Raw genomic sequence first — 72,089 nt, 5'->3', positions numbered from 1 at the left:
TAGGACTATTTAATTTTTTATAGTATAATTAGATAGGGATATTCAAATTTTATTGGATTCAAATTAAACTGTTCATTCAATTCAATTTAAACTGATAATCGATTAAAATTATATTAATTTAAATTTGATCGAATTTTATTTTTGTCAAACCGCATGAAATTAGATTTCAAATCTACTTTTTAAAATCTGATCTAATTTAATCTAAACTACACAATATAATATAATATTATTATTTTATTATTATATTAAAAATTTTATTTATAATATATTTAATTTGTTATATATTTTTATCTTATTTATGTATTTATTTTAATTAATTTATAATTTTATTTTTTATTATTATATTATTATTAATTTTTCAAAATATTAAAACATGTTATGTTATTATTGGTTATTTAAAATTTAATGTTGAGATTTATAATATATTTTTTTAACTTATAAAATTACAAATTCAATTCATTTCAAACTGTTTAATATTAAATTGAATTTTCTAGATAAAAGTTACAAAATTCAAATTACACTAAAAATAAAATTAATATGTAATCAAATAAATTTTTAATATAAAATCGATTCAAATCACACGCAAACAACTCTACCTACTATCTTAGAAGGAATGACAGAATTTCCTACTATATTAGGCTGGAGGCTGCATATTTTATATATATATATATATATATATATGGAAACCACTCAAATAAAAATATTAAAAATATTTTTTAAATATTTTATAAAAAATAATTATAATATTTTTATTATAAAAAATAACTAAAACGTCTATATATATATATATATATATATATATATATATATATATTAAAAATTTTAAATCTTAATCCTTGACGGTAAAAAAGAAAATAGCTAAAAAATTTTCATCAAAATTAATATATATATATATATATATATATATATATATATATAATAGGAATATTTTAGTTATTTTCTATAATAAAAGTATTATAGTCATTTTTTATAAAAAAAAGTATTAATTTAGATTAGTTTAAAATTTAATTCATTATTTTTTTAATCAAATTAATTTGTCTGGCCTAATTTTAACAAAAATAAAACGATTTAACTGATTATATGTGTTAAATTTTAATTATTAAAAAAATATTTTAAATAAAGAGCCGGGTAAATCAAAATGACACGAAATCTTGAATGAGACACCCATGAATTAGAAGAAGGTTCTTGACAATTATCAATTGGTCAACATAGATGGAATGTGCATTAATTGCTAGCTCTTCTTAACAACGATCATTTTTATTTCATTTTTTTAATGTTTAACTTTCCATATATTATGTTGATATCCATCATTTTTTTTATTTTTGTGTGAACATTACTCTTAACATATAAACCCAATTTTTTACTACTTTTGAATTGATGATTTCAATGTCAATAAATATTAAATATCAAGTGTAAAAAAAAAAAAAAAAGAAGCTACATATACCACACATCGGATGGTCAAAACACAAATGGGAATTGGTTCATTTTAATTTGAATAGGCAAATATTATTAGAAATGTTCTTTAGTTTTAACCCCATAATTCTTGTACATACTGATAGAGCTTAGCAGCAAAAAATAAAATAAATATCTAATATGAAAACAATATAAAAATATCTACAATATAATATAATATAACAATAACTATGAATAAGGAAACATATCAAGTTCAATAATAACAAAAACATACAAATTAAGATTTTAATATAGAACATTTTTTCCGTAAAAAATAAAACTACGAATCGTTCATACTAATAAAATAATTCCATTTATAATTAAATATAAGATATAAAAAAGTCTTAAATAAAGTACAAATCATATATATAATTTATTAAAGCATCAAAATTTATAAATAAAAAATACTCAAATTATAATTATTGTGCGAAGCTAATTTCATTACAAATTTCAAACCAACATTTTTATTATTTATAATGAAGAATAAAATGAGACCAGCTTTTCGTCTAAATCTCAGATTAATCCAATTAATGAATGAACGAGAGAAATTATTGCTCAAAGATTGTTATTATGCATAAAATTAAAAACTCTGTTTTTTTTTTCTTTCACTGTGGTTGTACTCTCACTTTTTCTACAATTCTAATTAAGTTAGCGGCCAAAAAATATAAATAGATACTCAAAATATTAAATTTGAACCTCATAAAAGAGAAAAACAGACCCACACACACCATGATATCCTTATTCTGTTATATGAATATACAGAATCATTAAAATGATTATCTATTTGGTATTTTTATATTTATTTTTGGCTCTGGATATACCACTAATCTTTTCTTCTTTTTTTTTTTTTTTCCTTTTTGACGTACGTATGTAGTAGCCTATTGGCATGCGCATTGCATTGCACTGCAAAAGCACAAAGAAAGGATGGGATTGGAATAACGAAGTCGTAGCGGGGTCCACTCCAGCTCATGATCAACAAATTATGGCGTTTATCTTCTGAATTGATTTGTTAGCACTAATTAATGATGTATGTATATGATTTTCTGTACTCGTATTAATACTATGATGATGGAAGATTATTTGGATTATGCCTTTTATGAATGTGGATAGTAGCTCAAATACAAATGAAATGTTATTATTAATTATGAAGTAAGAAATGAGACTTACCTCAATGAGTAATAGCTCAAATGATATAATCTTTTTATATTCAATTAAGAAGTTGCGAGTTTGAATCTCTTATTTTTGATAAAAAAAACCTATGTTTCCTTAAATAATAATAATAATAATAATTTAAAAAGGGTTCTTGTATAAGAGTTAACAAGAAGTGATGAGTTTGGAAAACTCCAAATTAATACTTGTGATGAACAAACATTATTAAAATATTCAATTGCAAAATTATTAGTTCAATCTTCATTAATTATATGCTAACTAATAATTTTGTGATGCAGGTTTTTTATTTGGACCAGAATGAATTTTATTGAAACAAGCCCAAATTGCTTTCTTGTGTGTTTAGTGTGTGATTCAAACTTACCAGGAAAGCAAATGCTTTTATTGGGCCAAAGTTCATTAAGCCAAATGTGTTTTATGCATGCTGTGGTCCGAAAATATATTTGGGCCAATTTAAATCTTAATATTATCAAGCCCAAACATTTCTTTGATGAAAGCTTCCAAGTCTAGCCCGAAACCAAGTTCAAATGAAAGCATAAAGGCTTCTTGCTCTCCAACGGATTCCATGCTTGCTAAGAATGGATTTCAAAATTAATATGTAGTCTTGGAACTATGAGAGAGAAATTGACTTTGATGTGATGGGAATCATTATGATTAATGTACACGTTAATCAACCAGGGAAGTAAAAGCAAGCTATCTTCATTTAATTTGTTTTTTTGAATGCTTTTCTTCAATTTCTCTGTTCTCTCTCATCTCTTACTTCTTCTCTTCGGTTAATACACAGGAAACAATGGCCTCCATGAAAGCAAGAGTAAGCTACCGAAAGGAAGGAAGGACAAGCTACAAGTCCATCACTATGATGGCAAGAAAACAAAAAGTATGTAGTGGCTGAGATAATCACCAAATATGGTTAGATTTGGTGATCATCTCTTACTTCTTCTCTCTTTAATACACAGGAAACAATGGCCTCCATGAAAGCAAGAGTAAGCTACCGAAAGGAAGGAAGGACAAGCTACAAGTCCATCACTATGATGGCAAGAAAACAAAAAGTATGTAGTGGCTGAGATAATCACCAAATATGGTTAGATTTGGTGAGTTAATCTCGGATCCTCCATACCCAAAAAGAAAAGAAGAAGATTCGGCCAGCAGAAGGATCTTGGAGGCGTGACTTGTCTTCGTTTCTGATCAACTACCACAGGGAGTAGCTAGAGTGGCGAAGTGATGGTTGAAGGCAGAAGTTGAAGCAGATGAAGTCATCATCATCATGAAGCATCAAGGGCCAAAATCCATCTTGGAGAGGAAGCCAAGGATGGAGCGCTCGGATTGATGAAGAGTGGTGACCAAGGAAGGACTAGAGGTATTTGCATGTTGGTTTTTGCATGAGTTACCTCTTCTCTCTGTATGGCCGAACCGGTTTTTGTTGAAGGGAAGAAACTGAGCTCGGGTTTGGGTCTCAACTATGAAGGCGTCACTTCTCTATAAAAGAGGTGAACAGTCATGGTTTGATTCAAGGAAAAGAGTAAGATTTGAGAGTGCAAGGCACAGAGTTCTCAGAGCTTCCTAAGCTAGTAGTTCTCTTCTCCTTCAATGTTTTCTGTTTAGTATTTTTCTGTTTAATTTTGTCATGTCTTGAGTCTCATGGTAAAAGGCAAACAGTGAGGTTTGTAATGAAAAAGCCATAGAGCGGAAAAAGGCAGAGAGTGCAAAATCAAAAGAAAAAGCCATAGATGTCCTAGAGGTCCTTTGTACATCTGTGTTGTGTTTCATGATTCTGTGGGAATCCCCTTGTAAGTTGGGTTAGCACTTTACAAGTTGTAATCTGGATGATTATAGTGAAATTCCATCATTGTTGTGATGGAGACTGGATGTAGGCTGCACTGCACTTAGCAGCTGAACCAGGATATATCTGGGTGTTACTTTCTCTCTCTCTCTCCTACTTCAATTCTGTTTTTATTGTACAAGATGCAACATCAAAAATGTCTCATGCCAAGTGACGAGACAAAATGAAAATGTCTCGTGACTAGGGACGAGATAAAACAGAAAAGCCTCATCTAAAGTCCAGCAAGTGACAGCAAGCAAAAAGGGGCTAAGATTCAACCCCCCCTTCTCTTAGCCACTGAAACCATCAATTGGTATCAGAGCTTGGTCTCAAAGAGATCAAGCTTTGCAGCTTGGAGTAAAGATCCTAATGGCGGAAAGCAGTGGCACAAATGTGGTGTCTTATAATCTGACAGAAGGACAATCAAGCAACAGACCTCCTCTTTTCAATGGGAAAAATTATACCTATTGGAAGGAAAGGATGAAGATATTTGTACAAGCTGTAGATTACAGACTTTGGACCAATCTGCTCAATTGTGCTATCAGCTTTGAGGAGTACGACTCACGAGCACAACGGCAAAGGAAATCTGGGACAAGTTGCAAATACTCATGAAGGAACTCCATTGTAAAAAAGACTCGGACAGACATGTTAAACAGGGAATATGAAATGTTTACAATGAAGGAAGGAGAGTCCATCGATGAACTGTTCGAACGGTTCAATGCCATCACTATTGGCTTAGATGCTCTTGGAATCACACATTCAGAATCTGTGCTAGTGAGAAGAGTGTTGAGGTGTCTCACAAAAGAGTGGGAAACAAAAGCCCTAATTATTTCTGATAGTAGCAACTTAGATTCCATGACACTTGATGATTTGAGAGGAAACTTACTTGCTTTTGAAAACTCCTATTTGAAAAAAGATTCAAAAAAGAAAGGAATTGCATTTTCTTCTGTGACTAACCCTCTGGATGATGAATCCAGTGATAACTCTTCTGAAAATGAGTTTGTGCTGTTTGCAAAAAAATTCAGGAAAATGGCAAAGCTCAAAGGCAAAGGCGGCAGCTCCAGGAGGACGAAGAAAGATCTTAGCAAAGTAACATGTTTCAACTGCAAGGAATTAGGGCACTTCAAATCTGACTGTCCCAAGTTGAAGAAGGATGAAAAGCCAAGAAAAGGAAAGAAGAAAGGACTAATGGCTTCATGGGAAGAATTGGAAAATGACTCAGATGATGATGATGAGAAATCAGAAACCAAGTCCCAACAGTGCCTTATGGCAGATCATGTAGATCAGGTAGTCTTTCATAACCCTAACACTGAAGATCTTCATCTTATGATAGACCACCTTTCTGAAAAAATAAGATGCTTTCTGTTGGAAAATCAAGAACTTGAACAACAAGTCACCATTCTTCAAGCTGAAAACAGTTTTCTAAAAGAAAAAGTAAGAGAGGCCAAAACTGTTTGTGATCTCGTTGAAGAGAATAAGCAGTTAAGAGCCCAAATTAAAAGTTGTGAAAGTGATCATTCAGTTCTTGCATATGTGAATTGTTTTAAGCAAAATGAAGAGTTGCTTAAAGAGGTTAACAGACTTAAAGAAGACTTAGCCAAGTTCACCCAAAGTTCTGAAAATTTAAATCAAATCTTGGCTAGTCAGAAACCTCTTTATGATAAAGCTGGTTTGGGTTTTTATAAATCTGAAAAATCACATTTTGAAAACATTGCTTCATCTTCAAATGATGCAAAGTATCAAGACCCAACTTGTTTTAACAAAACAGCAACTCCAAGATTTTGTAGACTATGCAATAGAAATGGACACTTTCCCATTCAATGTTTCTTTGGTGAAAGAATGATTGGTGACAAGGTTTATAAAGTTGTTTTTGATTACAATGGCTTAGGACATAGAAGATGGTTTAACGTTAAAGGATCCAAAAAGATTTGGATACCTAAGGGTTCTTAAGCATTGTTTTGCAGGTGTGCCTAGCATCCAAAAGAAAAGAGAACACATGGTACATGGATAGCGGATGTTCTAGGCATATGACCGGAAAGACAGCCTTCTTCATAAAGCTTGATGAATATGATGGAGGATTTGTCACATTCGGTGATGATGCTAAAGGAAAAATAGTTGCTGTTGGGAAAGTGGGTAAAAATCTCTCATCTTGTATAAATGATGTCCTTCTTGTACATGGATTAAAACATAACTTGCTTAGTGTTAGTCAACTGTGTGATTTGGGTTTTGAAGTTATTTTCAAGAAATTTGTTTGCTTAGTGGTTTGTGAGAAAACTGGAGATGTTCTTTTTGAAGCTAAAAGATGTAATAATGTGTATGGATTAACTCTTGAGGATTTAAAGGAACAAAATGTAACATGCTTTACCTCTCTTGAATCTGAAAAATGGCTTTGGCATAGAAAGTTGGGTCATGCTAGCATGTACCAAATTTCTAAGCTAGTTAAAAAGAATTTGGTTAGAGGAATTCCAAACATCAAGTTTGATAAGGATCTTACTTGTGATGCTTGCCAATTGGGCAAACAAGTAAAATCCTCTTTTAAATCAAAAGATGGAATATCAACCAAAAGGCCATTGGAAATGTTACATATTGATCTTTTTGGTCCTACTAGAACTCAAAGTTTAGGAGGTAAACACTATGGTCTTGTGGTGGTTGATGATTACTCTAGATTTGGTTGGGTACTTTTCCTTGCTCATAAGAATGATGCATTTTATGCCTTTTCCACCCTTTGTAAGAAAATTCAAAATGAAAAGGATTTGAAAATTGCCCATTTGAGAAGTGATCACGGAAGAGAATTTGAAAATCAAGATTTTGAAAAATTCTGTGATGACTTAGGGATTTCTCACAATTTTTCATGCCCTAGAACCCCCAACAAAATGGGTGGTTGAAAGAAGGAATCGAAGCCTTCAAGAAATGACTAGGGCCATGCTATGTGATAATGAAATTCCCAAATTTTTATGGGCTGAAGCTGTAAACACAGCATGTTATATTTTGAATAGAACAATCATTAGAAAAGGGTTAAAGAAAACTCCTTATGAGCTATGGAAAGGAACCCCTCCAAATCTTAAGTACTTTCATGTTTTTGGATGTAAATGCTTTGTACTTAACAATAAAGAAAACCTTGGAAAATTTGATCCAAAATCATATGAAGGAATGTTTGTTGGATATTCCACCACAAGCAAGGCTTATAGAGTTTATCTCAAAGAGCATAGGACCATAGAGGAATCCATACACGTTACCTTTTGTGATTCTAACTTAATTCCCAGTATTGTAAAGGAAAACGATTCAGATTGTGAAGAGGAAGGAACAAGTAGAGGAAATTCCAAAACTGTGGAAAATGAAGAATCTGTCAGCCCTGTTTTATCTCGTCAGATTGAAGGAGAAACTTCCATTTTGTCTCCTGATCAGACACGAGAAACTGGAACAGTGAGACTATCAGAAGTTCATCAAAGTTCAACACCTGTCCGAAAGCCCAGAGAATGGAAATCCATGAGGGGCTATCCTCATGATTTCATCATTGGTGATCCCTCTCAAGGTGTAACCACAAGATCCTCCACCAAAAGGCAAACCGAATCTAGCAACTTTGCTCTCTTGTCACAATTAGAGCCCAACAATGTCAAACAAGCTCTTGAAGATCCATCATGGGTCAAGGCCATGCAAGAGGAGCTAGCTCAATTTGACAAGAATAAGGTTTGGAATTTAGTACCTCATCCGGATGGTAAGAAGGTAACGGGTACTAAGTGGGTTTTCAAAAATAAACTTGGGGAAGATGGACAAGTTGTTCGTAACAAGGCTAGATTAGTGGCCCAAGGTTACGATCAAGAAGAGGGTATAGATTTTGATGAATCTTTTGCTCCGGTAGCTAGAATGGAAGCAATTAGGTTGCTTCTTGCCTATGCTGCCCATAAAGGTTTTAAAATGTTTCAAATGGATGTTAAATGTGCTTTCCTTAATGGCTTTATTGATAGAGAAGTGTATGTGGCTCAACCCCCCGGTTTTGAACATAAAGATTTTTCTAATCATGTTTTTAAACTTTCAAAGGCTCTTTATGGCCTTAGACAAGCCCCTAGAGCTTGGTATGAAAGGCTTAGTGCCTTCCTATTAGAAAATCATTTTCAAAGGGGAACCACCGACACTACTTTGTTCATTAAAGTTTCTAATGATGACATTCTTCTTGTTCAAGTTTATGTGGATGATATTGTGTTTGGATCAGCCAATGAGACCTTGTGTGAAGAGTTTGGAAAACTCATGACTAGTGAGTTTGAAATGAGTTTAATGGGAGAGCTAACCTTCTTTCTTGGCCTCCAAATTAAACAAACTCCTAGTGGTACATTTATTCACCAAGGCAAGTATGCAAAAGAATTGATAAAGAAATTTGGTTTAGAAAATTCCAAACCAATGGGAACACCAATGCATCCTAACACTAAACTTGATAAAGATGATGATGGCCTAGATGTGGATGAGACACGGTATAGAGGAATGATTGGTTCACTAATGTATCTTACATCCTCTAGACCGGATATTGTTCAAAGTGTGGGTGTATGTTCAAGATTTCAATCTCACCCAAAAGAATCCCATTTAACGGCTGTTAAGCGCATCATTAGGTATATTAAGGGAACATGTGATTATGGTTTATGGTATCCAAAATCTGATGACTTTTGTGCAGTAGGGTTTTGTGATGCAGATTATGCGGGAGATCGAGTGGATAGAAGAAGTACTTCGGGCATGTGTTGCTTCCTTGGAAGCTCACTCAACATGTGGTCAAGCAAGAAACAAGCCACAGTGGCTCTATCCACGGCTGAAGCTGAATATATATCCGCATCTGCTTGTTGTTCTCAATTAATTTGGTTAAAAACTCAATTGGAAGATTACAAATTAAAGATCAATAGCATACCCTTATTTTGTGATAACATGAGTGCAATAAATATTTCAAAAAATCCTGTTTTGCACTCAAGAACAAAGCACATTGAAATTAAATATCATTTTATTAGAGAACATGTGCAAAAGGGAACTATTGATATTCAATTTGTAAAATCTGAAGACCAAATTGCTGATATTTTTACAAAACCCTTATGTGAAGACAGATTCTGCACCTTAAGAAACAGTTTGGGAATGATAGAATTAAGTTCTGTTGAAAATTTGTGAACTTTTTGATTCTGTTTGGTTTTGTCTCGTAGGAAAGCAGGAGACAAATTTCAGGATGTGTTGAATGGGCCATGATTCAGGGGGAGGCTGCGCAGACTTTAATGGGCCCACATAATCAAGTTTGACCTCTCATTGAATTTTTAATGACTCCTCACTTTATGATGATCAAATCTTTTGAGTGTCATTTCAAATCTCATTGGAAGTAGTTAATGTCAAATCAAACCTTTCTCTCTCCAAGTAATCCCTTGATTCTAGGAATCCTCTTTTCAAATTCTTGGAAAACCGCCCTGGTTAATAACCGCCCATTATGATCATTAACCACTCCCATCATTCTATCTCCAATCAACATTTAATGCCCCCTTAACCGCCCTCCACTTCTCACCTTCGGCCAACCCTTCTTCTTCCTTTCCCATCGTCTCTCTCCATAATGAAAAAGAAAACCGCTTCAAGAAAAAGTGGAAGAATCAATCTCTCTCAAAAACCGTTCACTCCACCACACACACTCATATTCACATTCACTCTACCTCCTCTTCCTCTCCCTCTCAATCGGCCAAACCAACATCCACCATGAGAAAGAAGATTGCTCACAAGAGTTCTGGCCGTGGCAAAAATAAGGAGCCCAGCATTGATGAAGAATCGTCTCAGACATCTCCCGTTCCATCTCCACCACCGCGGTCACCCAAGAAGGCAACACCAACACCATCAAGAAAAAGCTCTCAGAAGCCCAAAGGTTTCGTGTTCCATGACACCAGGGAACCAGCCAATCTCGAGTCACTGGAGTTCAAGAACAAGTTCAACAAGCCTCATTCTCACTTTGATCCATCCAGATTTCTGAATTGTGCATGTTATGAATTCCATCAAGAAATTCTGGAGAAGAGGCATATCTGTCTTTCCTATCTGGTAAATCTTGATTATCTGTCAACAAAAGGAATTATCTTGCAACCTCTGTTTGATAACATCAAGTGGACTCCTCTGCTACACATTCACAAAATGGTGTACCCTAAACTGGTTCGGCAATTTTATGCAAATCTCAGAATGATTGACGGTGCTCTTCACTCTTATGTGAAACGTGTGCATATGGTTCTGAACTCAGAAACTCTCAGTGCTGCCCTTGGATACACGGACGAGGGACCAAGAGTGTACATGAATGACAAATGGGATGATCATATTGGGATGACTTACAAGCAGATTCTCTTCCATATTTGCGCAAACATGTCTGGATTAGATGGCACGGTTCCTACTCATAAAGCCCTTGGACCAACCAATTCTTTGTTGCATCGCATCATTACCCTCATTCTAACTCCACAGAGTGGTTCACACAATAGGGTAACTGTATCTGATTCCTTGATAATCTTTGCTCTTGTTACTTCTACTCCTATTTCATTTGCATACATTATGATCAGACATATGTGGGACTCTGTAAGAAGTACAAAAAAGGCTAATTTACCTTATGGAATGTTTCTCACGTATATTTTTGAGTACTATAAGGTAGATTTAACCAATGAGGATGTGGAGAACAAAACTTCCATGATCAAAGGTGGTGGTGCGGTTAAAGGCCCAAAGAGCAAGACACCGATGCCAATGGACAGTGAGCTAGAAAGCCAGTTTGAATCTCCTAAGGCAACTGAGTCATCTCGGGAAATTCTCACCGAGTTCTCTAACATGTCCACTATCATGATTCAATTTCATAAAGCTGCTCGAAAGCTAGCCGCTGAAAATGAACGTGCCTGGATCAGATGCAAAGAGTGTGTGGGTATGATGCTAGAAAATTTGGAAAAGGATTTGGGTGCTGGCAGTGAAGAACAAGCTGCAGATTCTGATCTCAATCTGTCTGATGATTAGTGTCTTTGTTATTTTACTTGATATTGGCTTAAGTAGGCTCAATCTTTTTTTGTTTTTTGTTGTATGAGCGTAACTTCAAACTCCCTGCTCTGTGATACTGTCAAACACTCATGTTATCTTGCTATTATGTTTATCCTGTGGTATTCTTCATATTTTTGTGCAGGTGTTTCCCCCATGATGACAAAAGGGGGAGGAAAATAAGTTTCTCCAAAATTGAAATTGGAAACAAAGAAAAACAGGAGATGAAAAGGAGATAGGAACAGGGATGAAATTTTCAAAAATTGAAAATTCATGATCTCCCTTGTTCGAAAAATGCCTATTATTTGCTGATAATATTTGCATTATTCCAACTGCATCTAGTTTATCATATTTTGGTTTATTCTGATTTGGCATCTGATTATAATTATGCTTGATTGTAATGCCTGATTGATTATTGATAGACTGATTGCTTGAAAAACATTTTTGGCAGCTCATATAAATTGTTTTAAATATCCAAAACTGCCTTATTTTGCTCTACAAAATTTTCCTTCATGCTATTTTTGCTTTGATATATTGAACAGGAAAATGTTTGGGTATTTTGGTTGAAGTTTGTAATGTTTAAACTTTGAGCAGAAAATCAATTATGATAACAAATAAGTTTTTGATTATCACTAGGCTCTGCTCATAAATCAAGCATTCAACATTCTCAAATAAATATGTTGAATAACATTGTTATTTCGAAGCTTGATTAAATTGTTACAGGTTTATGCTTCCCTTGGTAAAAGTGGCACATATTAAGGGGGAGCCATGTAACATTTTAAAAGGGAAGAAATTCAATCCTTAAAGGGAGTACTTGTACTCTAATCTTTTAATTTCTTTCTATTTCAATTTTAATAATGTTTGTCATCAAGGGGGAGATTGATGAGTTTGGAAAACTCCAAATTAATACTTGTGATGAACAAACATTATTAAAATATTCAATTGCAAAATTATTAGTTCAATCTTCATTAATTATATGCTAACTAATAATTTTGTGATGCAGGTTTTTTATTTGGACCAGAATGAATTTTATTGAAACAAGCCCAAATTGCTTTCTTGTGTGTTTAGTGTGTGATTCAAACTTACCAGGAAAGCAAATGCTTTTATTGGGCCAAAGTTCATTAAGCCAAATGTGTTTTATGCATGCTGTGGTCCGAAAATATATTTGGGCCAATTTAAATCTTAATATTATCAAGCCCAAACATTTCTTTGATGAAAGCTTCCAAGTCTAGCCCGAAACCAAGTTCAAATGAAAGCATAAAGGCTTCTTGCTCTCCAACGGATTCCATTGCTTGCTAAGAATGGATTTCAAAATTAATATGCTAGTCTTGGAACTATGAGAGAGAAATTGACTTTGATGTGATGGGAATCATTATGATTAATGCTACACGTTAATCAACCAGGGAAGTAAAAGCAAGCTATCTTCATTTAATTTGTTTTTTTTGAATTGCTTTTCTTCAATTTCTCTGTTCTCTCTCATCTCTTACTTCTTCTCTCTTCGGTTAATACACAGGAAACAATGGCCTCCATGAAAGCAAGAGTAAGCTACCGAAAGGAAGGAAGGACAAGCTACAAGTCCATCACTATGATGGCAAGAAAACAAAAAGTATGTAGTGGCTGAGATAATCACCAAATATGGTTAGATTTGGTGAGTTAATCTCGGATCCTCCATACCCAAAAAGAAAAGAAGAAGATTCGGCCAGCAGAAGGATCTTGGAGGCGTGACTTGTCTTCGTTTCTGATCAACCACCACAGGGAGTAGCTAGAGTGGCGAAGTGATGGTTGAAGGCAGAAGTTGAAGCAGATGAAGTCATCATCATCATGAAGCATCAAGGGCCAGAAATCCATCTTGGAGAGGAAGCCAAGGATGGAGCGCTCGGATTGATGAAGAGTGGTGACCAAGGAAGGACTAGAGGTATTTGCATGTTGGTTTTTGCATGAGTTACCTCTTCTCTCTGTATGGCCGAACCGGTTTTTGTTGAAGGGAAGAAACTGAGCTCGGGTTTGGGTCTCAACTATGAAGGCGTCACTTCTCTATAAAAGAGGTGAACAGTCATGGTTTGATTCAAGGAAAAGAGTAAGATTTGAGAGTGCAAGGCACAGAGTTCTCAGAGCTTCCTAAGCTAGTAGTTCTCTTCTCCTTCAATGTTTTCTGTTTAGTATTTTTCTGTTTAATTTTGTCATGTCTTGAGTCTCATGGTAAAAGGCAAACAGTGAGGTTTGTAATGAAAAAGCCATAGAGCGGAAAAAGGCAGAGAGTGCAAAATCAAAAGAAAAAGCCATAGATGTCCTAGAGGTCCTTTGTACATCTGTGTTGTGTTTCATGATTCTGTGGGAATCCCCTTGTAAGTTGGGTTAGCACTTTACAAGTTGTAATCTGGATGATTATAGTGAAATTTCATCATTGTTGTGATGGAGACTGGATGTAGGCTGCACTGCACTTAGCAGCTGAACCAGGATATATCTGAGTGTTACTTTCTCTCTCTCTCTCCTACTTCAATTCTGTTTTTATTGTACAAGATGCAACATCAAAAATGTCTCATGCCAAGTGACGAGACAAAATGAAAATGTCTCGTGACTAGGGACGAGATAAAACAGAAAAGCCTCATCTAAAGTCCAGCAAGTGACAGCAAGCAAAAAGGGGCTAAGATTCAACCCCCCCTTTTCTTAGCCACTGAAACCATCAAGAAGGATAAATTTTGATATTATAATTAAAGGTGCTTAATTATTCCGGTACGTTTAAAATAATAAGTACCTATCAATATAATGAACATATGGCTTAATGCGAAACTGACATTGGGTTATATAATCATATTAACAAATATTTTTATTTTATTTTATTTTATTTTATTTTATTTTAAACATATATTGTGTATTATTTATTTAATATTAAAATAAAAGTTTAAATTAATTATAAAAAGACTAAAATATATTTTATTATTTTTATTAATTTTTTGAAATGATTAAATAATTTTTAATATTTAAAAAAATATTTTATGATTAATATTAAAACGATTAAAATAACCCTTTATATTTAAAGTTGTTTAATTATATTGCAATTTAAAATTTGAATTTGATTTTAGAAAGAATAAAATACACATAGAGTTTATTTACAAACTAAAATAATTTTATTAGAAGACTAAAATATCTTTTAAACAACAATTTAAAAATCATTGATATACCTTTATAGGATTAATTAAGATTGTTTCATTATTATCAATTAGCAATTTTAATTTAATATTAAAAACTAAAACACCCTAGAATTAATTTTTGAAAAATAAATTTTTAGGACTGATTTTGAAAAGACTAAAATACTCTTTTAAAATAAAGATTATTTAGTTATTATGTTAAAAATTGTAAATTTAAACTTTTAACACAACTAAAATACCCTTAGAGTTAATTTTTAAAAGAACAAAATAACGTTCAAGGTTAATTTTCAAAAGACCAAAATATTATTATAGAATTAATTGATATAGTCAATTTTAAACTCACTTATTAGTTCTTTTTCTTTAAAAAAAAAGTTGCAGCCATTTAGGTTGCCCTCAAACTTTGGCCACCACATATATGATGCATGTTTTTGAATTGCTTCGCCTGCAAGACAACCAAACACACATGTGAAAACAATAAAATAATTATATTTTACTATAAAGTATCAGATCATCAATAAGTATCAACTATCAACTAACTACTCTCTATACGTGTGTATTATGTGTCTTGAAAGTATAAAAGTCAAATATAGGGGGATGACGTGGCTGATAATGGAAAGATCTAAAGAGGCAAAAAATCAAGCTACGATGCTTACACGTGCCAAGCTTGGTTACACCACATGCCTAGCTGTAGCATGTTACATGAAGTGAGATTAAGTGAACCAATGTGTGATTTCTCTTCTTCTTGGAATGGGATTGTAAATTGGAATGTAAATGAGAGTGAAATGCAAATAAAATTAAATTCATTAGGCAGGGAAAATTTTAAACCACTCTAGAACGTTCTAATTTGCCTATAAATCTTGGCCACTTCGCACTCTTTCTTCTAACTCTCTCATTTCTCTCTTTCCCCAAGCTTGAAACCTTTTGTTCTTCACTTCATTATCCCTAATCTCTTGTTTCCTATAATTTGGTTATAAAATGGGAGACCCAAAGAGGAATCAAATAAGAGATTCTTTGTCTCCAGCGAATCGATCTTCTACTAATAATCAAAGCTCAAACAATAATAGCACATCACAAAATTCAAAAACCTTGCCTACCATAAAAGGTTCTTTGTGGCCAAACCCATTATCAAACCCATCAGCAAGCACTTCTTCATCAAATGGTGTTTCATCAAGCCCTAGGTCATCTTCAATCAATATGGCGAATATTTTTGGTCGTCGCAAACAAGGTTGATGAATCCATGACGACCCACCAACTCGGATCATAGGATATCTCATCACCAATATGGGTCTTATAGTATGTTGTTCCTTTTTTTTTTTTGTCATTGTTCATTATATATATATATATAGTTGGAATATTTGCAATAATATGTTATTTTGTTATGATGTGATCGAAATAGTGGATCTCATAGGATGTGTTGATAGTTAATTATATCACTATGTATAACATAAAGCTGATGAACATCATTATACCAAAGTGTGTCACGCTTTTCTAATTATTATATCTTTTTCTATACTTTTTGTCCTTTGAATCTTACTTCTTTGCTTCTATCTCCTAATCTTTGTTTCCTCTTATGTATGAATCTCTCTCTCTCTCTCTCTCTCTCTCTCTCTCTCTCTCTCTCTCTCTCTCTCTCTCTCTCTCTCTGATCATAAAGTTAATCTCGGAGGTGGAAGGTTTGGTTTTCCATTTTTTTCAAACCGACATTTCATTCCATCATATAATAATGTTTTATATAATGCACGGAAAATATAAATTAAACTCCTGATATAGTACTTCTTATAATAATTTATGAATGGGAAGGTTGTACATGCATATATTTTTAGGGTTCGGTTGAAATTTAGAAAGTTCAAACTTCAAAGTTACTAGCTAGATTAATAGTGTTAAATAAAATAAAATAATGGGTCCAACCAAACGCCGCAACCATTCACATTTGGGTCTGAACACATGAAAAGAGAAAATTTAACATTTTTATTTGATGGAAAGTGATGGGAATTGAACCAAATCTAAGTGGTCCCTCGTGCCTGTATCATTCTCATCCTCACTCCGAAATCATCTCTTTAAACAAAGCTTCTGGATACGAAGACGATCAATTTAGATGTTTATTTAAAGATTTAAAAATTGAATGGAAATTATTTGAATAAAATAAAATATATAATTTTTTTATTTTATTATTTTAAATCGATTAAGTATTAAAAATTAAATCATTTCGATTAATAATTAATTTTTTGATCGATTTATTTATTTTTTGACCAATTTATTATTGGTCAATTTTTATTTTGAACAAAAAATATTCAGTGATCGGTTCTCACTTCTCAGTTAACCGGATCCATTTTCAATTCTCAGTTCGATTCTCAAAACAATGCATTAAACCATTATATTGGCTTTTAAAATTATTTTTAAAATAATAAATGATATTATGGATTTTTAAAAATCAATTATTCGGCTAATAAATTTTATTTTTTTATAAGTAACAAATTATATATGAATTCTGTCCAGTTTATTATCACTAAATAATCTCTTTTAGCAACTTAAAACGGTTAGATAGGAGTACAAGTTATTTATAATCAAATTTTAATATAAATCATTGAAAAACAAAGATGTAACAAGACAAGTAAAAAATACAAAAAGAAATCATTATCATTTCCAAAAACATTTATAAACTATTTTAAATAATTAAAATAAATGTTAAATATTTTTTCTAAAATAAAATATAATGAGACAAATAGCTAGACAGCAATAATATTTCTTTGTGAGAAAGAATTGGAGGCCCTATTGAGAGAAAACTCTGGCGTGAAAATATTTTCAAACAGATTTATTCGGATCATTCTTATGAAAAATTACTTTTTAATTAGATAATATTAATTAATTTTTTAAGAATTTTCAGATCAAAATTTATAGTTTATAATTTAATATTTAAAATTTAAGATAAAAAATGATTAATTAATATTATTAAAGTTAAATAGTTAATACAATTTTCTTTTCGTGATGTGGCGCAAATAGGGCACGAATGGGGACCTATGTCGTTGTGGTTGGATAAAGGGGAACTATGTCGTTGTCATTGACTTTAATTAGGGCATATTCTTTTCTTTCTTTGAATCACCAACATTTACATACATAAACCAATGAATGAGTTGATCAATCAACAAATTTAAATTAATTATATTTTTTAGGAAATATTTTTATAAAAATGCATAAAATATCTTTTTATAAAGACATTTTTATAAAGACATTTATATATCGTATTATTATTAAATGTATTAATAAATTAATTATTTTTTAATTTTTTAATAAATTAAAATAAAATTAATTTTTTTGTTACAATAACAATAAATCTATTTTTTTTTATACCCTACTCAATAGTCAAATTCTTAGAATTAGTGTTGAATAGGCAAACTGGCTTTGACAACATTACTTAAGAGGGAAGGGATTAATTAGGGGAATTATAGGGAAGGGCTCAGTGGTCCCTTAACTTGAATTTGTTTTGAATTAATTATATTTTTCTTGAAATGCAAAAAATAATGAACACTTTTTTACCAATAATGTTCGAATATGATATTTTAATTAATAAATAATAATGGACTACTTACTCTCTCTCTCTCTCTCTCTCTCTCTCTCTATATATATATATATATATATATATATATATATATATATATATATATATATATATATATATGATTATATTTTAATAAAATATATATTTCCGAGCATATATCCTTTTTATTTTATTTATAGTCAGACACTATATTGACTTTTTTTGAGAGGATGTGATCAAACTACCCATTGATTTGTTCAAAAGAGAAAATTAATAAGATCAACTTTATCTGTGTATATATACCTACTATCCTTAATACCGAAAGTGATATCATAAATAAATGATTACTTACATAGTATAATTTGCGAGAGATATGCATGAATTTGTGGTTCAATATGTTTACTCATTCAATAAGAACTTTTTTTTTATCTTTTCCCTCTTTTCATCTATTACATCTTGTTAGTAATGTATTTGGACATAATCTGTATTTAGATACATAAATTATTTATGTTGCTATACAAGCATTGGCTTCACCTTAATACATAAATTCTTCCATGTAATCATGTCTTGTTAGCCACCAAATATTGGCTTTTAAAAATTTTGTAGTTTACCATCAAATGATTTTTTTTAAAAGATAATTGATATTGTGGTTTTTAAAAAATAATTTTATCTAATAAAATACATTTTTATAAATGACAAATGATTTTTTAAATTTATCATTTAATCATTATTAAATTGATCTATTATTAAGTTATCATTTCCATTTTGAGATTTACAAAACAAAGATAATGCTGTTGTGCGGTTGTGTTGGGATAATGGGGAGAAAATCTGAAATTGTCAAATTGGAGCAACCCTCACTAATATTGACTTCAGCCTTTGTTTGAATGAAGATTAAATATTGAATGATTCTATTTCCATTTCCATTTTGTTGGTGTTTTATTTCCTAAATGTACCATTTGTTATTATTGAGCCAATGAAAAAAAAGGCAATTAGTAAAATTGGTTAGAATTTTAAGTTTGGTTTGGTAAAATTTTTTGAAGAGATATTTGTGTTTTTTAAAAGTTTAAATATTTTTTTTACATTTAATAAATAAAAAAGTTTATGTGTTTGTATTTATAGTTTTTAAAGACTATAATTGCTTTTAAAAATACCTGAAAGAGAATTTTTTAAAGTTAGTTTATGTTTATCAAAATTAAAAAGTCTAATATAATTATTTTTTGTATTTTAAAATAATTATCATTTTAATTTTTTAGTATATTAAAAAATAATATAATTATATATAAAATAAACATGATGAATACATTAAAATTTTAATATATTAAAAAATAAAAACGATAATTATATTAAAACCGATAGAATATATAATATTTCACTGTGTTTCATTAAAAAAAACTCAAGTTTAATTTTTATGTTACTTTATTTAATCAGGTGCTGAATAAAAAATGCAGCAAGAAGCTATGCAGCAAGAGTTGGTTTTTTGACCGAGAAAATTTAGAGTAGAAATAGAGAACAATGAAAATATATTTTTTATTATTTTTTCCACTAGAATCAAATCACGCATCACATATATATACATACTAAGTTTACAATAGAGTATTTATCCTGACTCCAACTCACTCTTCTCACTCTTATCCCTTATACTCCCCTCAAACTGAGGTATGAACATGAGAATACCCGCAGTTTGTGCTTGAATCTATCAAATAAGTGCTGGGATAATGGCTTAGTCAAACAATCAGCAACTTGATCAGGGGATAGAATATGTGCCATAAAAAAAATTTTTTGATTGACTAGAACTCTAAAAAAGTGAAGATCCAACTCTAGATACTTGCATCTATTATGCAATATGGGATTATCAGCTAGAAGATAAGCACTCTGATTATCATAGTAAATAGTACGTGGTGTAGGCGGTGGTATATGTAATTCACTTAAGAGTTGTTGGACTGAAATGATTTCAGTTTGGACTACACACATAGCTCGATATTCGACTTCTGTACTACTTTTACTGACCTTTGTCTGCTTGCTACTCTTCCATGATATCAGGTTATTGCCCAGGTAAACACAAAATTCAGTGATGGACTTTCTATCTTCCAAATCACCTCCCCAATCAGAGTCTACAAATGCAAAAATCCTGAAATTAGTGGATTTGATAAATACAATTTCATGTTCTGCTGTACCTTGCACATAACGAACTATCCTCTTCACACTTTTCCAATGTTTAAGGGTTGGATCATGAGCAAACTGAGACACTCGATTTACTACAAAAGTAATATCTGGTCTAGTCATCATTAAGTACTGTAACGCTCCAACTATAGATCTGTACTTTGTTGGGTTTTCAAATGGTTCTGAATAAGAGGAGTAGAGCTTCGAATTTGTTGACATTGGCGTTGGCAAAGGCTTTGAATTATTCATTCCAGCCTTGAATAATAGTTCCTTGGCATACTTCATTTGAGATATCAGAAGATCCCCATGGAGAAAATAAGTAGCTTCAAAACCTAAAAAATAGTTGAATCTGTCAAGATCTTTTAAAGAAAACTTTTCATGTAATTGAGATATTAAAGTTTTAATTTCCTGTGAATTGTTCCCTGTGACTATAATGTCATCTACATACACTAACAATTAAGTCACATTAAAAGAATTATGTCTAACAAATAATGACACATCTAATTTAGTACTTTTAAATCCAAAATTGTAGAGAGTATCTGCTAAGGTCTTGATCCAAGCTCTAGGTACTTGTTTCAAGCCATATATAGCTTTATTAAGCTTACAAGCTAATGAACTGTTATGATGAACATACCCTTAAGACTGAATTATGTAGACATTTTCTTCAAGTGTGCTATTTAAGAAGGCATTGTCAAAATCAAATTGCGTTAATAGTCATCCCAAAGAAACTGCAATGGTTAACACAACTCTTACTGTGGTTGGTCAAATTACTGGTGAGTAGATCTGTTCATAGTCCACACCTTCCTTTGATGAAAACCATTCCCAACCAGCCTAGCTTTATACCTAAGAATCTCTCCATTTTGATTTTTCTTGATCGCAAAAATCCATTTGCTTCCTATTACTGTTGCATTAGCTAGTGGTTCTGTAAGAGTCCAGGTATTACACCTCTCTAGAGTCTGAATTTCTGCGTCCATTGTTCTCTTCCAATGAGGACAGTTAAGGGCCTGTTTAACTATAATTGGTATACTGTAAACAAGATTAACCACTTGTGTATTGAAGATTTTTGCCTTGTGTATTCCAAATTTGGCCCTTGTCATCATGGAATGGGTGTTTGTAGGTGTAATGGAGGGTAAACCTCTCTTTCAGCCACTAACAGGGATAGGTGAATGAGGTTGAGATAGAGGTGGAGGGTCTGATGTTTGTGAAATTGAAGATCTAATGTGAATAGGAGAATCATTATAGGTGGTGTTTGGTGGTTCTGACAAGATAGAAGATGTTGGGAGAGAGAAATTTTCTGTAGAAGAGGGTGAGGATGAGGGTATTTGTATTTCAAACTTGGTGGATTCAAGAATATAATCTTGTGTATCTACAGTAGACTTGATTACAAAATTAGAAAACATAGAATGATAGGAGAACAAAGTTTCAATAAAGCTAACATGCCTTGCAAGGTAAACCTTACCATTCTTTGTCATGAACTTATAATCTTTATGATCAGGATCATAGCCAAGAAAAAGACAAATCTCATATTTATAGTCAAATTTAACATTCTTATATGGTCTTAAGAAAGAAAAGCATGCACATCCAAATACTTTAAAAAAAGTGAAATATGGTGTGTGGTGAAATAGAGTTTCATAAGGACTTTTATTTTGCAACACACTAGTGAGTAATTGATTAATTATGTAAATAAATGTAATAAACGTATCTTCCCAAAATTTCATAGGAAGAGATGCTATAGCTAATAGGGAAAGTCCCATTTCTATAATATACCTATGCTTCCTTTCGACACTACTTTGTTGGTGATATGTGTAAGGGCATGACATTTTATGTTGGATACCTTCATCAGTAACAAGAAAGCTAGTAAAAGGCTTAGAAAGAAACTCATCTCCCTTGTCTGTTTGTAGGGATTTAATGTTGTGACCAGTCTGTTTTTTCATCAGTTTCTTGTAATTTTGAAAGGCTAATAAAGTTTGAGATTTATTCTGTAAAAGAAAAATAACAGTAATTTTTGAAAAGCCATCTATAAAACAAGCATAATATCTGTAACAATTTCAGGAAGTCACAGGAGATAGTCCCCATAGATCAGCAAAAACACACTACAATGATGCACTATACACAGTTTTAGTTTGGTCAAAATACAATCTATGCATCTTTGCCATAGGACAAATTTCACACTTATATTGTAAAGAAGATGCAGAATTTGTAATAGGAATGAAACATTTATTCATGATGGTAAGCACAGTTTTCATGGCACAATGGCCAAGTCTTTTGTGTCATAAAACAATATTACTATTCTCGTTACAGTGAGTATTGAAAGCAATGAAATTAGAATTATTGGTGACAGTAGAATTACAAAGAGCTAAATTGAAATTGTCTAAACCAGGAACAACACCATGATGAAAATTAGAATTACAACCTAAAGCAGTGTCCTGAGTATTCGGCTTAGGAACTCTGAGAGTGTCAAAGAAGTAAACTCCATTTCTAGCTATGCTCTGTAGGAGAAAGTCCCTGGTAGCCTGATCATAGATAACATAAAAATCAGGCCAAAATTTAAAGAAAACCCCATTTTCAGCTGCAAACCTGGACACACTTAGCAAATTCTGGGTAATTTGAGGGACATGAAGCAAATTCTTTAAACAGAAAGAGATATTAGCATATTTATCATAAAGGATAGAAGAGCCAGAATTCTTGATGGCAATACCTGTACCATTACCTACAAAGACTTGATTTGCGTCTGTGTTGCTCGCAGAAGAAGAAAGAAGATTTGAAGGATCTGGCGTGAGATGGTGGCTGGCACCAGAATCTACAAGCCAGGATGCATCACTCATTGATGAGGATGGGGCAATAAAAAAGGTTGTTGGTTGATGAAAATTCGCGGGAGGAGGTGGTGGGTGCCCATTGATGTATGAAATTTGAGGTGTCGTAGAAGGGTTTCTAGAATTAGTATTGAATGAATGGTCGAATCTATGGTAGCAATTCCACACCACATGCCCTAATCTTCCACATAGTTGACACTGCACTCTTGAATTGTTGTTATTGAAGCCAAAACATCCACCACCACAGCCATTTCTGCCTCCACAGCTGCGTCGATTGGCGGTGGTACGGTTGTAATCAAAGCCCGATGGAGAATTTTGAAAATAATGAGCAATTGGAATATCAATGTCAGATTTTTTGAAGCGCTCGAGCATCTCTTCATGCGAAAGGAGAAATGCTTCAGCCTTAATAACTCGGAAAGATCCTTTCTTTACTGTGACGAAAGAGATGTATACGGCATAATCTTCAGAAAGACCATCACTGATATCTTGAGGTGATCATCCTTTAGTACTTCATATCTTACAGCAAACAAAGAATCCACAATTTTGCAAATTTTGGCAAGGTACTCAGTTGTTGGACCAGTCTTCTTGCAGGATCGTAGTTGACTCTTGAGGCTTACACGCGCAGAGGAGGCAACTTGAAAGTATTCATCTATTTGATTCCAAACATCAGAAAATTTGGATAGATGAATAATTTTATTCTTGAAGGGGTTTGTCATCAAAGCTACTAGCTAGGTTGTGAGGGTTCTATCACGCTGGCAACAATTCTTGAGCTTTTCTGATTTAGTGACTCTTTTTTTGGTGGCATCTGATGTGAATTGTTCTGGAACCTTTGATGGATCAAGGTGGGTTTCAAGTCCCAAACTTTTAATGGTAAAAAGTGCAAGATATTTTCAAGTTGAGTAATTGTCTTCATTGAGTTTTTCAGCAATGGGTGAGAAGGTCTTCTTTGTTGAATCTAACAGCGTGATTTTTATTGTGGATCTAATGATGAAATGGTGGCTCTTGATACCATAAAAGATGCGGCAAGAAGCTATGCAGCAAGAGCTGGTTTCTTGACAGAGAAAATTGAGAGTAGAAATAGAGGACAATAAAAAAATATTTCTTATTATTTTTTTCCACTAGAATCAAATACACGCGTCACATATATATACATACTAACTCTACAATAGAAATGCTGCCTAATTAAATTATGTTATCCCTTGAGTATTTACCCTTCCTCCAACTCACTCTTCTCACTCTTATCCCTGATACTGATGATGTAGTTAAAACTATTTAACTTTTACAATTATTATTTTAAAAAAATATCTACCTCTCCTATACATTGATGTTACATAAAATAAATCTCAAGTATAAAAATTTGAACTATTTCAAAATATTTAATAATAACTTATATAGAATTCGAGACAACTTTTTGTTTTAAAATGGGCAAGTTTAAAATTTTATTATTACCACTTTACTTTCTTTCAATGAATTTTGGAAATTTCTCCTATCTTAAATATTATTTTTCTGTTTAACCTGATAGCTAAATTTTCTTCTCTTTTTGAGGTAAAAAATTTGTATTTTATCAGTTTTTACGTGAGAAAACAAATCTATTTTTCTCTCTACACATTTTGGTGGGAGATAATACACATTAACCGAAAGGAGAAAAAAGGTATTTATCCCTTTAATCTAACTTTTTACTTTGTAGTTTTCAGATCCAATAAACTAAGGTGATCCCACTCCTAAACTGTTTTTTACATTGACAAATGTTCATCTTCACCTACTACTACTATTATTATTATTATTATTATTATATAATATAATTAATTAAAATGTTCTTTTATATATATATATATATATATATATATATATATATCTTCACGAAGAAGGAAACATCAGAATTTATAGTTATATATTAAGTTAATTTTTCAAATATCAAATAGCATTTTACTGTTTTTAAAAAGTCAAACAGACATTAGCAAAAAAGCTAAGAGTAGTAGAGAAAAAAAGGAGAAGAGAAGAAGCCAAAGGCTGATCATACAAAGTAGTAGTCAATTTTAAAGAAAATTGCATTGTTAAATAATGTTGACCTTACTGAATTAGTGTAGTTAATTGATAAAACTTTGAAACATCTAATGAGTTTTTGAAAAAATCTTGGTGATTCGGTTTAAGAGTGAGATAAATGAAGAATGAAAGAGAGTAGAGCTTGTGAGAGAGAATTCTCTTAGATTTATATGTTGACAAATTCTAAAAATAAAATATATATGATTCCTAATTATTTATACATGAATCTAATCTACATGAAATGAAATAGATATTTGGTTAACATGCTAAGCTAACAAATTAATAACAAAACTAACTAATTAATTATTTCTTCTAACTCTAGTGTAATTTAGTTATTGTGCTGCCACTTTCATTTTATCTCATGCACTCACAATATGTAGTTTATGCAGTTTGTATTAGTATATAGTATTTCTTTAATTTAACCCCTCTCAAGTTTAGGAGTATGAAAGTCATATAATTTGAGTTTGGAAATGCATGTCTGAAATGGTTTATGGAATAATGGTTTGGTCAACACATCCACAATTTGTTCATTAGAGCTAATTGACAGCAGCTTGACCAACTCATTCTATGTCTTTTCATGCATAATATGACAATCCACCTCGATATGCTTAGTACGATTATGAAAGATAAAATTGGTGGCTATGTGAAGAGCAGATTTGCTACCGTATTACAATGATAAAGGCTTTGAGAGGGGCATTTTGAACTCAATCATCATAAAGGCTAACCAATGTGCCTCACGAATGGCAATCGCTAGCATTCTGCATTCTGCCTCAGAAAAAGAGCAGGACACTTTCGCTTGTTTCTTGCTTTTCCAAAATACAAAGGATGATCCTAACAAGAAGCACATTCTTATAGCTGATCTACATGTATCTGTGCACCTAGCCCAGTCTGAGTTGGAGTACGTGGCAGGACACAAGTCGGATGATGTTGGAAATAATAGACCTTGAGCAGGGGCAAGTTTTAGATATTTAAACACGCACAACGCAACTTGATGATGAGCAATGGTGGGACAATCAAGACACTACTGGCTCAGCTTCCCAATAGCAAAGCTAATATCAAGCCTTGTGTTGATCAAATAAAGCAATCTTTCAACTAATCTTCGACAGAAGGACACATTTTAAAACTATATACTGACACGAGCTACATAAACTACATGTTGCGAGTGCATGGAATAAAATGGAAGTGGCATGCAGCACAGTAACTTAATTATACCAGAGTTAGTTAGAAGGAATAATTAATTAGTTAGTTTTGCTATTAGTTTGTTAGCTTAGCATCTTAATAATCAAATATCTATCTCAAGTAGATTAAGTGCTAGTATAAATAGTTAGGAGTCATGTACATTTTATTCTTGTAGTTTGTCACCATATGAATCTAAGATGATTCTCTCTCACCAATTCTACTTCCCCACTTTTTATCTCACTCTTGAATCGAATCACCAATATTTCTTTATGATGTGGTAAGCGTGGAGATTTCAAGAGTCAACAGAAGTTTGTGATTGAGAGAAGCATTTTGATTCAAGAAGGAGAATTGTCAAAAAACCAAATCGGCATTAAATCCTCAGGTGATGAACTCGTCTGGCGGTGTGAACTAAAATTTTGGCAACATCGATCTCAACAGTTTGGCGCAACTAGTAGCGCATATTAATACACTGCAAAATGTAACTTCTCGAGCGAACCTTCAAATGAATTTGTTGAATTCGTACTACTTTTATACCGAAAAAAATTCTAACGTTCTACTTATTTCTGAGGTACTGAATCATCAAAACTATCACTCTTGATCTGAATCTATGTGATTTGCGTTGAAATTTAAGAACAAAATCTGTTTTTTGATAGATCTGTAATCAAACCTATACAATGCCCATGAATTACTCCACCAAATAGTCAAATGATTATGAAGCTCATGTTAGTATATAGTACTTTAGTTTTTGTGCCAAATCTTCATTACCAAATTCGGTTGTCATCATCAACATTATTTAATTTAACTATACATGTATGTTATATGTGTATAAATTAAGTGGTAATGTTTGGAAGATAAAAAAATTTAGATTTTATTTTATTTAATACTTATCAATTATTATAATAATTAATAAATATTCAATAAAATAAATTTTAACTGTTTTTAACTAATTTTTTTATTATCAAACATTTTAAAAATAAATTACGTAACTTTCAAATAGTCCAGAAATAAACAACAATTTTTCGTTGCAAAAATATGAAAAACCAAAGAAGTTTATGTGCCAAATCGTTTGTGATGAAATTAAATTAAATTAAATTAAATTCTGGTTGCATCACTTCGTCAGCATTATATATATAGAACTGCTTGTACATATATTTTTTTATGATGAATTATATGGTAAAGATGTAAATTTACATATTTTTTTTTATGAGATGAAAGAGAGATTGAAAAAAGTAGGATCCACACTTTGAATAACAATAAAATAATAAAAAATAACTATAAAAAAATTTATTTTCTCTCTCTATATCACTCAATTTGTATAGTAGAATGATCTTTTTTTATTCTTTAATCCAGTAGGTTAAAAGTTAATTCGTTGAAAATCGAAGTTCTATTAAGAATTTGTTATTAGCCAATAAATTATTATATGCACAAAACAAAATTTAAACTATTTTTTATATTTATTTAAATAGACTAATAAACTAATTATTAAACCAATTTAAGATGTTACCATGTTTGTACATATATATTTACAATAATAATAATGGGTTTAGTAGAGACCATGAATGTTGATTATGTGATATTTAATTTAGGAATGTAAAGATCCTAGGCAGATTGTGAAGAAGTGATACAAAAATATATATGAACAATTAATTCGTCTTAATTGCTCTTTCTGCTTTTGCTTTAGCAGTTAGCTGCATCATTCTTTGAATTTTTTTTTGTGCAGCTAATTAAATATAGGAAAACTTTCACATGTATCATTTACTTTATTGGTATAGCGCTATAGCAGGTACGATACGGTATCCGGTCAGGATTTTATCTTCACATGTGATGCATAATTTCAAAAATATCCTTGTAATTTTAATAGAATGACGCGAGGGGTAGTGAATAAGCAGTGACCATGTAGCTAAATGACGAAGAGAGATCATGAGCTACGTTGAAGTTGGCTTTGAGCGACTTGCTTATACCTGATAGACTTGTTTGGTGCATGTCGTATAATTGAGAGTAAACAAAAATCGTTATTTCAACTGTAGTTGAGCTTTTTTTATGCTGGAACAAAGAATTTTTTTAAATAAATATTTTATTTTATTTATTGATATATATAGACACAATTAAATCTTTTATATCCTATTACTTATCTAGTAACAAAAAAAATATATCTTATTACTTATTTTATTTATAGACACAAATTTTAAATAAATAAAATGAATGTATTGTGATATATGAAAATTAACATACTCATAATTAATTTGTTTTACACAGTAAATAAAATATGTAAGATATATAATGACAAAACTAAAAAATTTTAAGAGTAAGAGCAAAAATATATACATTAAAATAAATTTATTGAACATTGTTAATTATACTAAAAATATAATAGAGATATAAAAATTAAAAAATATTAAAAATACTTTCAATCTTAAAATATTGTTCATTATATATCATTTATAAAAAATATTTTTTTATTTCTAAAACTTGAATTTAAAACCTCTTAATTAAATTATAGATAACTTATCATCCTTACTAATTTTACTTTTATGCATATTTAATAAAAAAATAAATTAATTAGCACATTAGCATCTATTGATACACTAGTATTTATAATTTGAAACTAAAATTATATATAAATATAAAAAAATCTAAACCTGTATATAAAAAATATGTTTATATAAAATAATAGAAACTTAATTTATAAATATTTTTTTCTTTTTTTAAATAATTAAATTTTTATATATTTTTTAATTTGATTTTGATATACTGTCAGATTAAAGATTTTATTCATCTATTTAATTATTTATTACAATTAAAAAAATTATCTTTTACATTCATCACGTAAATAGTTATTTAAAATAATAAATATGATTAAATGACTGTGTCAAAAAATATACATATATACGTGTACACTAAAATCAGTCACCAAAGTCAGCCATCAGTATAAAATACATGTTGAAATATAAATACACATTGAAAATAAATTAAATCACACATATATTTATAAACAAATACATTAATGACTGATTTTGGTGTATAAATAACATTTTTGTATTTTAATATATCAAAATTAACTTCTATGTTTTTAAATAATTGTTCTACTATACATTATAATTTACAAATATTAATTACTTCCTATTCAATTAGAAAGTTTATTTGTTATAATATTTAGGACATAAAATCTTTTTTAATCTAAAATAGTTGTTACAAGCAATATTATTTAAGAGACAAAATAAAAAATATTAATTAATAGATAGATACTATTTTGTCTTATCTTAACTAATTTTTGAAGACAAAAAAGAATACTAATAATTTTACTTATATTTAAAAAATTGAGATTTAATTTGGTAATTAATTAATTGATTAATTTTAAAGATTTTATTATTATTGTTCATTAATTTTTTTATTGAGTTAATTTATTTACTTATTTTTAATTTTAATATTAAATCAAATTTAATAAAATAAATATTCTTACATGTTAAATTTAATAAAAAAATATTTTTTAACATAAACCTCAAAATAAAATTTTATAAAATTTTTGTAAAGAAAAAATATACTATATTAAGGACAAATATATATATATGTATATATATCTCAAAATAAAATTTTATAAAATTTTTGTAAAGAAAAAATATATTATATTAAGGACAAATATATATATATATATATATATATATATATAATCATTAGAGGTCGAAAATCGGAATTATCCCCAACTTTTTTTTTACTACAAAATGATCCCAAAAATTTCAATTTGTTTTAAAATCGTCCTTTTTACTAATTTTATTTTTTTATTACTAAATTACTCATCAGTAAAAAAATTATAAAATAAAATAAATATAAAATAAATAAATAAAAAAGAAAGAAAGGAATACAGAAGGGGGTGGGGAGAGAGAGAAGGGGGGAGGAGGGGGGAGAGAAGGGGGACCGCCATATCGCCGCACCGCCGTCCTGTAGCGCTGCTGTCCTGTTGCCTGCCGTATCGCACCGCACCACCACCAGCTTCTTCTTATTCTTCTTCTTCTTCGCCGCACTGCACCAACGCAGGACCACCAACTTCTTCTTCTGTGAATTTGATTTTTTGTAAAATTTTAGATTTTTTGTGAAATTTGTTGTGGAATATTGTTATTGCTGAAATTTGAATTTGGAATATTATTGTTGCTGAATTTGTGGATTATTGTTCAAAGTGTATGTTGCTTGAATTTTCTGATAATGATGATGATGAGGCCATGCTGATAATGGTGGTGGTGGTGGGTTCTTATTCAACTTGGGCTTTTGGTTGATTTTGGTTGATTTTAGGAAAAGTTCTGATGAGGATGATGATGACCATAATGATACTAATGGTGGTGGTGGTGGTGGTTCTGGTTGGGCGTAGGTTTCTATTCTGGTGGTGGTGGTTGTGGTTGATTTTGGGGTGAAGGGAGAAGAATATTTTCGTCCGAGGGACGATTTTAAAACAAACTGAAATTTTGGGGACCATTTCATAGCAAAAAAAAAGTTGGAGACGATTCCGATTTTCAACCTCTATGTTGGGGACCAAAATCATACTTAACCCAAATATAAATTTATTATATAAAAATATAACTTTTTAAAATAATAAAAATGTATGTATTAATAATTCAAAGGTTATGTTTCATGTAAGGTGAACTTGCTCTATTTATGGTCATGAACATGAATAATAATAATGTTTACTTGTTTTCGTCAAAGGTAAGTTTTTAATTTTTTGTTCTTAGGATTTCTTCCACCACTAAATGGAATAGGTATATTGGTATTGAATTAATCATGATATTAATGAATAGTAAAAATTTTATGACAATAATAAATTACATTATAATAACTATATTAAAATCTGCATGATGCGCATAAAAAAAATCATTTATAGTATAAATTTAAAAGTGTTATATTATATATAATTTGATTAAATAATATATAAATTAATATTAAATTTAAAAATATTGTATAAAGTATTAATTTTGTACTTTGTATATAATTTAGGACCTTGCTAGGTAAATAATGATTTTAGTGAATAATATGAACAATGGGTTATAAAATTGGCCAAAAAATAAAAATACACTACACCTCTAAATTACCTATCTAAATCTTAATATTAGGATAACCACTCGCACACCTAGTGAATTGAATATGATATATCAATTGTTCATATTATTTAGTATTTTCATTATCTACGTATACTTTTTTTATAATTTAATATAGTTATTCAAGTAGAAGAGAATATGAAGTAAAATATTATGTATTTTAAAAAAAGATATAGATATTTAATATTATAATTGTAGAAAGTTACATATTTATTTTTTGTTTTTATTTTTGTATTATTTGTAGTTGACATATTTATTAGTCTTCTTATATAATGTTTGTTTTACTATTTTTTTTGCTTTTTATTAAAGTTATTTGTTTATTTTTTTTCTCATATATTTTTGTAGAAATGAGATATTTTTAAAATATGAGCTTGTTTGAGTTTTGTAATATCTTTTTTATTTTATCTTTGTATATAAATTTTTTATTTGAAGATGTTTCTTAGATTTTTTTATATTTTTTTTTTCTTTTATAGTGTCTTGATTAATATACAATTTTTGTCTAAAAATATTAGTATTCGTGTTAGTTTTTATACTTTTTTTAAAAAATAGAAACTTTATTTAAATATACAATATGAATAATATTTTAAATAAGAGAACCTTTTTATTATTATCTATTTTATTTATCAAAATAGAATAATGGATATTTTTATTACATAATAAATATAAGAATAACAATAGATCTTTTTATTTTCTAAAAAAAAATATTTTAAATAAAAATAGAATGATTAAAAAGTAATTTAATTAGATAAAATATATCAATTAGTCACTTAAATTGACGTAGCATAATATTAAAAAAACTAAAAAGTTAAGGATGCATTTAGAAACCATTTTAAATTCTGTTTTAATATATTATTAATAGATAGATAGATAAATTAGTAAATTAGTAGGTATAAAAATACCTTTTAATTTCTTTGTATTTATTAAATATATATACTTGTTACAATGCAAGATTAGTAAAAATGATGAGTATATGAATATCTTATTCTTTAATTAAGAAATTTTGGGTTTAAGTTTTGTAAATGGGAAAAAGAATATTTTTTTATCTATATACATATGATAAAGACTATTTTAAAAATAAAATAAAAATATTAAAAATGACTAGAATTTATTATTTTTTGTTATTATTTAGTTATTAATCAATTTTTTAGTTTAATAATTTAATAATATATTTTATCCCATAATTTTAAATATTAATGACTAATTAATAATCAAAAATAATAAATTTTGATAAATAATCAACTACTATATATATTTATGTATAAATATATATGTTATTTTACTCAATTTCTTAATGAAATTATTATCACATGAATAATCAAATTTGGTATAAAAAAAGAATCAAATTTGTTATAATCAGGTAATTAATTTTTTTCATAAATACTAAATATGTATTCTTATATAGCTAGTGGCTGATTTTTTATTTTTGTATTTATGTAATATAATTAAAAATAATTTGACATATTTTTTTATATATCAAAATTAATATTAGTATACAAGTTTATAACTTATATAAATTTAAGCCGAATATGAAGCACATAGATATAAAAATAAATTTATGTAAACGAACATTCTTTTATTTGAATAAAGTATTTTTTTTCACTTCAAAATATCCATTTTATCTTAACATGTATTGTATGTATTATTTTATTTTATTTTTATGTCTTTAGTAAATATTTTTTTTTAAAATAAATAATATTAATAATTTAAAATTATTGTTTATACTATTGTTATTTAAATATTCTCTTAATAATGAATACTAAAATTCAATACCACAATTTATATAAAAAAAATTAGACACAGATATATTAAATTTAATTTATAAAAATTGTATAATTATATATTTATTTTAATTTTAATTTTATTTTATTCAAATAAAAAAAATTCATTAACCAATAACTCAAGCCCAATTGATCTGCCTCTAACGCTATATTTAGCTGGTCCAAATCCAATACTAACTTAACTTTCCACAACACCACAATATGAACTGCTTTGAATGTGCGCCATCATTTGTACAACAAGGGCATTAAGCCACCTTTTCAAAAAAATCCACTCTTCGGTTAACGAAATGACTGGTACTCATCTTACGGTGTTCAACATCTTCGCATATACACAACAAAAAATGTCTTCAAAATCTTCACTACCAACTTATTTTATTCATTATATCCACGGTAGAAAATTAAAGAATACTAGTATGCCAGTAAAGTACAATGGCATATGTGAAAGTCTTCCATAAATATATACCTACCGAACTATTATCATTTTCGAAACTCGTGCACGGCAAGTTAATGTTTGCACCATTGTCAACTCTTAATAAAGACAGACACCAACGAAGATAATAAGCCCTCGTTAATAAACTATCCAACACTCACTACAAGAAAAAAATTACTATTGCTACGTTTAAAAAACGTGCTGAAAAATAAAAATAAAACGTAACTATACAAACTGGTCTTTTTTGTAGCTACAATCACACTTATTAAAAGATCACTTGTTCAGTCTTGACCAATTCTCTGTGACCACATTTTTTGTGATCAATGCTATAATTAAAAAACAATATATGAGTATGAGAGAGAGAGTGAGAGATGGGGTGAGAAACACGGTGGGGGGTAGATCTAGGAATCCGATCAGAGACCTTAGAGTTTGGAATCGAGAAGAGTATCATCGTATGGAGACGGAGTCTTTTTCAATCTTCTTGGATAACCTTCCAGAGGACATTTCAAAGAGAGAACTGTTCAAACTGTTCAGTTGGACTGGGCGTATAAATGACATATACCTATCTCGGAAGCAAAAAAATGGTAGTTTGTACATCTTTACATTCATACGGTACACTACAAGGGGAGGAGCGTTGAAGGCCATAACAGAGATGAATCGTATGAGATTGAGAGGTAAGGTTGTGTTTGTTGGAGAAGCAAAATACAGGAGACTGTCGGTTGCTAATGGCACAAAGAAGATACAGGCAGAAGATATCACTCGAAAAGAAAGTGTCCGCCAGCCGCAAAGGGAACATGAGGATGCTCCGGTCGCCCCAACTAGTAGTTCTAAGGATGTGAGAAAAGATAAGAAGATCCTAGATCCAAATGGGGAAGGATTAACAAAGAAACTAGAAGTGGCTGTGTCGAAAGAAAACTTGAACTTTAGGCCATTGACTTTAGGTCTTTGCAGGATATGGTTGCGAAGAACTTTCCGCAGGTCACTCAGGTACGAGAATTGGGAGCTTATAAGGCTCTACTGACGTTCGACAGTGTTTTGAATGCTGAAGAAACATACACGTTCAAAATGAATAGCCTGCTACAATTTTTTCATAGTGTATGGAGGTGGGATGAATCGAAGAAAAGTGAATCTCGAAGAGTATGGCTAGAGTGTTTCGGGGTCCCATTACATATTTGGACAGTGGATACCTTCAAGAAGATCGGTGGACAATGGGGAGAGGTGGTTGGGTGTGATACAGGGACGGAATCGTACGTCTCGTTTAGTGTCGGCCGTGTACTTATTGATATCTGTGTTATGGGTGTGATCAATGAATGGGTCCATATCAATGTTGGTACCAGTGGATTTGAAGTCTTGGTAAAAGAGGTGGGACAAGAAGTCTACAGTTTGCAATGTACTATGGAAAAACGGGCGGATAAAGAGGTAGCTTGCGTTCTCCTAAATAAAGCAACAATTACACTCCCTGATGCTGATGTTACAACGTCGGCTGATTCTACAAAATTGTTTGGCCACGAAGATCAGGCAGCGATAGTATGTACGGAAAGGCTAGGACAGGAGGTTGAAGATGAGGATAAAATAGTAATTTCAGAGTCCATTTTAAACGAATGGAATTATGACCAATTAAATCTCAATCAAATAATTCCAGTAACGAATCAGCACATTTATGGTCATATTGATGGCGTGACAGATTTTGTGGGATTGGGACACAATAATGAAACAGATTCAAAGCTCAGAATTCCGTGGAGCTATCCAGGCCAAAATAATGGGCTGCCAAGAGCTAAACCCATTAATGCATGTGTGGGTCCTTCTGAATGGGACACCTATGCCAAAAAGCAAATAAGGAATGTATTAGGCCAAGGAGGCCCGAATTCATTAACAAATGGAATGACGGACACTTGCGCTTGCAGGCTTGGGCTGGACCTGGCTGTTACGGGTCGTGTCGGACTGGTGCAAGGGGTGTGACTTGTAGCTGGCGATCCCTCTGCGCCGTCAGGGAGACCCGGTGTGTTGGAGCTCCATGCAAGGAACCACGGGAAGGGAGAAGATGAAGAGTGCCGAGCCTTTCACGCTGCAAGGGATGAAGCTCAGCGTCAAGGGTGCAGATGGGAGGAAGAAGACTCGGAGCAAAGCAAGAATGTTGTGCGCGATGTGGAAGAAGGCAGCGCCGAATCCACCGCTGGCAAAAGCTTGCGATGGAGGATGACCGAAGGCGCTGGAACCAGGGCGCTCGCTGGTTGTGCGATGGGCATGGGAGACACGGCCGGTGACAGGAAGGCTGCAAGGGGAGCTAGTGCGGTGATGACAGGGGCTGGTAGGTTGGAAAACCGGGTTGAAAGGGTGGAGGGGGCTGTTACACTATTGGAGGAGATTCAATGGGACAAGGACGATGACGGACACACTAATGACGCATATCATCAAGCAATTGGTGATGGTCATGCAGTCTCAATGAAGGAAGGCCTGGGGATTGCCTCGGCTAATGCCAAAAATCTTCCGGTCCAGAGCGTGGAGGAAGGAAATAGTGACAAAGACAAAAATAAAAGGAAACAAGGACTTGCCAACGAGGACGAAGACAGCAGTAATGGGAATGGAAACCTGGATGAACAACTGCTGGAAAATCGAAAGACATGGGAGTTAGCAGAAGAATCCGGGGCAATGCTACTCAATGAAGAAGATGACATCATGGGTATCCTTTAAGAACAGAATGAAGAGATTACTCGAAAAAGGAGATTGGCTAAACAGAAGGCTAAAGCAAGACGGAGCAGACCCAAAAATTTCAAAAAGGTGTGTAATAATTTTTTAAAATGATTATTAGTTCATGGAATATTAGGGGGTTAGGGGGTGATGGGAAGCTGAAAATGGTGAAAGAACTTAAGAGGAAGCATAGGTTGGATATGTTAGGTTTGGTTGAGATTAAAAGGCAGTTAGTAACAAGGTTTGACGTTGTGAATTTATGGGGGAACAGTTGTGTGGGGTGGGAGTATGTGGAGTCTGTTGGTGCATCTGGTGGGTTGTTACTAATGTGAGATGATGGCTTTTTTAAAATAAGAAATTGCTATAAAGGTGAGCGATGGTTATGTGTTGAAGGGGTACTGTCACCGAATACTATTAACTGCACCTTTTTCTTGGTTTATGGTGCTCACAATAGAGATGAGAAACTTGTTGTGTGGGAGGAACTGAGTTACATTGCTGGTTTATGCCCAGGCGCCTGTTGCTTTCTTGGAGACTTCAACGATATTGGACAAGTGGAAGAAAGGCGAGGCTTAGAAACCTTACCTTTGTCGGCACAAGATTATCAGAATTGGGTACATGACATGGGATTGGTGGATCTACCGATTTCTGATCGTAAGTTTACATGGTTCAGAGGACAGTCGTGCAGCCGTATTGACAGAGCTTTGGTTAGCTTGGAATGGCTTGAGGCATTTCCGGAGACTTTCCTGAGAGGTGCTCCACGGGGCTTGTCAGATCATTGCCCTATCATAGTGGAAGAGAAGAAGCTGCGAAACGGACCGAGGCTGTTCTGAAGTCTGGATTCATGGTTTACTCACGAAGGATTTTTACGGATGGTCAAGGAGGAATGGAGAGGGCTGGGCGAGATACCATTCACTAATAAACTGAGGGCGTTGACGGTTCCTTTGGGGAGATGGCATAGAGACAACTTTGGTGATATGGACAAGAAAATTTTGAAGTTTGAGGAAGAGATCCAGAAGATTGATGACATGGTCAGTAATGGGAGCTATGATGGGACAGTGGAGGCAAGACGGAAGGCGCTAGTGGCTTGTTGCGAGAAATGGTATGTGAGGAAAGAACTACATTGGAAGCAGGTGTCAAGGTTGAGGCATGCGAAGGGCATGGATAAAAATACGAGGTACTTCCACAACCTAGCTTCTGCCAGATAGAGAAATAATAGGATTGATACTTTAATCATTAATGGAAGATTGATAAGGAATCAAGCTAGGATTAAGCTTGCCATAAGGGAGTTTTATAAAGACTTATATCATCAAGAGAGGTCTCCTGAGATGGGGTTCAGAGATGGTCTGGTGGAAAGGATTAGCAAGGAGGATTCTAGTGCTCTAGAGATGCTACCGTCACCTGAGGAGGTTAAAGACGCAGTGTGGGATTGTGAATCGTCCAAGGCTCCAGGATGTGATGGTTACAACATGAACTTCATAAAGAAGTGCTGGGCTGATATAGGTTCGGATTTCACGGCAGCGGTACTTGGCTTCTTCCAATCTTCAAGGCTGCCGCATGATGCTAATATAACGTGGGTGGCGTTGGCCCCCAAGTTTACTGGTGCTAAGGAAATCAAAGATCTGCGTCCGATTAGCATGGTGGGGTGTGTATACAAGGTAATTTCGAAGATGCTGGTTAGGAGAATGAGAGGTGTCATGCCAGGGTTAGTAGGTGAAACACAGAGTGCTTTTGTTAAGGGTCGTAAGATTCATGACGGAGCTCTTATCGCTTGCGAAACGGTTCAGTGGATCAAACAGAGGAAGAAGAAAGCGGCAGTAATAAAGCTTGACTTCCAGAAAGCATATGACAGAGTCAAGTGGAGCTTTGTAGACCTTGTCTTACAGAAGATGGGATTTAGTCAAAGATGGAGGGGGTGGGTTATGGAGTATGTGAGCACGTCCTCTATGTCAGTGCTGATAAATGGCTCGCCGTCCAAGCCGTTCAAGATGGAAAGGGGCCTGCGACAAGGGGATCCTCTATCCCCTTTTCTATTCGTCCTTGTTGTTGATGTTCTACATAGGATGATTGGAGAGGCTGTGAGAAACGGTCGCATATCGCCGTTGTTGGTTGGGAGAGATCATATTGAGCTGTCGCACCTACAGTTTACAGATGATACTGTCTTATTCTGTCCTCCTGAGGAAGAGACAGTCAAGAACTATAGGAGGCTGCTTCGTTGCTTTCAGTTGATGTCAGGTCTAAGTATTAACTTTGATAAATCTAGCCTGATCCCTGTTAACTGTGATGAGCAGTGGATACAACGTATGTGCAGTGTGTTGGGATGTAAGCAAGCCAATCTACCAGTTAAATATCTGGGCATATCGCTAAGAGCAAACCCAAGGATGGTTAAGACATGGAAGCCAGTAATAGACAAAGTGGAGGAGAAGCTTAGCCTCTGGAAGGCCAAGATCCTAAATAAGGCCAGTAAGTTGGTGCTTATCAAAGCTGTATTAAATAGCTTACCACTTTATTATCTGAGCCTGTATAAGATGCCTAAGGCTGTTGCTGAGAAACTAATTTCCTTGCAGAGGAGATTTCTATGGAGTAAAGAGGATGGTAAGAGCGGTAAGGCTTTGGTAAAGTGGAAAGTGGTTCAGACTCCTAAAAAGCTAGGTGGATTGGGGATTGGAGATGCCATGATACGAAATTCAGCTCTGCTGTTTAAATGGTGGTGGAGGTTCTCTAAAGAGGAGTGTCCATTGTGGAAGAAGGTTGTCTGTTCCTGTAACAACCTGAATCCAAATGAGCTCCTATCATCCCAAGAACTACCTATTCGAGGAGGACCGTGGAAGGATATTTGTCAGCTACAGTTTAAGAATCAAGAACTCAGGCAGAAGATGATTACTGGGTTGTCCATGGAGGTGGGTGATGGGAGACGAACTCGATTTTGGGAGGATGTCTGGATTCATGGAGGTTCTTTGAAAGACCGCTTTCCAAGGCTCTTCTCAGTTTCAAACCAAACAGGGTCAATGATAGGGGATTGTGGGTTTTGGGATGGGTTCGCCTGGATATGGAATTTTCAGTGGAGGAGAGAATTATTCCAATGGGAGTTGGATTTAGTGAACCAGCTTCGCAACACTCTGAGGCTGGTTAAACTTGATCCTGGGAGAGAGGATAGAGTTGTATGGAAGTATGATAAACAAGGAATTTTCTCTACAAACTCATTTGTGCAGGTGTTGCAGGTGAAAATGGTCCCGGCGGATATATCAAGCTACAGTTTCACAAAGACTATTTGGAAAGGCCTGGTCCCTCACAGAGTAGAGTTGTTTGTCTGGTTTGCCCTGATTGGAAGAGTCAATACGAAGGAGAGACTGAGTCGGCTTGGGGTCATTCACCAAGAAGATAATTTATGTGTGTTATGTAACAATGGTGTTGAATATGGTCACCATATATTTCTTGGTTGTAGCTTTTTTTGGCAGGTTTGGTGTGCTTGGTTGTCATATGTTAGAATGCAATGGGCTTGTCCAGGTACAGTGAAGGAACACTTCCAAAGTTGGACTGAGAACTCAAAAACAAAGCAAGAGTGTAAGAGGTGGATGGTGTGCTTCTGTGCGATCATTTGGAACATATGGTTGGAACGGAACCGGAGGATATTTCAGAACAAAGGGAAAGGGGTTGAGGAGATTATCAACTTGTCTTTTCTGAACTACAAGGAGTGGTTAGGTGCAGACCCCTTCTGTTGTTGATGGCAATGCCAGAGATGACAAAGGAATATCTACATTTTCTTTTTGTTCTTTCATTTTCTTAGCTTGTTCTTATTTGCTACCTTTCTTGCTCCACTCGTTGTGTTGAGCTCTTCGTTCAAAAAAAAATGCTATAATTTTGGCCATGCTTTTTTATGAATGTGATTGTTGATGAAGACTTATAGCCACATTTTTAATGTATGTCAAAAGCTTTGAACCTATAGCCACGTTATAAAATGTGTTTAATTTAAAATAGTAGTATTAGAAAGAAAAAAAAAGTCAAAATTTATTTTATTTAGTATTTATTAATTATTGCAATAATTAATAAATAAATAAGACAATTTTTAACTGATTTTAACTAAATTTTTTTAGTTATTAAATATTTTTGAATTTGAAATATATTGTCACAATTTTAGAAGTGTAATTAGATTAGATGTGAACCTATCATCATGTTTTTGAAGTATAGAATGAAATTGGACTCATCGTGTGGTTTAATATATAGAAAAGTGGTTTAATTAACTTGATATCTATTATTTAAAGATATAAGCTAAGATTATAAATTAATTTTTTTTATTAAAAACACAAAAAATTTAAATTTTTAATGCATATGTTTCATTAATTAAAACAATAATTAGTGGTGTCTATTCCCTATTTTGAATAGTCTGTATATTAAACTTTCGACCAACATGAAGATCTTGGTCAGATTGCGAAGTAATATAAACATAAATGAACAATTAATGCAAAGATCTTAGCAGTTGTTAGTTGTTTCATTCATTATTCGAAATTTTCTTTATTTTTTTTAAATAAAAAAATTCAACACAATAAGGTAGAGCCAAAAAAATAAAAGTAAAAATTTTTATAACACTACAAATAATAACTTTTAGTCATTTTTGACATTGTTATCAATAACTATAGGATTCATCACCAATCCACTCATCGTAACTTGTAAAGGATTTGTTAATAATATCCACCACACTTAAACCTTAATTTTTGAAAATTCTATCATTTCTTTCTAGTCAAATAGTCTAGATGATCGCAAAAAAACCAACCAACTACCGCTTCCGTTCTGTCTTTCTCGCTAATATATCCGTCCAACTTTCATACTGTTGCTTGAGCGTACCTGAAATAGTCCATATCCTTCCAAGAACGAATAGCCAAGCACACCACACCTGCCAAGTGAGCTCACAACCAATGAACAAGTGAAAAGCAGTTTTAACAGATTTACAACATAAAACACACATGTTATCATTCTAGCCAATAACACCTATCTACACAGTCTTACCCTTGTATTTACCCTACAAACCAGTGCAAACCAAGTAAACAACTCAACCATTGGTGGGACGAATCCTCTCCAAATAGTACTAGTGAAGCTATAGCTTGTGATATCCGGCGAAATTACCTCTGCCTGCAATACCTGCACAAATGAGTTAGTAGAATAAACACATTTTTTTATCAAATTTTTAGATCACTCTATCCTCTCTCTCTCAGTTGTTAGTTTCACTGATTGCAAAATCGTATGAAGCTGGTTTACTAGTTCCAGCTCCCATTGAAATAACTCTCGTCGCCACTGGAAATTCCAAATCCACTCTAACTCATCGCGGAACCCACAATCCCCTATGACATATCCTTGAAGATTTGAGACTGAGAAAAGTCTTGAAAAGGAACCTTTCAGAACACCACAAGGTAACCAGCTATCCTCCCAAAAGCGGATTATCCTGCCATCCCCTAGTTACATAGCCAAGTCTCTGATCATCTTCTCTTTTACTTGTGACTCCCTGATTTGTAGTTGACAAATATCTTTCCAAGGACCCCCTTGTAGGAACAAGATGATCACAAATCATCTCAGAAGGATTTATGTTATTACAGGAACATACAATTTTCTTTCAAAGTGGACAATCCTCTTTCGAAAATCTCCACCACCACTTGAACAGGAGCGCTGTATTCCGAATTACCGCGTCACCAACTCCCAAACCTCCTGCCTTTTTGGGAGCCTGTACAACTTTCTATTTAACTAGAGGGATCCCATCCTTCCCGTCCTCCTTATTCCACAAAAAGCATCTTAGTAAGGATATTATTTTTTCTGCTACTACCTTCGGCATTTTATATAAGCTGAGATATTAAATAAGCAGGCTATTAAGAACAGATTTAATGAGAACTAACTTACCCGCTTTATTCAAAAACTTAGCTTTCCATAGACTTAGCTTTTCCTCTACCTTATCAATCATTGGTTTCCATGTCTTGACCAGCTTTAGATTCGCCCCTAGAGAAATGCCAAGATATCTGATAGGTAAATACGTCTCTTTATACCACAACAATCGACACATCTGTTGTGTCCAATGATGATTAGATTTTTGACGGTTTAGAATTTCACAAATGAAATCTCGTTGAAGTATAGTCTCTAAACCAACAATAATCCTTTCATGCAAAAATTTGTTTGTCACAAGTACAAACCCCTAAAATCTATAAACCGAAGTATTTAAACCTCGGGTCGTTCTCCCTATGATTTACAATAAAGTGTCTTGTTATTGGTTAGAAATGTGTTTTGGGGTTTTGGATAAGAAGCATGAAAAGTAAATGTCAATGAAAATAAACTAATAACTATAAAAGGCTCTTGGCAAGGTATGAAAATTAGAAGTCCTATCCTAGTTATCCTTCTCAATTGTGATAAGAATTGTTCATTGCTACCACTTAGTTAACCCTTACTAAATAAAGGAAAGTCAAGTGGATGAATTGACTTGAGCCACAAGTCCTAGCCAACTCCTAAGGAAAGACTAGCTTTAGTGCACTCCAAACCAATTAGCAATCTCTCCAATTACCAATCAACAAAGGAATTAGATAACTCAAGTGTCACTAATTACTCTACCAAGGCCAAGAGGAACAAAATCTATACTATATCTAGAAGAGGCATTTCAACAAATACATAAAAGGCAATAAAAGTAAACAACATAAATTGCAAGAATTAAAGAGAGATCTAACTACAAAGGCAAGAGATCAACAATAGAAAAGCAAAGAAGAACAATTATTATGAATTACCTCTTATTGAATTGAAAGAAAATGGAAGGAACAATAGTAGATCTACAACAAAGCATAAGAGCAACATAAAGGAAATTACAACAAAGGAATGGAAGAAGAATGAATGTAACTACAAGGAATTGAGAAGATAGAAGTAGAAGAAGATGAATTAAAATCTAGATCTAAGAACTAAACCTAATCCTAATCCTAATCCTAGAGAGAAGTGAGAGCTTCTCTCTCTAGAAACTACTTCTACTACTTCTAAAACTAAACTATGACTAATGGTAACTAACATGTTCAATACTTGTGTTTCCCCTTCAGTCCTTGGGTTAAATAGCATTAGAAATGAGATGGATTGGGCCCACGAGGCTTTAGAATTCGCTGGCCACGTTTTGCTTTAAGTGAACCAGGTGGCAGCAACGTCGCAGCCCTATTGTTTTTCCTTCGAGTTGAGGCAAGATTGTGAAAATATCGGGTGTTCTTATCCATTTCTTTGGCATGTATGAATCACGACACTGTTTCCAATGTAACTCTTTTTTTTAAAAGAAAAGTTCAACACAACAACGTGGAGCAAAACCAGACAAGAATCCAAAACAACTAAAACAAACACAAGACCGATCCCAAAGTCATCTCCGGCATAGCCATCAATAACAAAAAGGATCCACACTCCTCCACTCGTTAGCGATGACAAAGGTCAAATTGACAATTTCTTCAACACCTCTGCTTGTATTCTGGAAGAGCCTCCTATTCCTTTCCAGCCAAATGTTCCAGAGAATCGTACAGAAACACCTCAACCGTTGCCTTTGGTTCTCCTTACTCCTTCGTTCCTCTGTCTAGCTTAAAAAATGCTCTTTCATCGAACTCGGATAACACCATTATCGCCCAAAAGCTGAAATCCAAGCACTCCACACCTGCCATGCAAAAGTACAGCCTAGAAACAAGTGAGGTATTTGTTCTATCTCATTATTGCAGAACAAACAAATAATATCTTCCTGAGTAATAACACCAAGTCGACTTAGTCTTTTCTTTGTATTTACTCTGCCTATTAGCACAAACCAAGTAAATAGCTCCACTCTTGGTGGAACCAAACCTTTCCAAATAGTCCTGGTAAAGCTGAAGCTGGTTATCTCCTCCGGTATCAATTCTTCCTGCATCACCTGCACAAACGAGTTAGTTGAATAAACACCTTGCCTATCATATTTCCACACCACTCTATCCTCTCTGTTATGTGCTAGTTTCACAGGTCTCAGGGCCTCATGCAGTTGGCTCAAAACTTCCAATTCCCATTGAAAGAGCTCACGCCTCCATTGGAAATTCCAAATGCACTCTAACCCATCCTAAAACCCACACTCCCCTATGACAGATCCACCTTGGTTTGAAACAGAGAAAAGCCTTGGAAACCGATCCCTTAGAGGTCCACCAGTAAGCCAAAAATCGTCCCAAAATCGAGTCCGTTGTCCATCACCCACCTCCATTGACAATCCTGTTATCATCTTATCCCTAATCTGTTCATTCGTGGCATGTACTTGACAAATATCCTTCCATGGGCCTCCTCTAGTAGGTAGTATTTGAGTTGAAAGTAACTCATTTGGGTTCAGATTATGGCAGGAGCACACTACCTTCTTCCACAACGGGCACTCTTCCTTTGCATACTTCCACCACCATTTGAATAACAGGGCAGTGTTTCGAATCACAGCATCCCTAACTCCCAATCTGCCTAACTTTTTAGGAGCCTTCACCACGTCCCATCTTACCAAAGCCATACCATTTCGACCATCATCCTTACACCACAGGAATCTTTTTTGCAATGAGATCAACTTCTCAACTACAGCTTTGGGCATATTGAATAGACTCAAATAATACACTGGCAAGCTATTTAAAACAGATTTTATAAGCACTAATTTCCCAACTTTATTTAACACCTTAGCTTTTCACAGACTGAGCTTCTCCTCCACTTTGTCTATGATAGGCTTCCAGGTCTTCACCAATCTCGGATTTGCTCCTAAGGAGATTCCGAGGTATTTAACTGGAAGAGTGTCCTTCTTGCATCCCAACACATTACACATACGCTGGGCCCACTGCTCCTCACAATTCACTGGAATCAAGCTGGACTTTTCAAAATTGATACTAAGCCCTGACATCAAGTCAAAGCACCTCAGCAACCGTTTGTAATTCTTAATAGTCTCCTCCTTTGGTGGGCAGAAAAGGATGGTATCATCGGCGAACTGAAGGTGTGACAACTCTATGTTGTCTCTACCAACCAACAAAGGTGATATGCGTCTATTCCTAACTGCCTCTCCAATCATACGATGCAGTACATCCACAACTATTTTGAATGGCTTAGATGGCGAGCCATTTATCAAAACTGACATAGAAGCCGTGGTCACACACTCCATAACCCATGCTCTCCAAACCTGTCCGAACCCCATCTGTTGTAGTACAAAGTCCACAAAGCTCTATTTGACCCTATCGTACGCTTTTTGGAAATCTAGCTTGATTATTGCCGCCTCTTTTTCCTTAGTCTGAGCTAGTTTACCGTTTCACATGCAATAAGTGCTCCGTCATGAATTTTCCTTCCCTTTACAAATGCACTCTGAGTCTCCCTTACTAATGCTGGCATCAGTGATCGCATCCTCCTCACTAAGACCTTCGAGATAACCTTGTAAACACACCCCACCATACTGATAGGCCTCAAGTCTTTGATTTCCTCCGCTCCAATGAACTTAGGTGCCAGTGCCACCCAACTAATGTTGGAGTCTGCCGGTAGCTGAGATGTCTGAAAGAACCCCAAAACTGCTGCCGTGAATTCTGGCCCAATCTCACCCCCAACATCTCTTGATGAAATTCATGTTATATCTGTCGCATCCTGGTGCCTTAGATGATTCGCAGTCCCACACAGCCTCTCGGATCTCCTCAACCGATGGTAACTCTTCTAAAGTCACAGTGGCTTGCTCATCTATCTTCTCCACCAGACCATCTCTGAAACCCACCATAGGAGAACCTTCTTGATGATATAGCTCTTTGTAGAACTCCCTAATAGTAATTTTTATTCTAGCTAAATTTCGGACTCGTCTGCCATTAATCACCAGTGCACAAATCCTATTATTCCACCTTCTTGCTGATGCTATATTGTGGAAGTACCTTGTATTTTTGTCTATATCCTTTGCATGCCTAGACCGAGACATCTGTTTCCAATGTACTTCTTTTCGTACATACCATCTCTCACAGCAAGTCACCAGCGCCTTCCTTCTAGCTTTCATCGTTTCATCATACTCTCCATTACTGACCTTATCATCAATTCGCTTGATTTCTTCCTCAAACTTTGCAATCTTCTTGTCCATCTCACCAAAATTGTCCTTATGCCATCTCCCCAACGGAACTTGCAAGGCCCTCAATTTATCAGTGAACGGTTTGTCCCCCAGGCCACGCCATTCCTCCTTTACCATTCTGAAAAATCCCTTATGTGTGAACCACGAGTCAAGGCTTCTAAACGGCCTTGGACCAACTGACAACTTCCTGTCCTCCACTATTATAGGGCAATGGTCTGATAAGCCCCTTGGCCCACCGCGGAGTCGAGACTCAGGGAACTCTTCTAACCACTCCAAGCTAAGCAGAACTCTATCTATACGACTGCAAAAACGTCCTCGGAACCATGTAAACTTACGGTCAGTCAGCGGCATATCCACTAGGTTCATATCTTGTATCCAATTCTTGAAGTCTTCCGCAGATCGAGTTAAACTAGTAGCACATTTTCTTTCCTCCTCCTGAACTATTTCATTGAAGTCTCCAAGAAAGCAGCAAGGAACTTGACATAAGTCAGCTATGTAACTCAGCTCCTCCTACACCTGATTCTTCTCGTGTCTATTATGTGGACCATATATTAGGATAAGAGAACAATTGAATAGACTCTGTAAAATTACCCCTTCAACACACAACCATCTCTCCCCCTTATAGCAGTTATTCATTTTGAACACTAGATCATTCCAAATAAGCAACAAACCACCAGAGGCACTATCAGAAGGTACATATTTCCAACCAAAACCATCTTGCCCCCATATTCTTGCAACTTCAAACCTCGTCACTATCTGTTTTTTAGTCTCAATTAACCCCACCATATCTAACTTGTGTTTATTCTTCAGGTCCTTCACCATTCGCAACTTTTCGTCACCCCGTAAGCCTCTAATATTCCAAGAGCTAAAAATCATTTAAAATATTTTTACACACCTGATTTTTATTTTTTGGTCTGCACCTTCTCATTTTCGCCTTCTGTTTTGCTATTTTTCTTTTACGAGCTATTTTTGCGTTATGTTCTTGGAGAATTTCCATGATGTCCACATCCTCATCTTGCAACACAGCACCTGACTCTTGTCCCAGCTCCCAGGTCTTTCTGTTTTCCAGCAATTGCCCCTCTAACTTTGAACACTAGCTGTCACTGTCCTCTTCACGGTTTACCCTACCTTCATGTTGATCTGCATCCCCTTCAAAGCCATAGTCAACCTTTTCGCAAATCCCCCTCCTATTCCTTTGGACAACACCATGACCACCATCAGATTCCAGACCAAACAAGGCACCGGTGCCTTCTCCTACGTTTAGGTGCCTGCGGCTCTCCTGGCCGCATCCCCCGATAAGCACTACACCCCCTTCCTCGACCCCTTCCCCAATTTCGTTTCTCCCACCTTCCCCGACGACCTGTCCTGCCACCATTCCATCCGCTCCAAACTTAGCCATTGCCACTAGCGACCCTTCCTTGTCACCCACTGCACTGCCAACATCGGCGACATTGTCATTCTCCTCGAATTGGGCCCGGTCATCCCCGCCGCGAGAAGCCCTGCCCCCTTGGTCGACATGTGGATCCTCCCTGTGCCCCTTTCCGTCTCGTGCGCCGCCACCACCATCTGAGGGATTCACATCGCGAGCCGAATCACTTACCCTCACACTGATAGGGTTCAGCGTTCCTTGCCCAGCCCCTCTGCTCCCTTTTCGACCCGATCCAGAGTATTTCGGACCTGTATCAGCTGTTGTTCGAACCATGGAGAAGGGACCCATCAGGCCCAGCTCTCCCTCCGCCCTCTTATGACTAGTGCTGGCCCAAACCTTTTTTTGGCAACCAGCTGCTCCATTCCTGGGATCTTTTTTGTACCCAACCCAAGACTTAATTATGCCTCCCTTTATTTTTTGGTGTCCGTTGATGGGCTCCCTTGACTGCCCATAAATATCACACGTAATGGTTCTATCAGAATCTGCCTTAAAACTCTCATCATTGCTTCCCGCAGAATGAGGAATATTATGATTCACTCCATAGTAGCTTCCCCCATAATTAGGAATACCGTGATTCTCTCCTGTAACAGCTTGATACGTTGCGATCTCCTCGCGCATGTGGTGTATACTGCCGTTGAGCCACTCATTTAAAATTATGTCTGGAATTACGAATCTACCCTTGTCTTCATCCTCTCCCCGCACTACCCTCAGCATCAGCTCTTCATCCTGGACTCCTGCAAGCCATGATTCTACGCCCTGCCCCGGCCGTATATCCATTTCCGGATTCTTACGTATGTTAACATGATCCAAGCATACACTGTCCCCTCCGCCCTTAAATATCTATGTGCACAATGAACTAGGCATCTCATGTCTACCTTCTTTGACCATAACATCAAAGCCCCCCTCTCCTACTATGATATGAATCCACTCATGAATCACATCCATGATATAAGTATCAATCTGCATACGTCCCACATTGAACGAGCTACACAATTTCGTTCCTCTATCACATGCAACCACTTCACCCTATTGGCCTCCTATCATTTTGAATGTATCAATTGACCAGGCGTGCAACGGAATCCCGAAATATTCCAGTCACACCCGCCAGATTACAATATGCTCCGACTCCTCCCATCGATCTACCCCGTGAAACAATTGTAGGAGACTATTCATATTAAACGTATAAGTTTCTTCAGCATGCCGAACACTATCAAAAGTCATCAGAGCTTTGTATACTCCCATCTCCCGGATCTGAATGACGTTAGGCAGGTTCTTCGCGACTATTTCCTTCAAGGATGTAAAATTTATAGGCTTTGTTGTGCCCCCTACTAGACTTCTCTGGAGCCATTTCAAGTTTCCTGGGGCCAGCGCTACCTCTACCCTCTTTGTGCGACTCCTTTCATGCGGATCCTTTCCAATCACCTTCGTGCATTGCTCATGTGCAGGCAACAACTCCTTCGGTACCACTTCTTTGCATAGCTGCAAGGCATTGAAGTTTTCCTTTTCCAGCCATCCATTACCTGTGTACCGAATGAATGCAAACATGTATATATTCCTGCTTTTCTGTTTTTGAGTTAGATGTCACTGATGCGTCCCGTTCAATTGAATAAGTAGAACAATTCTCTCTTTGAGATGTCGCCTGGAAGATTACTCACAAAGACAGAGAAAGATTCATGCTCAAGTCTGCGATACTCTTCTCTATTCCAAACCCGCGGATCCTTTCCAACGTCCCTAACTCTACCTCTCCCAATGTTTCCCTCCCACGCTCTCTCACGCTCTCTCATTTTGAAGAGTACTATATTGTATCACAAGTTTAATGTAATTCTTTTCTGATATACTATCTTTTACAAGAGCTCACCAACGCCCTCTTTTTTACTTTCACAATTCCATTAACAACTTCGATATCAGCTATTTTTTTTTTTATCTCTTTTTCAAACTTTATAATTTTAACATCTATATCCCTAAAATTCTCCTTATATCATTTATCCAGTGGGCCGTCAAAAACTTCGGCTCTTAAAAATTTTCTTTGAACAGCTAATAAATACACCTACTCCATTTATCATCATGTTCGAATTTCATATGCACGCAAGTTTAATTTCCACCATTTTTCAATAGAGAGACTAATGAAGATAAGCCCTCATTAATAACGAATTACCTAACATTGCGGTGTTCAATATAGAAAAGCCTACATGGCAACATAATCATTCTGCAATGCTTGAATAATTAAATCATTAATTAATGGTGTCTATTCCTTATCTTGGATAATCTATTTAGACCTTATTTCAACCGACCAATACCTATGATAAATTAATAGTACTAGCTATAAAAACAGAAGCTCAAAATCAGAATTGAAATGTCCATATGTAGCTCTGATTAATCGATCTCTTCTTATTATATACTTATTAAGCGGGGAAAAAATGCAAAGGTAATTAAAAATGAGAAGTAAAAGATGAACAACAAAATATTATTTGTATATGTTTATCAAGCATGCTATCCACAGATTGATTTAACTGGCAAAATCTTTTAGCTAGCTACAATTACACTATAACCGAAAAGGAGAAGAAAAATGGTCAAACCACATATATTCTAATTGTTGACTTATATTTTTGTTATCTTTGATTTGGTTCTAGAACACCATTACTGACGTGTATATATGCGCTGGCATAATGCATTGAAATTAGGATGAGATTGTGTGATATATGACCCATGCCCGTTCTTTGGACCTTTTTTTCGTATATGAATAGCTATAGTCCAATATAAGAGAACAAAAATGCTTGATAATAAAAAAATTTAATAAAAAACGATTAAAATTTATTTTATTTAATATTTATTAATTATTATAATAATAAATATTAAATAAAATAAATTTTAGTTTTTTTATCAATATATGTTAATCTTTCAATAAAAATTTTATTATTATTTTAATTAATATCCTAAAAATATTTATTAGAGTAAATAGTCAAATTAATCTATGAAAGATCACTCATTTTTTAAATTAATTCCCGAAAGAGTTTTTTAATCAAATTCATCATTTAAAGAGTTTAAATTAGTCATGTTAGTCTTTTCGTCACTTAATTTGTTGATGGTGCCAAAATTTATTAATATAACACATTAAGTGACACTCCAACACATATCTAAGAGTCTTAATTGACTATTAACATAATAAATTATAAAATTAGATCAAATAAAAATTTATTTGTGGAGAGAACTTGAGACATTAGAATCCCTTAATTTGGGATTAATTTTATCTAATTTCATAAACTAATTATGTTAATAGTGAATTACAACTTTTAGGTGTATATTAGAATGTCACATAATGTGTCACATTAGTAAATTTTGACATCATTAATAAATAAAATGATAAAAAGACTAACATGACTAATTTAAAATCTTTAAAAGACAAATTTAATTAAAAAAATTTTAAAAATTAATTTAAAAAATGAATAATTTTCAAAAACTAATTTGATGATTTATTCATATTTATTAAAATATCTTTTGACTGAGTAATAATGTATGTGTATGTGTATGTGTATGTGATGATAAGATGAGGCGGTGATGGTGCAATTGAAACGCAAAAAGCTAGCAATGCTTGGCAATGTGAGGCTCAGTTACAGGGGACCGATTCCATACTCTTTTATAGGTTGGAGTTTTAAAATTTTTTTTATTATTAATATTATAATATATGTTAGTATAATATTTGAAAAAATATTTTATTAATATAGCTTTTAATATATATTGATAAAATTATTAAGTAATTAATATTTTTTTTTGTAAAATTACAAACACATTAATTATAACTTTTAAAATATATTTTTAATAAAATGACAATTATGATTATTATTGAATTTTTTTATGACTTATTATTAAAAATTTAACATGTTTTATTAGTATATAAGTTATTAAAATTATTAAATTTATTTATAAATTTTAATTAATTAATAATTTTTATTTTTATTTATTTTTCTATAGTCTTATTTTAAATTAATTTATTGAAAGATACTTCAAAAGAAAAAAGAAATATTAAAAATAAATTTAGATGCATTGAGGTATCGCATAATTTTTTTAAAATTTTATTGGAGATGTTTATTTTAGGTTATTAGTTGAATGTAATTTTAGATTTTTATAGTTAAAACTAAATTCAAAAATAATTTTAAGTAAGTAGTCACAAATCAAGGAGCAGAATAGTGTTACATTATCGATTCGTAACTAGAGTTGTTGCTTCTAATATTTAATCCATGAAGTTAGGATGTAACAGAATTGGTTTATTCTTATTTTTCTTAGTTGCAAATTTTTTTCTTTTCTTTTTTTGTTTTTAGAAATCTAATTCTAATTCGGTATTCAAATCAATACAAACTGATATGATCGGTCCAGATTTAGTCACAAAAATATATTTATCTGATTTATTTTAAAACGATCAAATTTAATCAGGTCAGTTTTAAATTTCTTCTAAACTCAACCCAAGCCAATCCGATTACACTCTAACTTCATGGGGTAAACATTAGAAGCAACAACTTTAATTACAAATCTGACGATAATGTAACACTATTCTACTTCTTGATTTGTGACTACTTATTTAAGATTATTTTTAAATTTAATTTTAACCGTAAAAATCTAAAATTACATTCAACTAATAACCTAAAATAAACATCTCTAATAAAATATTAAAAAAATTTATGCAGTACCTCAACGCATCTAAATTTGTTTTTAATATCTCTTTTTTTTGAAGTATCTTTTAACAAATTAATTTAAAATAACACTTTAAAAAATATTAATTTTGTTCCTAATATATATTCATATATATCCTAATTAAATAGTATGTTATAATATAATTAATTTTTAAAATCATGATGCCATAGATGAAAAAAAATAGTATATAAGACAAGTTTTATGAGATAAATTTAAACAATATTTTTTTTAATGTATCAATTATTTTTTAAATATCCGTATGTATAAACATTCTATTCACAGTATTTTTGAGAAATATGAGGTTTATACATTTAGATATTAAGAAATATGAGACTTATACATTTAGATATATTAAACTATTAATGTATTAAAAATTTAAAATAAAAATAAATTTCATTTTAGAACGTAGAATAATAATTTTTTATTTTTGCTTTTGAAAAATATTATCAAATACCCATCTACTAAAATTAATATTCATTTCAAGATGTCTATTTCAAAAATAATTTTTTGGATTTAAATTTTATAATTTTTATAATCAATTTTATTTACTAATATTAAAAATTCAAAATTTAAATTTAATTATAAATGACTACTATAATGAAAAAATTATCTAAATGAATTAAAATAATTTTTTAATTTTCAAAACAAATAAAAAATATTACTATACCATATTTATTCCTCCATTTTATATCATATTTATTTTTATTCCTCTTTTTTATACCATATTTGTAACACCCTAATATTCAAATCCTTATGCTCGAGTCATAAGTCAATGATATTACGGTGGTACGACTCTCAGGTGGATTTTTAATATATAAATATAGATAATTTCGAAAGGAGTATTAATCGAGAAGCCTGAAAAGAGTAGAAATAAAATCGCGAAGACGTATCACTCACGTTTCGACAACGAAAAGTTAAACTGTGAAGCCGAAAGTGATATACGGACAAGGCATAAAGGAGATTAAGAGATAGATAACAGATAGATATATATAACACAAGTAATAGCCACTAGTCGCGACCCGCGAAGTTTAGGCCGGCTAGGGTACAGTATGAAAGTAGTTGACAATAGTATATCTTAATCTCTCCCAAAGGAAACATAAGAGCCTCTATAGGCAAGTTCCAAAAGAGTTCAATACATAATATAATCTTTTCAAAACAAAGGTGGAGAGATTCTAAGCAAAACACAAAGTAGAGAAAATAAATATCTTCGGCGTCTCTCAGACGAACCGCAGCTCACTTCTGAGCACCTAGACCTGTATCTGAAAAACAAGAGATATATACGGACTGAGAACCCCGGGCCCATGGGTTCCCAGTACGGTAAAAGTGCCAAATAAATACAATGCACTGCAATAAAAACTCACTAAGCATCCTAAACTTCTTCACCAAATATCCAGCCTAGATTCTCACTAATCCATGAATAGGCAACTGTCGTAAGGGGATACTAAATCTAGTTCATGTTACACATGTTTCCCAACTCGCCGACTCTTCCACGAATCAGACTCAGAATCATAAGCAAAACCATCACCAGTTGTTCTACCTCAGCAATTTTGTATCAATACATCATAACCTCACCTGGAGCTAGTGAAACCACATCACTACGTCTCTCCAGGGAGCTCAAATTATCTCATTCAATGATCATCATCATCATGCAATCGTATCATCAAATCATCTCATCAAGAACAGCTCCCAACATTCACCGACACCAGCATGAGGGGCCTTTCAGTTGTACAGACACAAGCGATACAGGCAAGTAATACACAAATAAGGTACAAGTAGAACAAGTAGCACATAATTAGGTAACATAGCATATATGATGTAGAAATTCAAAACAAATAGGCAAACCCAAATAATTCAAACATATGCAAATGATGTATGCCTGCCCTATGGCTGATGATATCATCTGTCGGTTATATAGCCAACCCGACATGTCCTGGTAGCTAACCATTGGACAGAAACACCCCTTGCGGAGCAAGTAGGTTTGAGCTACAACCCCCTTGCTACTACCCGCTCAACCCAGAGCCAGTGGAATAACCACTACTGTGGTTACTACCCAGGCGGGTGTTTAAAAGCTCAACCTGGAGCGAGTGGATTCACCACTACTGCCGCTACTACCCAGGCGTCACAATCTCTGATCTGGAGCAAGTGGGACGAACCACAATCCTTGCTACTGCCCAGGATCTCAAAACATACATTCGTTCAGTTTAAAAGCAATCATCATTGTTATCAAATCTCAAACATTAACCTGGAGCAAGTGGGACGAACCACAACCCTTACTACTACCCAGGTATCACAAATACATTCATTCAAAACTCCATAATTAAACTCATTTATCATAAACATCCTTTTCCGTCTCATACCCGGAGCAAGTGGACAACGCCACTGCCTACTACCCGGGATTACACATCACATTTCAACATTATCCATTATTATCCATTTAACACATTCATTCATTAATCATATATGCATTTATACTCAACCATAATCAATAATGTCTTTGCCGTAACCCAGCAATAACTCAGCCATCCAGCTCATGGTTCAATCAAGAACCAGCCATTTATCAATAAATATAGCCCTTCGGCTCATGGCATACACGGTACTTCTACTGTCATCCTCCATATCTCATATAATCATCTTTGATCATCATTGATCACAACTTCTCCCCTTGCTTCATTCGCAAGTTACCACATTCCCTAGCTCCTTCCTCTTTGCTAGGCATATCATAATGATTTAATACATAAGGGGTGAGATCGGAGGCTTAGAAGTATGAGATTTAGTTTTTAAAACTCAAAAATCAACTTTGGGATGAAAACAGGGCCACGCGTACGCGTAATCCACGAGCACGCGTGGATGGCCACAAAGCTCATCGACGCGTATGCGTCATACACGCGGACGCGCGGATTAAAACACAGCCAGACGATGCGTACGCGTCAGCCACGCGTACGCGTGGGTGCATTTGCGCCCCAAGTACAAAACTGGCACAACTCTGGCTCAACTCTCGGGAAAATGGCTGGGCATTGGGTGCAGCGCATCGATGCGCACGCGTGGATGGTGCCTTCTTGAAAAACGACGCGTACGCGCCAAGTGCGCCTACGCGTGGAGAGTCATTCTGCTAAAAATTTTCTAAGTTAAAAGCTACAGAATTCACAGATTCAACCCCCAATCTTCCGACTGACATAACTTTCTCATTTTAAATCGTTTTTCGCCCGTTCTTCGAACGGCATGGACATCCCAGATCCAATTTCACTTCTAAACAAGTTTGGCACAAAACGGGGATCCAGAGTCCAAGTTATGTCCCATTAAAGTATGCCCAAAAACCATATTTTCATACAAAACCACAAGGTGCCCTTTTCAAAACAAGTCATTTTTAACCCTTTTCAAAATCAACCAAAACATGCTAGTTTCAACCCTTTTTGAAATCAATCAAAATATACCAAAATCAACATCAAGTCTCCTCAACTCATACATTAACACTTTACCACGATTCATAAAACCGCCATATAACCATTTTTACCTATTTCAAACAAATGGCTAAATTACAAACACATCAACATGTCATACATCCTTCCTCATCCCAATTTCCAGCAATACTATTTCCAATCAACCATCATTATACATAATCAATGTCATACTCACTATCACGTGGTTTCACCCACAAATCAACCTTAATCATTCCTCAAGTATATATCACAACATACATATCTCTCATGCATTATCATACCATCAAGACATCAATAATCATAATCACATATATGACCACATAATATTTCTCAACCAAAACCAAACATACCTCATCTACATAATTTCACCCAAAATTACCAAATTCCACACTTCAACTCCTCAAACCTTATTATTCAATAACCAACCCAATCATTCACATATTCATTATCTGAAATTTATCCAATCACTTGTGTCATCATACAATGTACACATCAACTTACCTTCCTTACCTCTTTCCGGCCTCTGGCCCAATTTCACAATTTAAATGCATAAACCACAAATCAATACTCATTACCCAATACATCAAATTTTCAATACACCAAGCATACAAGGCCACACAATTCTCAACCCAATCATTAATTCACATTACATACCAACTATGCATATTAGCACCAACCATTTACACAATCCAAACTTAATCCTAGGGGCATCTAGCCTAGGAATTCTCATCACACCACACGGTACTTAAATAAAACTTAAACCGTACCTCTTGTAGCCAAATTAATTGAGCATCTTCTTTAGAAGTCTCCACCAACCTTAGCCCCAAGCCTCACCAAAGCTCCTCAAACAACACCAATCTCCCAATTGTGAATCAAGATCATCAAATACACTAACATAACCAATATCACATACATACATCAACCTAGGGCTCATAAAAATGACAAATCACAAGGGTTTAAGCACTTCTTACCTCAGCCCATATGAAGTTGGCATGGAACCCACTTAGAATCCATGTTGGAGTATCCCTAAACACCCAAAATCACAAGATTTTAACACTAACTACCCAAAAACGTGTAACAGTGGGGAATTTCAAAACCTAGGCAGAGATGAATGTAATAATCACCACAAAACTTAGATAGAATTGTAGAAGATGAGAAGAGCGACACGTGGCCGCAAACGGCTCGTCAATCGGAGCTCCGTAGCTCAAGTTATGGTGGTTTGAAGATCAAAGAGAGTTAAGTTTTCTCTCTTCTCTTCTCTCTTCTCAATTCAGCGCCCAACACCCTTTCTTTAGGGCAAAATGAGCTGAAATGCTCATAACTAATGTTTATATATGTTGGGTCTTGGACCCACTTAGGCCCGGTTCACTTATTTTTGTCCGTTGGCCCAATTTTGGACCAAAACCTTTAAGATTAGCGCTCTAAATCGCACTTTAAATATTTCTACCTCCCCTAATTATAATTCCTCATTTCTTAATCTTATTTACTCATAATCAATTTTCTCAGCTGCAGTACCAGACAGGTCTCAGCTGGTACTGCCAGTCAAAATTCCACTGCGCGCTTTTACGCAGAAAACTATGTCTTCCGATTCGGAAAAATTCATTGAATCCAAATATCATATTTAAATCATTAAATTCCAATTGCCAAATCTTTCAACCATATTCGCTCCTATTTAACTTATTATTTAATTAATTTCGGTTAGACCGGGTATTACAATATTTAAATGTTACTATAAAAAATATTAATAAGTATAATAAAATAATTACTCAATAATATTTTTTATAGTACTTACTAATATATTTTATTGTACTTATTAATATTTTTTATAGTATAATAAAAATATGGTATAAAATAGAAGAATAAAATATTGTATACATTAAAAGTATAATAAAAGTATTAACAAGTTTGATAAAAAAATATTAATAAGTAATTATTTTATTATATTTTTTAATATTTATTTGTAGTTTTAGGAAAATAATACATTAATTGCTTAATGATTTTATTAATATAATATCTTTTAAAATATTGTGTTAATACATATTATAATATTAATAATATAAAAGAGTTTCAAAATTTCAAACAATAGAAGAGTATTGTAACATCTACTAGAAGAGTATTGTAACATCTACTCAGTTACAGGATGGACGTTACAATACTCCCCTTATGTTTGAAGTTTTGAAACTCCTTTAGATTATCAATATTGTAAATTTGTAATGTGTGTTGACACAATTTTTTAATAGGTATTCTATTAATAGAACTTTTATTATATATTGATAATATCATCAAACAATTAATGCCAATAAATTATATTTTTTTAAAAAAATTAATATTTAAAAAACTAACACTAACATAAAATTATACTTTAAATAAAAACTATAAAATAATCATAAAATATATCTTTACCTATTAAGCAATGTTTTTTTTAATTAGTGTTTTATTAGTGTTAATTTTTTTATTGAAATAAAATAAAAAAATTATTGTTTTCATAACAATTTTTTTTATTTTTATCTTTAAGATTTACTTTGTTTTAGAATTTCATAAACTCATTACAGTACAATCTAAATTGTACTGATATATTTCTATCTTTTAAGATTTATTTTTATGTTTTAATTAATTACTAATTTTAAATTTTATTTATTTTAATTATTTATTTAATATTATAATTCATTTCATAAAACTTATCACGTATACTACTTTTTTATCTATAACATCATGATTTTAAAAATTAACTATATTATAACATATCATTTAATTAAGATATATATAAATATATATTAGGAACAGAATTAATATTTTTTAAAGTGTTATTTTAAATCAATTTTAGGTTATTATTTAAATTTAGTTTTATATTTTTATAGTTAAAACTAAATTTAAAAATAATTTTAAATAAGTAGTCACAAATCAAAGAGAAAAATAGTGTTAAATTATCATGAAATTTGTAACTACAGTTGTTGCTTCTGATATTTAACTCATAAAATTAGGGTGTAAATACGTTTTTGTAATTAAACCTGGACCGATCATATCAATTTGCATTGATTTGAATATCGAATTAGAATTAGATTTCTTTAAAAAAAGGGGAAAAATTTGCAAAAAAAAATAAGAATAAAAAAATGTGAATGATGGTTAAAGTTTGATCAAAGTTAGGTAAAAATTATATAAATTTATATTTTTATTTTTAATATATAGGATAATTAGTTTAGGTCGAATCCCAAACGCTAAAAAAAATATTTTGTGAAATTTAAAGTTTTTTATTTTTTCAATAAAATTAATAATAATTCCTAGATTTCTTTTTGAAAAGATATTTTTGTCTCAATCTTGTATCTTGTCCTCTTTAAAAAATATTAGAGAGTTAAGTCTATTTAATTAAATTATACATATAAATTATTTAAATTATATTAATTTTTTTAAATTTCAATAATAAGTTTAAGAATATTTTTTGAGTGTAATGGAATGAACTAAATATAAATAATTAAAATTAAAATACAAAATGCTTAAGATAATTAATTTTTAAAATTAGAAAGAAGAACAATAATTAAATTCATTCTCTTATACAAAATATTTATTTTACGTTATATAGTATACATATAAATTTAAATTTTTAAAATTAAAGTTAAATTCATAAATATTTTTAAGTAATTAATGGCATAGAATTCTTTTTCCCTTTTAATATGCTTACACAAAATAAATATTATTTTGGTATTTTTTAATATATTTAAATATATTAATACTAAAAGATATTTTGTCTTTTTAATTAAATAAATTTTAAATTAAAATTAAATCATTTTAATTTTAAGGATATTTTTTTAGTCTTTTTAAATTAATAAAATATTTTTGAATTTTAAATTTTTATTTTTTTCAATTATAATATTATAATAATTTTTTTAAATGTTATAATAATTTAATATGAGTAATATTAATAAAAAGTATAATAGTCACCAAAAAATAAAAAAGTATAATAAACCTAACCTGACCATAAGTCCAAATTTCCTCTTCCCATTGGAAATGTGGTTGGAATCTAAATGAGAGAGATATGCAAAATTAAATTCACTAGCTAATCCAAATGTTAAACCAAATTCTTATTTGCCTTTCTACTACTATCTCTCTCATTTCTATCTTGAAACTTTTTTCTTCACTTCATTACTACTTATCATCCTTAATCTCTTGATTCCTTTGGTTCGTGTACCATAAAATGGGGAACCCAAACAACAAGAATCCAAATCGACCTCGTGTTCAAACAAAAAATGATGATAAAAGCAAACCAAAAATTTCAACCCCCTCAAGCTTGCCTACCATAAAAGATTCTTTGTCTCCAGCGAATCGATCTTCTACTAATAATCAAACCTCAAACAATAATAGCACACCACAAAATTCAAAAACCTTGCCTAGGACAAAAGGTTCTTTGTGGCCAAACCCATCAGCAAGCACTTCTTCATCAAATGGTGATTCATCAAGCCCTAGGCCATCCTCAATCAATATGGCGAATATTTTTGGTCGTCGCAAAGAAGCTAAGGTTGATGAAGCCATCACGACCCACCAACTCCGATCATAGACATCTAATCAGCTTTCACACTATCCAATATGAGTCTTATAGTTGGAATATTTGCAATAATATGTTATTTTGTTATGATGTGATCGAATAGTGGATCTCATAGGATGAAACAGTTGCTTGGTGATAGTTAATTATCCTATGCATAACATAAAGCTGATGAACATCATTACCAAAGTGTGTCACGCTTTTCTATTTATAGTATGTATTTCTATACTTTTGTCCTTTGAATCTTACTTCTTTGCTTCTATATCTCCTAATCTTTGTTTCCTCTTATGTATGAATCTCTCTCTCTCTCTCTCTCAAATTAATAAAACAAATATTAATAAAAAATTACTAAAATTTATTATTTTTAAAATTTATTTAATAATTTTATAATAAATAAGTACTAAATAAAATAAATTTAGATTTTACACTAATTATTTTTTCTCTCTAACACTATTGGTTTCCTGCGGTATTTTTCTGTAACAGTGTTAATTTTTGTGTTTTTCATTTTTTTTTTCAAACGGACATTCGGTTGTCATACATCTTCCGTTTATGATTTTAGTAATTAATGTTAACAATAATAATAATCTATGAATGGGGAAGGTTGGACTGAAATAGTTTTAATTTGGCAACTCATAATTTCTTTTTACTTAATTGGGCAAAATGCCGCAGTCAGCCCTCATATTAATATGACAAAACAATCCAAGTGCGAAAAGGAATTTATGATTAGAGGTGGCAATACTATTTGAATATGTGGTTATCTATTCTGTTTTTATTTGTTTGAAGTAAGTAATTATTTATCTTTTGTATCGGACGAATTTTAATGGGATAGATTTTTAGGTGGGCAGGACGGATCGGGTTTAGATTAAATTCTCTTTTATCCGTATATATTTTTAATATATAATATATGTAATATATATAAAATAATTAATAAAATGATTAATAATATTGTATCGTATATTTAAAATTTTACTTTAATTTATATTATGTATGTAATGTAATGATAGCTATATAAATTTTAAAATTTAATTTTATTTGTTGGATTTAAATAATTATAAAGAACGGATGGGGATAGAACATGGTTTAACATTTTACTATCCACAGATAGAGGTGGAACGGATTTAATGGGAGTTACTGTAGAGCGAGGCGAGGTCGGATAGTGCAAAAATCCACCCATTGCCACCTCTATTTATGATGATGCGGAAAAAGAATCAAGTGGATCTCTACCTTACTAAATTTTCACTGGTATCAATGGTCATTTACTATATTATTATTAGGGGTGAACGTGGATCGGATCGGATATGGCCAAAATCTCAATCCGATTCGCAATAAAATCATCGGATCGAATTGGATCTAATATCTGCAGTTCTTACTAGGGCTGGCAATGGGTAGGGTAGGGTAGGGTTTGGACCCTACCCTAACCCTACCCGTGGGTTGAAAATTCTATTAATACTCTACCCTACCCTACCCGCGGGTTGAGAATCTCTCAACCCTAACCCTACCCGCACCCTAAAGTTCTAAACCCTACCCTACCCGCAGATATATAAAAAATTTTCAAAGTAAATATAAAATTCAATCATGTCAAATTTTATACATATTAATGACATAAAAAATAACAAACTAGTACTCTAAATTACTAAATTAACTAACTAGTTTAGTGGTTGTTTACTTATTGTAAGTCATTACATAAGAAAGGTTGTAGGTTCAACTCTCACTTCTTTAACTATATACCTAATTTTTATAAAATATGTGTTATATATTTGAGGTGCGGGTAGGGTAGGGTAGGGTACACCCTAAACCCGTACCCTACCCTACCCGCAGGCATACCCGGACCATACCCTACCCTACCCGCAGCGGGTAGGGTAGCCTACCCTACCCGAACGGGTTGGACCGGGTTGGGTACCCGCGGGTAGGGTATGAATTGTCAGCCCTAGTTCTTACACTTGGATCCGATCAGCACATTTGTAAATTGGATCGGATATCAGATATATCCGCAAAATACAAAAATATTTTCAAAAACTTATTTTTATTAAAAAATATTAATAAAATTTCTTTTTCTACTCTTTTAAATATATTGACTCTTAAAATAATATTAAACATACTTTTCTTAAATAATAAAATTAAAATAATACAACATATATGATAATTAGTGAACCAGTTCCACAATACTTTGAGAGTAGTCAAACTCGCACATGGGAGAGAGGATAGAGTTGTGTGGAAACACGATAAACAAGATGTTTTTTCAACTAACTCATTTGTGTAGGTGTTGCAGGTAGAAATGGCTCCGGAGGATATATCAAGTTACAGCTTTACCAGGACAATTTGGAAAGGACTTGTCCCTCCTAGGGTCGAGTTATTTGTTTGGTTTGGATTGATTGGCAGGGTCAACACGAAGGAAAGACTGCGTCCGTTAGGGGTTATTAACGAAGAAGATTCTCTATGCGTTTTATGTAAAGTAGTTGATGAAAATGATTACCACTTGTTTTTGGACTGTAATTTTTCTTGGCATGTGTGGTGTGCTTGGATATCTCATGTTGGTCTACTATGGATATGTCCGGGTACAGTAAAGGAGCATTTTCACAGTTGGACAGAGGTATCAATTAACAAGGAGAGCTGTAAGAGACGGATGGTGAGCTTTTGTGCCATTATGTGGAACATTTGGTTGGAACGTAACAGGAGAATTTTTCAGAGGATAGAAAAAGGAGCGGGGGAGATTATAAACTTGTCTATTCAGAACTACACTGAATGGTTAGGTGCTGACCCCTTTAGTTGTTGATGACAATGCCGAAGATGACAGAGGAGTTTTATGGCTAGGTCGTTTGGTTTAATTTATTTATTTACTTCTTTGTTTTTTCTTTATACTGTTTATGTTCTTGCTCCACTTCTTGTGTTGAGCTTATTATTTAAAAAAAATTATTAGTTGAAATAAAATATAAAAAATATTTAATTATTTAATTATTTATTTATTTATTTTTTACAGATATACAGATATGCGGATCGGATATACAGGATATCTACATAAAATCTGCAATCTGATCCTATAAGTGTGCGATTGTATCCGATTTGATCCGATATTTTTGCGGATCGGATTCATATCCGCAATTTTTGGATCAGATTCGGATAAATACTGCGAATATGCGGATCAAATTTGATCTATGAACACCCCTGATTATTATTATTGGACAAGGTTCAGAGAGAATTAGATTCTTTTATTTTTTCAAGAGATAAAATATAATTTTTTATTTTATATATTATAAAGGAATCTAAAAAATATAAAAAATAATAAAAAATTAGGTATTACATTTTACTGTTTTAATAAAAAAAATTCAGAAAATCCATTTTTAATTTAGAGTTTTAAGAAATATCTAATTTGTCCGATATATTGTTAAAAATTCAAAGAAATTAGGATCATTTCTTATTTTGATGAAAATAATAATAGTTTCTTCTACTTAAATTAAAGAAAGAAAAAAATAATAATAATTAGCGAATCATGTATGATTTTGTAAGCACAAATAATTAAATAACGTGAGATTGTGATATAAATTCATAATGATAATTGATAAGTATAGATTGGGAAAGTTCTTAGTAATAAAGTTTAAATTCACTGTATGTCAAAGAGCACACAATCTTTCTTTGTGAGAAGAGGAGAGGGCACAAAAGGAAACACATTCCTTGATCTTTTCAACATGCAAACAGGGCACATAATATAATGTATTATAATTTTCTAATACCAAAATAAAATAAAATAAAATATATTTTTCATCTTTGAACATTTTTTAAAAATTTGAAAGGTATCTTTAACGTTTAATTCGTTTTAATTTTATCTTTTAACGTTTTTGGTAAATTTTAATTTTATCTTTACAGTTAATTTTTTTATAGTCAATTATTAATCAATTTTTTTTTAAATTTTATCCTTAAAATTCATTTTTCATTGTCATTATTTCTCTCTTTTCTGAACCATTCTCCTTTCTGTTTTAAATATTCTCTTTCCAAACTTCCATTGTTATACAACACCAACACCACTATCACTATTGTCATCTCCTAAACATAGATGAACACTTTACTTTCGCTTTCAATATCTCCCATAACACATGCGTTTTTTTCTCCTTTTTCTTCTAACTCGGATGCTCTTTCTCGTTATTCCAAGTTCAGAGGCATTTCAAAAAAAAAAAAAAAAAAATACAGAGGCATTAGATTTCACTGCAAAAAGTGTTCCTTTATCATTGGACTTCGTTGCAATAATAGGCAACTAGTCCGGCCTTGCATCTGGTCTCATTTTCTTTTCTTTTTACCTTTTGTTTCTCTCTAATATTTTTGTTTTGTCCAAATTAATGATACTAGTGTTGAACGATTTAACTAGAGTTTCTTTTATCAAGTTTAGATTCAATCTATTTGGGGATGGTTTAGTTGAATATGTTGAACTTTGTTACTGTTGTTATTTTTGTATATTTTTATTTTATTTTATTTTTTTGGCATAAAAAATTAGCTGATTGGTGCTAGATTTATTTTTTTAAAAGACAGTAGATTATTTTATTTCAAATAAAAAAAAATATTTTGTCTAAAATTCAGGATTATATAAAAAAAAGTGAAATTCTCCCATTCTTCGCTTAAATATTAGCGATGCAAAGTAAAAAGAATGAAACTAAGAAAAAAGCAAAATTGGAATTAAGTTGGGGTTTCATTGAAAAAGTTTACAAGTTTCTGATTTTATTTGGTAGCAATTGCTAGAAGTACTTCAAGATTTATAGATTGGCGTTCGAACACCCTCGTACACCTTTCTTTCCATATATGCCAAGCAATAATCAAAGTAAAATAGGTCGAGTTCTTACTGACAGATCGGTAATCGGAGACAACAATCTGGAGTTTTCACCAATCAAAAAAGGAGATACAATTTGGATTGGGGTCAGGTACGCTATTAGACTCTTGCTCCAAGTTTCTGAAGCATCTGGATAGTTGAAGATGCAATGTAACAAGGATTCTGGTTTAGCATTGCAAATAGGACAAGTTGGTGAAGTACTTGGGAATCGCTGATTTATAAGCTGCATGACGGGGAGTTTTCTATGGATTAGGGACATCCACCCGAATACCTGAACTTTGTGTGGGGCTGTCAGATGCCAAAAAAAATTCCAGATTTTTTGTTGTTGCATGATATTTGGACAAAATTCTAAAGAAACGTGGTGGAAAAGGTAAGCAACTTTATATTATGAAGTTACATCATATATCTTAGATCTGTTAAGTGTCCATTGAATTTCATCCTTCCCTTCTCCTTATATTGCAAATAGAATTCTCTGGACAACATCTTGAGAGAATATTGAATTAATTAGGGACTAATTTCATTGCTTATGTGCAGAGAACAGATCACGAACTAAGAAAATTGAATGTCCAGTTTGGAACTGACTTGTAAGAGCTGGTATTAAGAATGGATACGGAGGTGGGAGTCATGGATCTCTAAAGATTTGGATTGCTGTTCCAGAACCAACTCTCTAGTTTGACCCCTTTTCAACGACACTTCTATCTGCAAGGATACTCCTCCATCCCCAAGAAGGTAAGGACCAACTCTGCATCTAGAATAGAATTATATCTGAAATATTTTTCTTTTAAGATTCTAGGTAATAAAGAATCGGAATTAGTGGTGATTTTCCAACATTGTTTACCTAGGAGAGCCAAATTTTATGCACGTAAGTCTTTAAAGCCAAGCGCTCCTTCTTTCTTAGCCCTTGTCATTGTATCCCAACTAATCCAAATCATACGACATTCCGCAACTTGTTGATCCCACCAGAATTGATTAAGAATGCCATGGATTTTCTTGATTAGATTATCTGAAAATCTGAAATAAGACAGGGTATATATCGAGATTGCTTCTCCTACTACACTTAGTAATACTTGTCTTCCTCCATTAGATAAAAGATATAGTTTCCAGCCTTAGACCTTTTTGATAATCCTTTCTTTGACAGCAAAAAATATTATCTTTTTCGATTTATTTACAAAAGAAGGCAATCCCAAATACTTGTCTTGAGCTCCAATGTGTGCAATATTCATGGTAAAAGCAAGTGATGTGCGTATATCATGAGGAGTGTTATTGTTGAAGAAGATTGCAGATTTATTAAGGTTAACTTTTTGGCTACTGAAGCTTTCAAAGTCCCGTAATAAATCTAAGATTCTCCCATAATTGTCTTCTGATGCCTTACAGAACAATATAGAATCATCTGCAAAAAGTAAATGATTATCCTTAGGACATCTTCTTGTAATCTGGATCCCTTGAATGTGCCGGTTTTGCTCTCCTTTGTGTAGTAAGAATGAGAGACCTTCTGTACAAAATAGAAAAAGAAAAGGAGATAAAGGGTCACCCTAATGGATGCCTCTATTTAGTTTAAAAAAATCGTATGGTTGGCCTTCCACAACCACAGAGTAAGAAATCATCGTTACCAATTCATGAATCCAACCTATCAACGTAGAATCAAATCCCATCTTCTTCATGATAAACCACAAAAACTGCCACTCAACCTTGTCGTATGCTTTACTCATGTCAAATTTAAATACCATCTCATACTCTATACCTCTCTTTTTCTGCTTGAGGAAGTGCATACACTCATGTGCTATCAGAATATTATCTGAAATGAGTGTCTCCTTTAAAAATGCACTCTGATTAGGGCTAATAAGTTTATTCATACACCCTTATAATCTATGAACTAGTATCTTAGAGATGATTTTGTAGAATGCAGAGGATAAACTAATTGATCGTACCTGGGACATGTCACAAGTATCAGAAAACTTAGGAATGAGGCAGATGTTAGTGTGGTTGAAACTCCTTAAAATGCACTCTCCTCGAAAGAAACTTCTAACTGCCTTGAATACATTTTCGCCCACAGTATCTCAGTAAAATTGGAAGAATTTAACTGTTATCCCATCTTTTCCTTGAGTACTCTACGGGTGTACACTAAAAGTAGCTTTCTTTACTTCCTCAAAAAAGACTGGACATTGTAGCCTACGATTCATCCTAACTGTAACCTTAGGCTTAAAGTCTAAGAAAAAAGGCTCAGAATCTGCCAAATTGGTGAAAGTAAAGATGCTCTTAAAATACTCCGTTGCCATCCTTGCGATGGCTACATTAGAAGTAGCCCACTCTCCATTCTCAGCCTTGAGTCTCCAAATCTTGTTCCTCCTATATCTAGCCTAAAATTTTTAATGGAAGAAACTACTGTTTTTGTCTCCTTCTTTTAGCCATTAATTCTAGATTTATCTTTCTAATAGAGCTCTTCATTCAAGTAGGCCCTCTCTAGTTTTTGCTCAAGTTCCATGATTTCAAGATCTCCTATTAAACTTGATGCTCTCATTTCTTCTAGCTGTCCTATAATTTTATCAATCTATTTTTTAGAGTTTGAAAGACTACTCCTCTACCATTTGACCAACCGATGTTAAACGAGTTTAACCTTTTTAGCTAGTCAAAACATGGGGGAGCCTTCAATTTATGTGTTACAAATCTCACTAACTAAAATTTGGACTGAATCTTCCTCACACCATCGGGTCTGAAATTTAAATATTCTTTTTGATCATTCAATTTGTGGATTAGTATCAAAAAGAGGAGGGGCATTGTCTGAACCCGTCTCGGACAATCTAAGAATTGCTGGATTAGGGAACAATTGCAGCCATGTTTCTCCCACTAAGAATCCATCCAATCGTTTTTGAATCAATTCCCCTGCTCTCTGCCTATTACTCCAAGTGAAAGGTCTACCAATCATTTCTAAGTCAAGTAAAGCATCATCACCAATAAAATAATTAAAATCTATTATAGAAGACTGTGATTTAAGACTACCTCCACTTTTTTTACTTTGATCAACAATAGTATTAAAGTCTCCCAAAATACATGAGTTACCTTGTTGCTACTGTAAGATTGCTAAAACCTCTTGAAATTGTGTTGAACGGATCTGTTCATGGCTGCTGAAATGAACACCAACGAGATTCCATTTCACATTAAAGGATGTGTCTTTCACCAAAGTAACGATGAAAAAAATCTGAACTATCAAATATTTGCACTACCACATTTATTTTAAAAGTACATGTTAAGAATAAGGCTGGATACGCTGATATGTAACGATATTGAAGTATGTCTAAGTGTATCCGAATTTTTTTTTTACTAAAACACAACTGGACACAAAAAATACACGTGTTAAACGAATATCAATGAGTATTATATTCAAAATAGGGTTAATTACCAAAAATGTCCTCGAATTATTTAAACACTGACAAAAATACATTCGAATTTTACTGTCAACAAAAATGCCTGCAAATAATTTAAAAACACAATAACAATACCTAACAGTAAATATATATTTTCAAAAAATACTTTAGAGATTAAATTTTGATGTAATTTTTTGTAAGCATGATTATAAAAATAAGATATTATTACACATAAAAATTAGTGATTTTTTGTTAAGTATATATTTTTTTATAATTTTTTTGTTAACAACCAATAATACTTTTAAAAAATCACAAAACAATATATGCTTTACAAAAAATTATCAAGTTTTAAGAATAATAATATCTCATTTTTAATCATACTTACAAAAAATTACATCAAAATTCAATCTCTAATGTATTTTTTGAGAAATCACTACAAGAAAAAGTAATATTTGTAACAAAAAAATTTGTTACAAAAAACCGGAATTTTGAAACAAAAAAAATTTGTAACAAAAAGGGGCCGTTGCAGTATGTCCCGTTACAAAAAATTTTTGTAACAAAAAATGGAACTGTTACAATTCAAAGTAATATTTTGTAACAAATTTTTTTGATACAAAAAACCGAAATTCGTTACGAAAGTAATAACAAATTTTGATCTTCAAAATATTTTTGGTAACAAAATATTTTTTTCTATCATAAAATTTTGTTACAAAATATCACTTAATTTTGTAACTTTTTTTTCTTTAGTTACAAAAGCACAATATTTACTTTATAATAATTTTTTATTTTTTAATATAAATTGCATGCATAATTTATCAAATTATTTTTTTAATTAACTGATATATTAACTACTTTACTGAGCAAATCGACATTTATATAATATGTAAAAACATAGATAATTCAAACATGCTTCATTTAACTAAGATTGTTTTAAAACAAAATAACATTAGTGTCTACATTGATTAGTTCTACAAATTATATTTCATACACTAGTTCAACTAAAAGTTAAAAGTGTAACATAGATTAATATCTTTATGAATCAAAATATTCTTGAGTCCTTTAGATATCATATTGTCACCATTTTAGCACTCCTGTAAATGAGAAAAACCGAAACAAAAAATTAAAAACAAGATATAACACCAATTATAAATTTTTTTCATTAATTTTTATCCAAAATTTTTATACAAATTTTGGCAAAACCTTCCCTAAAACTTGGATATTTCCACCGTCTACGATTCCATCAAAAACAGCCAATTCATTACTTATTTCTCAGCTAATACACAATATAATAATTCCAGGACACAAGTTACTAGAATTGTAAATTTGGGAACAAAATAAAGACCCTAGATGAAATTAAACATATAATATCTCACTAGTACCTGGATATAGACATGAAAAACAAGTAACCATAAAGGTTTTAACTGTTCTTATTTTAGATACAAAGGCTAATCCAACAAACTTTCTAAATCTAGATAGACTGAGCAAGCAACATTTTTCATTTCACAATATAACCTACTAACAATCAGATAATATAAATTCCAACTGACAGTTTCATTTTTCATTTCCATACATCCTCCAAAGGTTATAAGCCACATTTCATAATCATCAACAAATATGCAGGATTACTTATTACCTCTTAATCAAACATATATAATTAAATTGTTTTGAAAATGCTCACTAATTCACTATGCACATATCAACATTCAGAAGAACTTACAAGAATGGCGATTAATTTGTCATTAGGGCTCCACATGACCAGCAAGTTTTCTCCTTCCTTTTGCAAAGAATACAAATCTCTCTTGTACTTTCTCAATCTCAATCTATACTGCACCAACAGAAAATCGAATACACTGTCAAGCTTATATTCCATCCTTTAACCCCCCCTCCCCATAAACTCCCATATACCGCATATTGCATTAATTTACCCCTCAAGAAACCCAGTCCAACATCCCCCCCAACAAAAAAAAAAACAAATAAACCCGATCATAACATTATAGAAACTCTGCTCCATGACACCATGAACACAATATCAAACGTGCAAAATAACATAATGTAAACTCCAATAATGTTTTTCAAATTGGAGAATTTTCAGTAGAAGAAACAAGCTACTGTTGTGTTAAGCATTTTGCAGAAAAATCAGATTTGACATCCATAATTCAAAAATTCACCATAAATCATAAACTTAACGAAAAAGTCTCAAATTCAATAGTCCAGCTCCCTATATTCCTTAGCTTAATCCAGACTTGGTTCCATGCAATTCCGATAATCACAGAATTAGTTATAGATTTTCAAAGTTTCTAACTTCATTTAAAATAATGCAGAAAATCAGATCCAACGATTTAACTTTGAAAGATCATAACTAATATTCCAGTTAATACGAAACCTTCAAAATTGAATCTTAACAATTACACTTAATGTAATTTACTTTATTCTTACTCTCTTATCATTTCAATCACTATTAAATTACTTATTCACTTTCAAAGTTGCCATTTAATTTCAAAACTCAGATTTTCAGCAATCAATTCAACATTTTAAGATTCAGCCCTCCAAATCTTCTCTAAAACCCAACTCCAATGAATCACCAACTAAGTCCGTTACAATAATCAAATAATAAGTTCAACAACAACAATTTCAATTTAATCCATTAAAATACAGAATTCACAACAATCTCTCATCAAACACTTCCTAGTCCACGCATAATCAATCTCATAAAATCAACAAATTCAATCAAAGTTTCAATCAAAATTTCAATCATTTCAATCAGAATCTCAGTCAAAATTCAACATTCATATAATCAATCAATTATTCACTATAATTAAACCTATTTGTAATTATCCAGCAAACTTTACGGGCATTCTTAAATTAAATCGTTTAAGTTAAACCCCCTACCTTGATGTCGCAATTAAAAAAAACTGAAGGCAGAATAAGGGCCGGACAGCTAGCAGAACTGCACCCTCGACATCGCAGCCTCATCATTCTACCATGAACTAGCGTTGGTGGCAGCAGTAACCTTCAGTAATGGCGATGGCAGGGTAACTCACGGTGACAACTTTAGCCAATACAAGCAGTTTTAGTGACAAGCTTCACAGTAGAACGAATTGGGCGAACACAGAAGAATCAAAAACAGGCAAAGCTTACCAAAATAGTAGTGGTTATGACAGTGGTTTTCGACAGCAGTGGCGGCATGCAGCTCGACGGAAGACTCCACCCACGACAGCAGCGGCGATCACAATGGCTCCTCTAGCTCACGCGGTCCTGTCTCCCTTCTTCTACGCCTCTGGCAGCGACGACCAAGGCTCCAGTGACGGCTTCGTTCATCACCTCTTCTCTCTCGCTTCGGTCTCTCTCGCTCTCCTCTGTTCGCGGTTCACGGCGGCGGCAGAAGCTCCAGCCATGACGGCAAGCACCACAAATAGTTACGTTTCGAGCTTGATGGAAGCCAGAATGGCGACGGCAAGGCACAAACAGCGGC

The 72,089-nt window shown here is 32.8% G+C and overlaps 2 protein-coding genes across 2 annotated transcripts; both read right to left on the bottom strand.

Annotated features, from left to right (window-relative positions):
* Window positions 1–44,958: 44,958 nt before the first annotated feature.
* Window positions 44,959–45,707, bottom strand: LOC130975688 (uncharacterized). The gene is made up of 2 exons (XM_057900439.1): window positions 45,564–45,707; window positions 44,959–45,456 (listed from the first exon to the last, which is right to left on the bottom strand). Exons 1-2 carry the CDS (start codon window positions 45,705–45,707, stop codon window positions 44,959–44,961), a joined length of 642 nt encoding a protein of 213 aa, XP_057756422.1.
* A 139-nt stretch (window positions 45,708–45,846) lies between these two features.
* Window positions 45,847–47,178, bottom strand: LOC130975687 (uncharacterized). The gene is made up of 2 exons (XM_057900438.1): window positions 46,948–47,178; window positions 45,847–46,866 (listed from the first exon to the last, which is right to left on the bottom strand). The coding sequence occupies exons 1-2, from the start codon at window positions 47,176–47,178 to the stop codon at window positions 45,847–45,849; spliced, it is 1,251 nt and encodes a 416-aa protein (XP_057756421.1).
* Window positions 47,179–72,089: the final 24,911 nt, after the last annotated feature.

Source organism: Arachis stenosperma, chromosome 4 (genome assembly GCF_014773155.1).
Source record: "Arachis stenosperma cultivar V10309 chromosome 4, arast.V10309.gnm1.PFL2, whole genome shotgun sequence".
Lineage (NCBI taxonomy): Eukaryota > Viridiplantae > Streptophyta > Magnoliopsida > Fabales > Fabaceae > Arachis > Arachis stenosperma.
This window is presented reverse-complemented; position numbering and strand designations above follow the sequence as displayed.

Coding starts and splice junctions, on each gene's coding strand:
- LOC130975688 (XM_057900439.1), bottom strand. CDS start 45,707: ATGGTGGGGTGTGTTTACAAGGTTATCTCGAAGGTCTTAGTGAGGAGG. Junction 45,457..45,563: donor CACTTATTGCATGTGAAACG/GTAAACTAGCTC, acceptor GTACTACAACAG/ATGGGGTTCGGACAGGTTTG.
- LOC130975687 (XM_057900438.1), bottom strand. CDS start 47,178: ATGGTGAAGGACCTGAAGAATAAACACAAGTTAGATATGGTGGGGTTA. Junction 46,867..46,947: donor GATGGTTGTGTGTTGAAGGG/GTAATTTTACAG, acceptor AATCAGGTGTAG/GAGGAGCTGAGTTACATAGC.